The 72,089-nt window shown below is 48.3% G+C and overlaps 1 protein-coding gene and 1 long non-coding RNA gene across 4 annotated transcripts; one reads left to right on the top strand and one right to left on the bottom strand.

The window, feature by feature from the left end:
- Nucleotides 1–51,271: 51,271 nt before the first annotated feature.
- On the bottom strand, nt 51,272–60,327 carry LOC138653008 (uncharacterized). Its single transcript, XR_011315698.1, has 3 exons — nt 60,191–60,327; nt 57,182–57,320; nt 51,272–52,449 (listed from the first exon to the last, which is right to left on the bottom strand). It is a non-coding gene; the product is annotated as an uncharacterized lncRNA (long non-coding RNA).
- A 1-nt stretch (nt 60,328) lies between these two features.
- On the top strand, nt 60,329–64,882 carry LOC138653007 (polyadenylate-binding protein 1-like 2). 3 transcript variants are annotated; one of them, XM_069743172.1, is made up of 4 exons: nt 60,329–60,405; nt 63,369–63,575; nt 64,472–64,665; nt 64,745–64,882. In XM_069743172.1, the coding sequence occupies exons 2-4, from the start codon at nt 63,383–63,385 to the stop codon at nt 64,862–64,864; spliced, it is 507 nt and encodes a 168-aa protein (XP_069599273.1). In that variant the 5' UTR covers nt 60,329–60,405; nt 63,369–63,382; the 3' UTR covers nt 64,865–64,882. The 3 variants fall into 3 exon arrangements, with proteins under 3 accessions (XP_069599273.1, XP_069599272.1, XP_069599271.1); XM_069743171.1 differs by lacking the exon at nt 60,329–60,405 and adding an exon at nt 60,551–60,823; XM_069743170.1 differs by lacking the exon at nt 60,329–60,405 and adding an exon at nt 60,551–60,912 and having other exon boundaries at nt 64,745–64,881.
- Nucleotides 64,883–72,089: the final 7,207 nt, after the last annotated feature.

Below are 72,089 nucleotides of genomic sequence, written 5' to 3'. Positions count from 1 at the left end.
TTCAAGCCAATGACGCCACTCCTCGAATGCCCACTTCATGGCCAGCAACTCTCGGTTGCCCACATCATAATTACGCTCAGCGGGCGAAAACTTCCTGGAAAAGAAAGCACATGGTTTCATCACTGAGCAATCAGAACCTCTCTGTGACAAAACCGCCCCTGCTCCAATCTCAGAAGCATCAACCTCGACCTGGAACGGAAGAGAAACATCTGGCTGACACAACACAGGGGCAGAACAAAAACGACGCTTCAACTCCTGAAAAGCTTCCACAGCAGCAGAAGACCAATTAACCAAATCAGCACCCTTCTTGGTCAAATCGGTCAATGGTTTGGCAATGCTAGAAAAATTACAGATGAAGCGACGATAAAAATTAGCAAAGCCCAGGAACTTTTGCAGACTTTTCAGAGAAGTCGGCTGAATCCAACCCTGGATGGCTTGGACCTTAACTGGATCCATCTCGATAGTAGAAGGGGAAAAGATGAACCCCAAAAATGAAACCTTCTGCACACCGAAGAGACACTTTGATCCCTTCACAAACAAAGAATTAGCACGCAGGACCTGAAAAACCATTCTGACCTGCTTCACATGAGACTCCCAATCATCTGAGAAGATCAAAATGTCATCCAAGTAAACAATCAGGAATTTATCCAGATACTCACGGAAGATGTCATGCATGAAAGACTGAAACACAGAGGGAGCATTGGCAAGTCCGAACGGCATCACTAGATACTCAAAATGACCCTCGGGCGTATTGAATGCAGTTTTCCATTCATCTCCTTGCCTGATTCTCACCAGATTATACGCACCACGAAGATCTATCTTAGTGAACCAACTAGCCCCCTTAATCCGAGCAAACAAGTCAGATAACAATGGCAAGGGATACTGAAATTTAACAGTGATCTTATTAAGAAGGCGGTAATCAATACACGGTCTCAGCGAACCATCCTTCTTGGCTACAAAGAAGAACCCTGCTCCCAGTGGTGATGACGATTGGCGAATATGTCCCTTCTCCAGGGATTCCTTCACATAACTGCGCATAGCGGCGTGTTCGGGCACGGATAAATTAAATAATCGACCTTTAGGGAATTTACTACCAGGAATCAAATTGATAGCACAATCACAATCCCTATGCGGAGGTAGGGCATCGGACTTGGGCTCTTCAAATACATCCTGATAATCGGACAAGAACTCTGGGACCTCAGAAGGGGTGGATGACGAAATCGACAAAAATGGAACACCACCATGTACCCCCTGACAACCCCAGCTGGACACCGACATGGAATTCCAATCCAATACTGGATTATGGGTTTGTAGCCATGGCAACCCCAACACGACCACATCATGCAGATTATGCAACACCAGAAAGCGAATAACTTCCTGATGTGCAGGAGCCATGCACATGGTCAGCTGGGCCCAGTACTGAGGTTTATTCTTGGCCAAAGGTGTAGCATCAATTCCTCTCAATGGAATAGGACACCGCAAAGGCTCCAAGAAAAACCCACAACGTTTAGCATAATCCAAATCCATCAGATTCAGGGCAGCGCCTGAATCCACAAACGCCATGACAGAAAACGATGACAAAGAGCATATCAAGGTAATGGACAGAAGGAATTTGGACTGTACAGTACCAATGACGGCAGACCTAGCGGACCGTTTAGTGCGCTTAGGACAATCAGAAATAGCATGAGTGGAATCACCACAGTAAAAACACAGCCCATTCAGACGTCTGTATTCCTGCCGTTCAACTCTGGTCATAGTCCTATCGCACTGCATAGGCTCAGGTTTAACCTCAGGCAATACCGCCAAATGGTGCACAGATTTACGCTCGCGCAAGCGTCAACCGATCTGAATGGCCAAAGACATAGACTCATTCAAACCAGCAGGCATAGGAAATCCCACCATGACATCCTTAAGAGCCTCAGAGAGACCCTTTCTGAACAAAGCTGCCAGCGCAGATTCATTCCACTGAGTGAGTACTGACCATTTCCTAAATTTCTGACAATATACTTCTATATCATCCTGACCCTGGCATAAAGCCAGCAAATTTTTCTCAGCCTGATCCACTGAATTAGGCTCATCGTACAGTAATCCAAGCGCCAGGAAAAACGCATCGACACTACTCAATGCAGGGTCTCCTGGCGCAAGAGAAAATGCCCAGTCTTGAGGGTCGCCGCGCAAAAAAGAAATAATAATCAAAACCTGTTGAATAGGATTACCAGAAGAATGAGGTTTCAAGGCCAGAAATAGCTTACAATTATTTTTGAAACTTAGAAACTTAGTTCTATCTCCAAAAAACAAATCAGGAATAGGAATTCTTGGTTCTAACATAGATTTCTGATCAATAGTATCTTGAATCTTTTGTACATTTATAACGAGATTATCCATTGAAGATCACAGACCCTGAAAATCCATGTCCACACCTGTGTCCAGAATCACCCAAATGTCTAGGGAAAAAAAAAAGTGAACACAGAGCAGAAAAAAAAAAAAATGATGTCAGAACTTTTTCTTTCCCTCTATTGAGAATCATTAGTTGGCTCCTTGTACTGTTATGTCTGCTAATGAAAGGTGTTATGAAGGCAATCCAGAGACACAGTGTGCCTAGCGATCAGAGCGCACACAGTGATCTGACAAATACCCAAAAACAAAAGAACGAGCTCTGAGACGTGGAAACTCTGTAGACTGCACACCTGAACCTATCCTAGACACAACTAAAAGCGGCTGTGGATTGCGCCTAAAAACTACCTATGCAACTCGGCACAGCCTAAGAAACTAGCTAGCCTGAAGATAGAAAAATAGGCCTGACTTGCCCCCAGAGAAATACCCCAAAGGAAAAGGCAGCCCCCCACATATAATGACTGTGAGTAAGATGAAAAGACAAAACGTAGGGATGAAATAGATTCAGCAAAGTGGGGCCCGATATTCTTAGACAGAGCGAGGACAGTAAAGCGAACTTTGCAGTCTACAAAAAACCCTAAAGCAAAAACCACGCAAAGGGGGCAAAAAGACCCACCGTGCCGGACTAACGGCACGGCGGTACACCCTTTGCGTCTCAGAGCTTCCAGCAAAACAAACGACAAGCTGGACAGAAAAAAAGCAACAAAATAGCAAAAAAGCACTTAGCTATACAGAGCAGCAGGTCACAGGAACAATCAGGAGAAGCTCAGATCCAACACTGAAACATTGACAAGGAGCAAGGATAGCAGCATCAGGTGGAGTTAAGTAACGGAGCAGCTAACGAGCTCACCAGAACACCTGAGGGAGGAAGCTCAGAAGCTGCAGTACCACTTGTGACCACAGGAGTGAATTCAGCCACAGAATTCACAACAGCAGGGTTCCGGGTGCCATTTTTGGTTCTATAGTGACGGAGAGCATTTGCAATTTCTCACTATGGCTGAATTACATCTGAATGATTTTCAGGTACAAGCGCTATTGGAGGTTCTTATCTTCCATCGCCCTAACATTGCGCTTCTACCACCCGATGGCATCCTCTGCTTCACTCACCGGCTGGTGGTGCAGCTAGTAAAGGATTGCCTGACTAAACACCGACAAGATCAACTGACGTCAGAGTATCTGACAGATTTATGTCACAACATCAAGACTTTACTACAGCAGGTAAGTGGCGGACGCTCCGCACACAACTTCTCTGTACTCAGAGATAATAATGGTGGGACAGAAGCTTCTTCTTTCCTCCCATATAAAACACGACGAGTCCCCAAATCCTGTATGGAGTCAGTGTATCTGCAGAGAGGAGCAGATGACACATACAATGGCCACCAATCATCTCAGATTGTTCTTTTTTGTTTCTTTTCTTCTTTATAGGCTGAAAAAAAGTCTCAATCTGGAGACTTGGCTTATATTACAGAACTGTCCGAAAAAATCCTGCGTGTACTAGAACTTCCGGACCGCTCGTCGGACCGCCAGGTAAGCAGAGTCGGACTGGAGCACCTTGGGCCCACCATAGAAAATCATTCTTGGGGCCCACTATGTAGCTACAAAGAAATAAATACAAGACCACCAATTGTGGGGTAAAATACTAATATCAGGGTGTAATATAAGGTAGTACACTTCTTAATTATATAGCACTGGTTGGAGTAGCCCCATCATAGAATATAAAGTAGGCCCCTCATAGAATAAAAAGTAGCCCCCTCATAGAATTTAATGTAGCCCCCTCATAGAATATAATGTAGCCCCCTCATAGAATAAAAAGTAGCCCCCTCATAGAATAAAAAGTAGCCCCCTCACAGAATTTAATGTAGCCCCCTCATAGAATATAATGTAGCCCCCTCATAGAATAAAAAGTAGCCCCCTCATAGAATTTAATGTAGCCCCCTCATAGAATATAATGTAGCCCCCTCACAGAATTTAATGTGGCCCCCTCATAGAATATAATGTAGCCCCCTCATAGAATAAAAAGTAGCCCCCTCATAGAATTTAATGTAGCCCCCTCATAGAATATAATGTAGCCCCCTCATAGAATAAAAAGTAGCCCCCTCATAGAATTTAATGTAGCCCCCTCATAGAATATAATGTAGCCCCCTCATAGAATAAAAAGTAGCCCCCTCACAGAATTTAATGTAGCCCCCTCATAGAATATAATGTAGCCCCCTCATAGAATAAAAAGTAGCCCCCTCATAGAATTTAATGTAGCCCCCTCATAGAATATAATGTAGCCCCCTCACAGAATTTAATGTGGCCCCCTCATAGAATATAATGTAGCCCCCTCATAGAATAAAAAGTAGCCCCCTCATAGAATTTAATGTAGCCCCCTCATAGAATATAATGTAGCCCCCTCGTAGAATAAAAAGTAGCCCCCTCATAGAATTTAATGTAGCCCCCTCATAGAATATAATGTAGCCCCCTCATAGAATATAATGTAGCCCCCTCATAGAATAAAAAGTAGCCCCCTCATAGAATATAATGCAGCCCCCATAGAATATAATGTAGCCCCCTCATAGAATAAAAAGTAGCCCCCTCATAGAATATAATGCAGCCCCCATAGAATATAATGTAGCCCCCCTCATAGAATTTAATGTAGCCCCCTCATAGAATATAATGCAGCCCCCCTCATAGAATATAATGCAGCCCCCCTGTCACCCACTGCTGCTTCGCTGGCATCAGGCGGGTCCCCCTGACTCACGGGCCCCATAGCAGCTGCATGGTCTGTCGCTTTTAGCAATACGCCACTGGCTAGGGCCCCTGGAGCAGCAGGAGCCCTAGGCAGCTGCCTGCCCTGTATGCCAGCAGGTGTCAATGCCTGGGCCCCCTGGAGAATCCTCCAGTTCTCTGGAGGGCCAGTTGGACCCTTCCGGTAAGGAGCCATCAATTGGTGCATCAGTAAATGTTGGTTTCATCCATCCTGATTGATGGATTTGGGGATTTAGTGAAAACTTCCACATATTAATTATCTCTATTATATCTATTAGAAAACACCAGAAGGCGACGACGAATATGGGGAGAATGTGACCCCGGAAATCCCTGACTCTAATAGGAGTCAGCTGGAGCCGAGCAGCGATCTGATTGCAGGTGAGCCGATCACATGACCGTCTACAAGGAATCTCCAGATATTACACAGCAGGGAATAATGGTGGATTTACTCTCTACTCCGTGAAATGGGACCTGTCAGCACATGATACATATAGGAGTGGTGGGATGATGGCAGAGGACGTTCCCCCCATTATATCCAGATATTACACAGCAGGGAATAATGGCGGATTTACTCTCTACTCCGTGAAATGGGACCTGTCAGCACATGATACATATAGGAGTGGTGGGATGATGGCAGAGGACGTTCCCCCCATTATATCCAGATATTACACAGCAGGGAATAATGGTGGATTTACTCTCTACTCCATGTAATGGGACCTGTCAGCACATGATACATATAGGAGTGGTGGGATGACGGCGTAGGACGTTCCCATTATATCCAGATATTACACAGCAGGGGATAATGGCGGATTTACTCTCTACTCCATGTAATGGGACCTGTCAGCACATGATACATATAGGAGTGGTGGGATGACGGCGTAGGACGTTCCCCCCATTATATCCAGATATTACACAGCAGGGAATAATGGCGGATTTACTCTCTACTCCGTGAAATGGGACCTGTCAGCACATAATACATATAGGAGTGGTGGGATGACGGCAGAGGACGTTTCCCCCATTATATCCAGATATTACACAGCAGGGGATAATGGCGGATTTACTCTCTACTCTATGTAATGGGGACCTGTCAGCACATGATACATATAGGAGTGGTGGGATGACGGCGTGGGACGTTCCCCCCATTATATCCAGATATTACACAGGAGGGAATAATGGCGGATTTACTCTCTACTCCATGTAATGGGGACCTGTCAGCACATGATACATATAGGAGTGGTGGGATGATGGCAGAGGACGTTCCCCCCATTATATCCAGACATTACACAGCAGGGAATAATGGCGGATTTACTCTCTACTCCATGTAATGGGGACCTGTCAGCACATGATACATATAGGAGTGGTGGGATGACGGCGGAGGACGTTCCCCCCATTATATCCAGATATTACACAGCTGGTAATAATGGCGGATTTACTCTCTACTCCATGTAATGGGACCTGTCAGCACATGATACATATAGGAGTGGAGGGATGACGGCGGAGGACGTTCCCCCCATTATATCCAGATATTACACAGCAGGGGATAATGGTGGATTTACTCTCTACTCCATGTAATGGGGACCTGTCAGCACATGATACATATAGGAGTGGTGGGATGACGGCGGAGGACGTTCCCCCCATTATATCCAGATATTACACAGCAGGGAATAATGGCGGATTTACTCTCTACTCCATGGAATGGGACCTGTCAGCACATGATACATATAGGAGTGGTGGGATGGCGGCGGAGGACGTTCCCCCCATTATATCCAGATATCACACAGCAGGGAATAATGGCAGATTTACTCTCTACTCCATGTAATGGGGACCTGTCAGCACATGATACATATAGGAGTGGTGGGATGACGGCGGAGGACGTTCCCCCCATTATATCCAGATATTACACAGCAGGGAATAATGGCGAATTTACTCTCTACTCCATGTAATGGGGACCTGTCAGCACATGATACATATAGGAGTGGAGGGATGACGGCAGAGGACATTCCCCCCATTATATCCAGATATTACACAGCAGGGAATAATGGCGGATTTACTCTCTACTCCATGTAATGGGGACCTGACGGCACATGATACATATAGGAGTGGAGGGATGAAGGCGTGGGACGTTCCCCCCATTATATCCAGATATTACACAGCAGGGAATAATGGTGGATTTACTCTCTACTCCATGGAATGGGACCTGTTAGCACATGATACATATAGGAGTGGTGGGATGACGGCAGAGGACGTTCCCCCCATTATATCCAGATATTACACAGCAGGGAATAATGGCGGATTTACTCTCTACTCCATGTAATGGGGACCTGACGGCACATGATACATATAGGAGTGGAGGGATGACGGCGGAGGACGTTCCCCCCATTATATCCAGATATTACACAGCAGGGAATAATGGCGGATTTACTCTCTACTCCATGTAATGGGACCTGTCAGCACATGATACATATAGGAGTGGTGGGATGATGGCGGAGGACGTTCCCCCCATTATATCCAGATATTACACAGCAGGGAATAATGGCGGATTTACTCTCTACTCCATGTAATAGGGACCTGTCAGCACATGATACATATAGGAGTGGTGGGATGATGGCGCAGGACGTTCCCCCCATTATATCCAGATATTAAACATCAGGGAATAATGGCGGATTTACTCTCTACTCCATGTAATGGGACCTGTCAGCACATGATACACATAGGAGTGGTGGGATGATGGCAGAGGACATTCCCCCCATTATATCCAGATATTACACAGCAGGGAATAATGGCGGATTTACTCTCTACTCCATGGAATGGGGACCTGTCAGCACATGATACATATAGGAGTGGTGGGATGATGGCGGAGGACGTTCCCCTCATTATATCCAGATATTAAATATCAGAGAATAATGGCGGATTTACTCTCTACTCCATGTAATGGGGACCTGTCAGCACATGATACATATAGGAGTGGTGGGATGACGGCGGAGGACGTTCCCCCCATTATATCCAGATATTACACAGCAGGGAATAATGGCGGATTTACTCTCTACTCCATGGAATGGGACCTGTCAGCACATGATACATATAGGAGTGGTGGGATGGCGGCGGAGGACGTTCCCCCCATTATATCCAGATATCACACAGCAGGGAATAATGGCAGATTTACTCTCTACTCCATGTAATGGGACCTGTCAGCACATGATACATATAGGAGTGGTGGGATGACGGCGGAGGACGTTCCCCCCATTATATCCAGATATTACACAGCAGGGAATAATGGCGGATTTACTCTCTACTCCATATAATGGGGACCTGTCAGCACATGATACATATAGGAGTGGAGGGATGACGGCAGAGGATGTTCCCCCCATTATATCCAGATATTACACAGCAGGGAATAATGGCGGATTTACGCTCTACTCCATGTAATGGGACCTGTCAGCACATGATACATATAGGAGTGGTGGGATGTAGGCGGAGGACGTTCCCCCCATTATATCCAGATATTACACAGCAGGGAATAATGGTGGATTTACTCTCTACTCCATGTAATGGGGACCTGTCAGCACATGATACATATAGGAGTGGAGGGATGACGGCGGAGGACGTTCCCCCCATTATACCCAGATATTACACAGCAGGGAATAATGGCGGATTTACTCTCTACTCCATGTAATGGGGACCTGTCAGCACATGATACATATAGGAGTGGTGGGATGACGGCGGAGGACGTTCCCCCCATTATATCCAGATATTACACAGCAGGGAATAATGGTGGATTTACTCTCTACTCCATGTAATGGGACCTGTCAGCACATGATACATATAGGAGTGGTGGGATGACGGCGTGGGACGTTCCCCCCATTATATCCAGATATTACACAGCAGGGAATAATGGTGGATTTACTCTCTACTCCATGGAATGGGACCTGTTAGCACATGATACATATAGGAGTGGTGGGATGACAGCAGAGGACGTTCCCCCCATTATATCCAGATATTACACAGCAGGGAATAATGGCGGATTTACTCTCTACTCCATGTAATGGGGACCTGACGGCACATGATACATATAGGAGTGGAGGGATGACGGCGGAGGACGTTCCCCCCATTATATCCAGATATTACACAGCAGGGAATAATGGCGGATTTACTCTCTACTCCATGTAGTAGGGACCTGTCGGCACATGATACATATAGGAGTGGTGGGATGACGGCGGAGGACGTTCCCCCCATTATATCCAGATATTACACAGCAGGGAATAATGGCGGATTTACTCTCTACTCCATGGAATGGGACCTGTCAGCACATGATACATATAGGAGTGGTGGGATGGCGGCGGAGGACGTTCCCCCCATTATATCCAGATATCACAAAGCAGGGAATAATGGCGGATTTACTCTCTACTCCATGTAATGGGGACCTGTCAGCACATGATACATATAGGAGTGGTGGGATGACGGCGGAGGACGTTCCCCCCATTATATCCAGATATTACACAGCAGGGAATAATGGCGAATTTACTCTCTACTCCATGTAATGGGGACCTGTCAGCACATGATACATATAGGAGTGGTGGGATGACGGCGGAGGACGTTCCCCCCATTATATCCAGATATTACATAGCAGGGAATAATGGCGGATTTACTCTCTACTCCATGTAATGGGACCTGTCAGCACATGATACATATAGCAGTGGTGGGATGACAGCGGAGGACGTTCCCCCCATTATATCCAGATATTACACAGCAGGGAATAATGGCGGATTTACTCTCTACTCCATGTAATGGGGACCTGTCAGCACATGATACATATAGGAGTGGAGGGATGACGGCGGAGGACGTTCCCCCCCATTATATCCAGATATTACACAGCAGGGAATAATGGCGGATTTACTCTCTACTCCATGTAATGGGACCTGTCAGTACATGATACATATAGGAGTGGTGGGATGACAGCAGAGGACGGTCCCCACATTAAATCCAGATATTACACAGCAGGGAATAATGGTGGATTTACTCTCTACTCCATGTAATGGGACCTGTCAGCACATGATACATATAGGAGTAATGGGATGACGGCGTGGGACGTTCCCCCCATTATATCCAGATATTACACAGCAGGGAATAATGGCGGATTTACTCTCCACTCCATGTAATGGGGACCTGTCAGCACATGATACATATAGGAGTGGTGGGATGATGGCAGAGGACGTTCCCCCCATTATATCAAGATATTACACAGCTGGGAATAATGGCGGATTTACTCTCTACTCCATGTAATGGGACCTGTCAGCACATGATACATATAGGAGTGGTGGGATGACGGCATGGGACGTTCCCCCCATTATACCCAGATATTACACAGCAGGGAATAATGGCGGATTTACTCTCTACTCCATGTAATAGGTTCCTGTCAGCACATGATACATATAGGAGTGGTGGGATGACGGCGGAGGACGTTCCCCCCATTATATCCAGATATTACACAGCAGGGAATAATGGCGGATTTACTCTCTACTCCATGTAATGGGGACCTGTCAGCACATGATACATATAGGAGTGGTGGGATGACGGCGGAGGACGTTCCCCCCATTATATCCAGATATTACACAGCAGGGAATAATGGCGGATTTAATCTCTACTCCATGTAATGGGGACCTGTCAGCACATGATACATATAGGAGTGGTGGGATGACGGCGGAGGACGTTCCCCCCATTATATCCAGACTAGCTATTGAACCCGTTCTACGCCCGGGTGGCGAGCATTTATATTGGTATATTGTCTCCATTCTGGTATGTGCTGCTCTATCCTGCGTCCCCATCCTGTCATGTGCTGCTCCATCCTGCGTCCCGATCCTGTCATGTGCTGCTCCATCCTGCGCCCCCATCCTGTCATGTGCTGCTCCCATCCTGCGCCTCCATTCTGTCATTTGCTGCTCCCATCCTGTCATTTGCTGCTCCCATCCTGCGCCCGTTCTGTCATGTGCTGCTCCCATCCTGCGCCCCCGTTGTCATTTGCTGCTCCCATCCTGCGCCCCCGTTGTCATTTGCTGCTCCCATCCTGCGCCCGTTCTGTCATGTGCTGCTGCCATCCTGCGCCCGTTCTGTCATGTGCTGCTGCCATCCTGCGCCCGTTCTGTCATGTGCTGCTGCCATCCTGCGCCCGTTCTGTCATGTGCTGCTGCCACCCTGCGCCCATTCTGTCATGTGCTGCTGCCATCCTGCGCCCGTTCTGTCATGTGCTGCTGCCATCCTGCGCCCGTTCTGTCATGTGCTGCTGCCATCCTGCGCCCGTTCTGTCATGTGCTGCTCCCATCCTGCGCCCGTTCTGTCATGTGCTGCTGCCATCCTGCGCCCGTTCTGTCATGTGCTGCTGCCATCCTGCGCCCGTTCTGTCATGTGCTGCTGCCATCCTTCGCCCGTTCTGTCATGTGCTGCTCCCATCCTGCGCCCGTTCTGTCATGTGCTGCTGCCATCCTACGCCCGTTCTGTCATGTGCTGCTGCCATCCTGCGCCCGTTCTGTCATGTGCTGCTGCCATCCTGCGCCCGTTCTGTCATGTGCTGCTGCCATCCTGCGCCCGTTCTGTCATGTGCTGCTGCCATCCTGCGCCCGTTCTGTCATGTGCTGCTGCCATCCTGCGCCCATTCTGTCATGTGCTGCTGCCATCCTGCGCCCATTCTGTCATGTGCTGCTGCCATCCTGCGCCCGTTCTGTCATGTGCTGCTGCCATCCTTCGCCCGTTCTGTCATGTGCTGCTGCCATCCTGCGCCCATTCTGTCATGTGCTGCTGCCATCCTGCGCCCGTTCTGTCATGTGCTGCTGCCATCCTGCGCCCGTTCTGTCATGTGCTGCTGCCATCCTTCGCCCGTTCTGTCATGTGCTGCTGCCATCCTGCGCCCATTCGGTCATGTGCTGCTGCCATCCTGCGCCCGTTCTGTCATGTGCTGCTGCCATCCTGCGCCCGTTCTGTCATGTGCTGCTGCCATCCTGCGCCCGTTCTGGCATGTGTTGCGGCCATCCTGCGCTCGTTCTGTCATGTGCTGCGGCCATCCTGCGCCCGTTCTTACATGTGCTGCTGCCATCCTGCGCCCGTTCTGTCATGTGCTGCTGCCATCCTGCGCCCGTTCTGTCATGTGCTGCTGCCATCCTGCGCCCGTTCTGTCATGTGCTGCAGCCATCCTGCGCCCGTTCTGTCATGTGCTGCTGCCATCCTGCGCCCGTTCTGTCATGTGCTGCTGCCATCCTGCGCCACCCCCCGCTCCTGTGTATGCCCCCGAATGCTGCTGCCATATAAAAAAAAAAAATACCATACTCACCTATCGTCCGGCTCCACTGCAGGTATGTCTTCAAGAAAATGGCGCCGGAAAGCGAGGACTGCGCAGGCGCCGATTCCGGCAGCAGGAATCGGCGCCTGCGCAGTCCGCGCTTTCCGGCGCCATTTTCTTGAAGACACACCTGCAGTGGAGCCGGAGTGTGTCTTCAAGAAAATGGCGCCGGAAAGCGCGAACTGCGCAGGCGCCGATTCCGGCAGCAGGAATCGGCGCCTGCGCAGTCCGCGCCCTCCGGAGCTGGGAGCAGAGGAGCCGGGAGACGGAGCCGCAAGCAGCGCTGGAACCGGGAAAGGTGAGTATACTTACCCTCCCTCCTGGCGGTCCCTGCTTCTGCGGGGGAGATCGCGGTGTGCGTTCAGTGTGAACGCACACCGCGATCTCCCGGGGGCGTCGCTCTGTGAGGCCCAGACTGCGCCGGCGCTTGCGCTTGCGCAGTCTATAGAGGCTTAGGACAGAGTGACGCTCCCAGCGTTATATTATAGATATTACACAGCAGGGAATAATGGTGGATTTACTCTCTACTCCATGTAATGGGGACCTGTCATTACATGATACATATAGGAGTGGTGGGATGACGGCGGAGGACGTTCCCCCCATTATATCCAGATATTACACAGCATGGAATAATGGTGGATTTACTCTCTACTCCATGTAATGGGGACCTGTCAGCACATGATACATATAGGAGTGGTGGGATGACGGCGGAGGGCGTTCCCCCCATTATATCCAGATATTACACAGCATGGAATAATGGTGGATTTACTCTCTACTCCATGTAATGGGACCTGTCAGCACATGATACATATAGGAGTGGTGGGATGACGGCAGAGGACGTTCCCCCCATTATATCCAGATATTACACAGCAGGGAATAATGGCGGATTTACTCTCTACTCCATGTAATGGGGACCTGTCAGCACATGATACATATAGGAGTGGTGGGATGATGGCGGAGGACGTTCCCCCCATTATATCAAGATATTACACAGCTGGGAATAATGGCGGATTTACTCTCTACTCCATGTAATGGGACCTGTTAGCACATGATACATATAGGAGTGGTGGGATGACGGCGGAGGACGTTCCCCCCATTATACCCAGATATTACACAGCAGGGAATAATGGCGGATTTACTCTCTACTCCATGTAATGGGGACCTGTCAGCACATGATACATATAGGAGTGGAGGGATGACGGCGGAGGACGTTCCCCCCATTATATCCAGATATTACACAGCAGGGAATAATGGCGGATTTACTCTCTACTCCATGTAATGGGACCTGTCAGCACATGATACATATAGGAGTGGTGGGATGACGGCAGAGGACGGTCCCCCCATTAAATCCAGATATTACACAGCAGGGAATAATGGCGGATTTACTCTCTACTCCATGTAATGGGGACCTGTCAGTACATGATACATATAGGAGTGGTGGGATGACGGCGGAGGACATTCCCCCCATTATATCCAGATATTACACAGCAGGGAATAATGGCGGATTTACTCTCTACTCCATGTAATGGGGACCTGTCAGCACATGATACATATAGGAGTGGTGGGATGACGGCGGAGGAGGTTCCCCCCATTATATCCAGATATTACACAGCAGGGAATAATGGCGGATTTACTCTCTACTCCATGTAATGGGACCTGTCAGCACATGATACATATAGGAGTGGTGGGATGACGGCAGAGGACGGTCCCCCCATTAAATCCAGATATTACACAGCAGGGAATAATGGCGGATTTACTCTCTACTCCATGTAATGGGGACCTGTCAGTACATGATACATATAGGAGTGGTGGGATGACGGCGGAGGACATTCCCCCCATTATATCCAGATATTACACAGCAGGGAATAATGGCGGATTTACTCTCTACTCCATGTAATGGGGACCTGTCAGCACATGATACATATAGGAGTGGTGGGATGATGGCAGAGGATGTTCCCCCATTATATCCAGATATTACACAGCAGGGAATAATGGTGGATTTACTCTCTACTCCATGGAATGGGACCTGTTAGCACATGATACATATAGGAGTGGTGGGATGACGGCAGAGGACGTTCCCCCCATTATATCCAGATATTACACAGCAGGGAATAATGGTGGATTTACTCTCTACTCCATGTAATGGGGACCTGTCAGCACATGATACATATAGGAGTGGTGGGATGATGGCGGAGGACGTTCCCCCCATTATATCCAGATATTACACAGCTGGGAATAATGGCGGATTTACTCTCTACTCCATGGAATGGGGACCTGTCAGCACATGATACATATAGGAGAGGTGGGATGACGGCGGAGGACGTTCCCCCCCATTATATCCAGACATTACACAGCAGGGAATAATGGTGAATTTACTCTCTACTCCATGTAATGGGACCTGTCAGCACATGATACATATAGGAGTGGTGGGATGATGGCGGAGGACGTTCCCCCCATTATATCAAGATATTACACAGCTGGGAATAATGGCGGATTTACTCTCTACTCCATGTAATGGGACCTGTCAGCACATGATACATATAGGAGTGGTGGGATGACGGCATGGGACGTTCCCCCCATTATACCCAGATATTACACAGCAGGGAATAATGGCGGATTTACTCTCTACTCCATGTAATGGGGACCTGTCAGCACATGATACATATAGGAGTGGTGGGATGACGGCGGAGGACGTTCCCCCCATTATATCCAGATATTACACAGCAGGGAATAATGGCGGATTTACTCTCTACTCCATGTAATGGGGACCTGTCAGCACATGATACATATAGGAGTGGTGGGATGACGGCGGAGGACGTTCCCCCCCATTATATCCAGACTAGCTATTGAACCCGTTCTACGCCCGGGTGGCGAGCATTTATATTGGTATATTGTCTCCATTCTGGTATGTGCTGCTCTATCCTGCGTCCCCATCCTGTCATGTGCTGCTCCATCCTGCGTCCCAATCCTGTCATGTGCTGCTCCATCCTGCGCCCCCATCCTGTCATGTGCTGCTCCCATCCTGCGCCTCCATTCTGTCATTTGCTGCTCCCATCCTGTCATTTGCTGCTCCCATCCTGCGCCCGTTCTGTCATGTGCTGCTCCCATCCTGCGCCCCCGTTGTCATTTGCTGCTCCCATCCTGCGCCCGTTCTGTCATGTGCTGCTGCCATCCTGCGCCCGTTCTGTCATGTGCTGCTGCCATCCTGCGCCCGTTCTGTCATGTGCTGCTGCCATCCTGCGCCCGTTCTGTCATGTGCTGCTGCCATCCTGCGCCCGTTCTGTCATGTGCTGCTGCCATCCTGCGCCCGTTCTGTCATGTGCTGCTGCCATCCTGCGCCCGTTCTGTCATGTGCTGCTGCCATCCTGCGCCCGTTCTGTCATGTGCTGCTGCCACCCTGCGCCCGTTCTGTCATGTGCTGCTGCCATCCTGCGCCCGTTCTGTCATGTGCTGCTGCCACCCTGCGCCCGTTCTGTCATGTGCTGCTGCCATCCTGCGCCCGTTCTGTCATGTGCTGCTGCCACCCTGCGCCCGTTCTGTCATGTGCTGCTGCCATCCTGCGCCCGTTCTGTCATGTGCTGCTGCCATCCTGCGCCCGTTCTGTCATGTGCTGCTGCCATCCTGCGCCCGTTCTGTCATGTGCTGCTCCCATCCTGCGCCCGTACTGTCATGTGCTGCTGCCATCCTGCGCCCGTTCTGTCATGTGCTGCTGCCATCCTGCGCCCGTTCTGTCATGTGCTGCTGCCATCCTTCGCCCGTTCTGTCATGTGCTGCTCCCATCCTGCGCCCGTTCTGTCATGTGCTGCTGCCATCCTGCGCCCGTTCTGTCATGTGCTGCTGCCATCCTTCGCCCGTTCTGTCATGTGCTGCTGCCATCCTGCGCCCGTTCTGTCATGTGCTGCTGCCATCCTGCGCCCGTTCTGTCATGTGCTGCAGCCATCCTGCGCCCGTTCTGTCATGTGCTGCTGCCATCCTGCGCCCGTTCTGTCATGTGCTGCTGCCATCCTGCGCCACCCCCCGCTCCTGTGTATGCCCCCGAATGCTGCTGCCATATAAAAAAAAAAAAATACCATACTCACCTATCGTCCGGCTCCACTGCAGGTATGTCTTCAAGAAAATGGCGCCGGAAAGCGAGGACTGCGCAGGCGCCGATTCCGGCAGCAGGAATCGGCGCCTGCGCAGTCCGCGCTTTCCGGCGCCATTTTCTTGAAGACACACCTGCAGTGGAGCCGGAGTGTGTCTTCAAGAAAATGGCGCCGGAAAGCGCGGACTGCGCAGGCGCCGATTCCGGCAGCAGGAATCGGCGCCTGCGCAGTCCGCGCCCTCCGGAGCTGGGAGCAGAGGAGCCGGGAGACGGAGCCGCAAGCAGCGCTGGAACCGGGAAAGGTGAGTATACTTACCCTCCCTCCTGGCGGTCCCTGCTTCTGCGGGGGAGATCGCGGTGTGCGTTCAGTGTGAACGCACACCGCGATCTCCCGGGGGCGTCGCTCTGTGAGGCCCAGACTGCGCCGGCGCTTGCGCTTGCGCAGTCTATAGAGGCTTCGGACAGAGTGACGCTCCCAGCGTTATATTATAGATATTACACAGCAGGGAATAATGGTGGATTTACTCTCTACTCCATGTAATGGGGACCTGTCATTACATGATACATATAGGAGTGGTGGGATGACGGCGGAGGACGTTCCCCCCATTATATCCAGATATTACACAGCATGGAATAATGGTGGATTTACTCTCTACTCCATGTAATGGGGACCTGTCAGCACATGATACATATAGGAGTGGTGGGATGACGGCGGAGGGCGTTCCCCCCATTATATCCAGATATTACACAGCATGGAATAATGGTGGATTTACTCTCTACTCCATGTAATGGGACCTGTCAGCACATGATACATATAGGAGTGGTGGGATGACGGCAGAGGACGTTCCCCCCATTATATCCAGATATTACACAGCTGGGAATAATGGTGGATTTACTCTCTACTCCATGTAATGGGGACCTGTCAGCACATGATACATATAGGAGTGGTGGGATGACGGCGGAGGACGTTCCCCCCATTATATCCAGATATTACACAGCTGGGAATAATGGTGAATTTACTCTCTACTCCATGTAATGGGGACCTGTCAGCACATGATACATATAGGAGTGGTGGGATGACGGCGGAGGACGTTCCCCCCATTATATCAAGATATTACACAGCTGGGAATAATGGCGGATTTACTCTCTACTCCATGTAATGGGACCTGTTAGCACATGATACATATAGGAGTGGTGGGATGACGGCGGAGGACGTTCCCCCCATTATATCCAGATATTACACAGCTGGGAATAATGGTGAATTTACTCTCTACTCCATGTAATGGGGACCTGTCAGCACATGATACATATAGGAGTGGTGGGATGATGGCGGAGGACGTTCCCCCCATTATATCAAGATATTACACAGCTGGGAATAATGGCGGATTTACTCTCTACTCCATGTAATGGGACCTGTTAGCACATGATACATATAGGAGTGGTGGGATGACGGCGGAGGACGTTCCCCCCATTATACCCAGATATTACACAGCAGGGAATAATGGCGGATTTACTCTCTACTCCATGTAATGGGGACCTGTCAGCACATGATACATATAGGAGTGGTGGGATGACGGCAGAGGACGGTCCCCCCATTAAATCCAGATATTACACAGCAGGGAATAATGGCGGATTTACTCTCTACTCCATGTAATGGGGACCTGTCAGCACATAATACATATAGGAGTGGTGGGATGACGGCGGAGGACATTCCCCCCATTATATCCAGATATTACACAGCAGGGAATAATGGCGGATTTACTCTCTACTCCATGTAATGGGGACCTGTCAGCACATGATACATATAGGAGTGGTGGGATGATGGCGGAGGACGTTCCCCCCATTATATGCAGATATTACACAGCTGGGAATAATGGTGGATTTACTCTCTACTCCATGTAATGGGGACTTGTCAGCACATGATACATATAGGAGTGGTGGGATGACGGCGGAGGACGTTCACCCCATTATATCCAGATATTACACAGCTGGGAATAATGGCGGATTTACTCTCTACTCCATGTAATGGGGACCTGTCAGCACATGATACATATAGGAGTGGTGGGATAACGGCGGAGGACGTTCCCCCCATTATATCCAGATATTACACAGCAGGGAATAATGGCGGATTTACTCTCTACTCCATGTAATGGGGACCTGTCAGCACATGATACATATAGGAGTGGTGGGATGATGGCGGAGGACGTTCCCCCCATTATATCCAGATATTACACAGCAGGGAATAATGGCGGATTTACTCTCTACTCCATGTAATGGGGACCTGTCAGCACATGATACATATAGGAGTGGTGGGATGACGGAGGAGGACGTTCCCCCCATTATATCCAGATATTACACAGCTGGGAATAATGGCGGATTTACTCTCTACTCCATGTAATGGGACCTGTCAGCACATGATACATATAGGAGTGGTAGGATGATGGCGGAGGACGTTCCCCCCATTATATCCAGATATTACACAGCAGGGAATAATGGTGGATTTACTCTCTACTCCATGTAATGGGGACCTGTCAGCACATGATACATATAGGAGTGGTGGGATGACGGCGGAGGACGTTCCCCCCATTATATCCAGATATTACACAGCAGGGAATAATGGTGGATTTACTCTCTACTCCATGTAATGGGGACCTGTCAGCACATGATACATATAGGAGTGGTGGGATGATGGCGGAGGACGTTCCCCCCATTATATCCAGATATTACAAAGCAGGGAATAATGGTGGATTTACTCTCTACTCCATGTAATGGGGACCAGTCAGCACATGATACATGCAGGAGTGGTGGGATGACGGCGGAGGACGTTCCCCTTTAATAAAAAGTATTTCTTTGCTGAAATCCAATGTGCCAGTCAGGAGAAATGTAACATAGAAGCCATATGCAAATCAGGATGGAAGTGCACTGGGGGCGGGGACGAAGGAGTCCGAGTGCAGTGACACGCCCCCAGTGCACTTCCAGGATAATTTGCATATGGCTGCTATGCTTCAGCTCTCTTCCCATCACTCACATGTGCAGTGAGGGTGGGGGCTCCTCATTCATGTGGTGATTGGGGGTCCGCCACCACTTACATTACCTTTATCTGTGGGTGCGCTGTACGTTCTCATATGTAGAGTCCCCATATAACGAGTATTAATCCCATTTACAGACGTCTTGTCATTTCTCCCTTATATTACGGTATTATGTATGTAGGACTGATATCGACTAATACATTTTATTTTCTCATCACTTTATCATTATTTTAGTACCATCAGCGCTGGCGAATCCCGACAGTGGAATCTGTAAGATCCTGGAGATCCAAGAATCCGCCGATGTAAGTATCATAGAGATATGGGGGGTGTCTGTGTATCACCAGATCATGGGGTGTGAGTGACCCGTCCAGTATTATCCCCATATAACCATGGGACGGCTCTGTTCTAAGTGTAGAGGACACTGTGGTCTTAGAGAATGGCATTTATATTAAATGGAGTCTGTCACCAGGTTTATGCTGTAGCATAATCTAGGGACAGAGACCCTGATTCCAGCGATATATCACTTAATTTACTGGGGTCAGCAGATGTGATAATATCCCTGTCTTCTCTGCTGCAGATCTAGCAGAGCTATGAATGCTGAACCTTGTAGAACACTGCCCACACCATTGATTGGCAGCTTTTCTGTATACACTGTGCATAGGCAGAAATCTGCTATACCGTGGTGGTGGGTTTACAGAGTACTAGGACAACATGGCATGAGGCACATAGTCCTAGTGATAATCTCCGGCTGATAAAACACTGATTTTATTAAAGCAACAGCAGAAAGTCTAGTAAGTAACACATCGCTGGAATCAGGGTCTCTGCACTTATATCATAACTGCTCCCAGATTACATAGCACAGACCTGCTGACAGATTCTCTGCAAGTTCTACCCTGTGTGATCTCGCGTTTTATCCAGCACTTTACAATTATATCGATATATAGAGGATCCGCTTTATATTTCATCCGTGTCTGCAAAGCGTCGGCTCGTATCGTCCCCTACATCGGATCAGTGTAAATTAGCTGGGACATAATAAAGGAGGAAAAGTTATTACATCCTGAGATGTTTTCCAGCATCTACTGAATCTTACCAAGACAACAACGAAAAAAGGGCGAGTGATAGTCCTGAAGACAATTGTAACAATTTTTATTGAAAATACATATAAAATAACAAGTATATAATAAAAAAATCTTACATGTAAGGACAAGATTGAATGAGAAGCCAAATGAGAACAGAAAAAAACGACCCTCCATAATGCTGGTGAAGTGGATATGGGGAGTGAATCCTGGAGCTAGTGTGAGGAGATTAGTAGAAAGAAATGCCCCCATAAAGTGCTGGTGCAGATCTAAGGACAAGCACCATAAAGTGCTGGTGCTAGTGCAGATCTTAGGACATGCACCATAAAGTGCTGGTGCTAGTGCAAATCTTAGGACATGCACCATAAAGTGCTGGTGCTAGCGCAGATCTTAGGACATGCACCATAAAGTGCTGATGCTAGTGCAGATCTTAGGACATGCACCATAAAGTGCTGGTGCTAGTGCAAATCTTAGGACATGCACCATAAAGTGCTGGTGCTAGTGCAGATCTAAGGACAAGCACCATAAAGTGCTGGTGCTAGTGCAGATCTGAGGACAAGCACCATAAAGTGCTGGTGCTAGTGCAGATCTTAGGACATGCACCATAAAGTGCTGGTGCTAGTGCAAATCTTAGGACATGCACCATAAAGTGCTGGTGCTAGCGCAGATCTTAGGACATGCACCATAAAGTGCTGGTGCTAGTGCAGATCTTAGGACATGGTTTTCTGGGGAGGATGGAATACAAATGATATAATTTTCGGGTTATGAAGGTGAAACCTTATCCCATACTAGTAGTGGAACACTAAACCACCCCAGCAAAATCAAGTCCACAGCTCCCGAGGAAGCCCATTCAAAACGCGCGTTGGGGCTGGCTGAGCGCCCATCCTAGTGGGATACTATGGGGAACATCCTGGACTGATGGGGTAGACGTCATTGTTTGATATGTACTTGATTTATACTCACACTAGCTCCAGGATTCACTCCACATATCCACTTCACTAGCATTATGGAGGGTCGCTATTTCTGTTCTCATTTGGCTTCTCATTCCATCTTGTCCTTACATGTAAGATTTTTTATTATATACTTGTTGTTTTATATGTATTTTCAATAAACATTGTTACAATTGTCTTCAGGACTATCACTCGCCCTTTTTTCGTTGTTGTTTTGGTTAGTATTTGTGGAGTGTCCTTGAAATATTGGGCGCATTATACTCACTGGGTTATGGCGCTGATTTCATTATCTATACTATTATGGTTTCTGCTTTAGTATTATTGTATTCAGCTTCTATATCTTAGTATTATTTCTTATTCTTTTCTAGGACTTGATTAAATCATTGATCCCGGCAGGAGAGCCGCGTATAAGCGACTATGAAACTATCAAACTGATCAGCAGCGGTGCTTTTGGGTGAGATTTCTATTAACATAATCCCCATTTCTCAGGGTTCCCTATGACAATGCTTCGGCCTCTGTGCTCTGCCATTCAGTGTTATCATAGGGAGAAGATCTGAGTCCACATCACTGTCCACATCTCAATGTCACTATTCAGCTCCATTATATACAGCAGAGCGAACTGATCTGTAACACATCTGTCTGTAAGGAAAGGGATGATATCATAGAATACATGACACCCACCGGTCCTAGACCTCCTCTGTTCTTATGCTTCCTCCTGATCTTTCGGGGCCCCATTATGAAGCTGGTAATAGTGATTGGCTGCACACGGTCACGTGAGGGGTGACGCGATACTGACGCCGATGACATCTCCACCCTCCACCATGACCATGTCAGTCCAATCACTGGCCTCAGCAGCAGAAGGGAGAACAACCAAAGACAGAGGATGGCGGACTGCAGTGATGGACCGGGGAAGGACCAAGACAAGTGGGTGTAATGTGTTTAATTACTTTTTATCGTCTTCTTGTCCCTCCATTATTTATTCTGCCTTGGGCTGTGGAGAAAGACTAAAAACCATCTTCTTACAACAATTGGAGCAATTTACATTTTGACTAATTATTATTGTTACTGACTTGTATCTACTGGTCGGTTATAGCGAATCTGCCCAAGATGAATGTCAGCAGATTCTCTCATCTATAATGTGACCTGGTGAGGGCAGACGGGGCGCGGTGCGACCTCCCATCATCTATGTAGTGTTATTTCATGGATTTCTAGATGTGGATTTCTAGTGATGGCCGGACTGCTGCCATTAATCATTAGTGCAAATGATCATGTAATGACTTCTATATCCAGACTGTTAAGGGTTCATTATAAACCATGGATTCTCCTTCTCTCCAGGGCCGTCTGCTTAGTGCGCCATAAGGAATCACAAAATATCTTTGTTATGAAGAAAATGGCCAAGAGGAACCTGACTACTTCTAATAAAATGGAAAGGACATATATCGAGAGGGACATCCTAACATTCGCAGATTGTCCCTTTGTGGTCTCCATGCTCTGCTCCTTCCCTACTAGATATCACCTGTGTATGGTCATGGAGTATGTAGGAGGTAGGACACGAACATTGTGTAGTATTCAACTCATGTCTGCTGACATCTTATCACCTCTCATATCATTAAGACTTGTCCCCGTGGATGTTACATTCCCACAGAGCATTTACTATAGGTTGTCTATTAAAGTCATTGATGTGTGTGATCTCCCCGTATGTCCGCACTGAGAACGTCAGTATCTCCAGGTGTAGACCAGATACGAGATCACTTTATGTCATGAGCTACTTGGACGACAATTTCATCATGACCTCAGACTAATATTATGTACATTATATCTTTATATATTATCCCCTGCCCCAATGTTTCCACTCACTTCTCTTCATACATCATGGTGCTCCGCTGTATAAACCCCTCACCGGTCATATTTCCTTTCTTCTGTAGGTGGAGACTGTGCGACCCTTCTAAGCACCAGGGGTCCTTTCTCTGTCCCGATGGCCCGCTTGTACTTTGCAGAAGCAGTCCTTGGTGTGGAATACCTGCATAGTCACGGTGTGGTGCACAGAGACCTGAGGCCACAGAAGTAAGTGAATACCTGTAGTATAACAAAGGGGGGGAGTTATCCTTTATTATCTCACGGTCTATGAAGCTAAAATCATCTTCTCTTTCACAGCCTCCTGATAACATCTACTGGACATATTAAAATTACCGACTTTGGATGTTCAAAACTTGGTGTCATGATACCAAACACCAACACCTACAAGCAATCAGCAGAGAACATCTCCAGAGAGTTCCAGGACCATGAGGTCAGCATTACCTACAGGAACTTAGCTTGTTCTGTACAAATCTCATAACTCTATTTTGTCTTCCCTACGTTCTTCATTTCTAGAGAGCTTTTCCACTGATATTTTTTCTTCTGTAATTCTGATTTTATGTCAAGAGCTTATCATAATAATAGTTTCATCGATTCTCATTGCTTTTTTCTGTTGGTTTCTAGGAGTGTGGCAGCCCTTATTACACAGCCCCTGAGGTCATCCTGAAGAACGCCTATGGAAGACCTGTTGACTGGTGGGATATGGGCATCATATTAAATGAATTTTTCATGGGAATTGCACCATTTGATGGGGCTTCCCTATCTGAGTTTTATGAAAATGTTGTCACTGGTAAGTAAAATAATCTGATCATTGCTTTTACTGGTTATCTTGGTTTAGTTACTTCCTTTGCTTTATCTTACAGTCCTGTAAATAGGTTTTATGTTCTTTAATTTTCTATATAACAGGAAATATCATTTGGGATCATCATTACAGTCCTCCACCCGATGCTAAGGACCTCATCACTCAGCTGCTGAAAACAAATCCTGTGGATAGACTTGGGACAGGTAACAGATACAATAATATCAATATTCCCTTGTTACACCGAGGACACATCACTAATGTCCATGAGGAACATTAATTCTCTATCAGCTTCTCCATTTATAGTTCTCTTTGCTAAAATTTTCATTCTATTTCCTACATGTTTGCGCAGTTGTGTAATTAGTTCAAATTAAGATACGTTGTTCAGATATGAAGTTGTCTCTGACAATGTCCGCATCACTTTTGTTTTCCTTTATCCAGGAGGAGCTTTTGAGATCAAGGGTCATCCATTTCTTAATGACTTAGACTTTGACACCCTTCTAAGTCAAAATCCGGTATACGTTCCTCACCTTGCATCAGGATGTGGACACCAGCCTATTTATCAGTAAGTAGGAGACGTCATCTAAACTAAGTATCTGTTTGCCTCGTCTTCCTTATTTTGTGACAATTGGTTCCCATTAATAAATGGTGACTGTGTTATACTGACAACCTCTAATAACACTTCATTACCTATGTCTTGCAGACCATTCTAATATGGAAAAACATCTGGTCTCAGAGGGTGAGAAGGGCATAAGTGAGGACAATGAGAGCCTTGTCTTCAGAAATTTTACATCATCTTCTGAAAGGCTTTCTAAAGTAAGTATGTGTTAATACATCCAAAATATATATAAAAGACCTATGAAGGTAGACATACAATTATTTAATATCTTATTGCTTCCGCATGTAGCTCTGTACCACCGTTACCAGGATGAAGATTAATGAGAATCCTAAGTCTTCTCCAGATCATACCCAAGAATCCAGCACAAATATTTCAGAAATGTGAGTAGATTATGGGGTCATTATTGGGAGGTCTAGGCTGATTTATGTGCACAACACCAAATATAGGACATAATTACCATAGTATCAAATGCAGAATCCACCATCCCAAGGTTAGAGGAAACCGCTCGTGATAACAGCCCATATCTGCGTACCTGTGACCGGTCATGCATTTTTCATGCTGCCTACACTGTAGGAGAGATGTATTATTACATGCCAGACATTCTTAGTTCCGCTCCAATCTATAGAAGGTAGCGTTGAGCAGAAGACCTTCCCCACTATGGCAGTCATATGTCTTATTAGGCCCATTAGTCCATGTTCTTCTAGTGAGACAACCCCTTTTATACTGTGTTTTCTTGCAATTTACATGTTTTTATTCTTCGAAACAGGCAGAAAGAATCTGATGACGACGCTATTATCATCTTGTCATCCTCGTCCCCACTATCAGGTATGTCCATGTCTACAGCACCAACAATGGGAATGTTGACTTCAAGGCTCAAATATATCCACATGGTTTTTCTGTAATAGTTATCCTATGTTATCCATGTTTCATGGATCCCAATTATGTTGCCCATGGGCCCATACTGTACCTCTAGTTCCCTAATTTTGTAGTTTCTTTCATGGATTCTGTGAGATACGTTGTAGCGTCCAGTAACCTCCATCATCATAAGGTGACATAATCTCTTATAGTAGAATATCATCAGTGATGCACCACATGGTGGCACACAGGGCCCTTACTGCTCTAGATCAGTGACACATCTAATGCCCCTCAGATGGGATTATGTACATTATATAGGACTTATTCTGCCCTATTATGATATAACTAGATGGTAGCCCGATTCTAACGCATCGAGTATTCTAGAATATGTATGTAGTTTATTTATGAAGATTTTAGAATAATACATTGAATACACAGTCTTCGGCCGGCCGCGACCAATTAGCGAAGCGTGGTTCAAATCCCGCGCCAATTCGTGGCCAGACTCCGCCTGTCTCTGATTGTTCGCGGCCGGCCACGTAGTATGTAGCACAGCCACGTAGTATATAATAGCCCACATAATAAATAGCACAGCCACGTAGTATATAACAGCCCACGTAGTAAATAGCACAGCCACGTAGTATATTGCACAGCCACATAGTATATTGCACAGCCACATAGTATATTGCACAGCCACGTAGTATATTGCACAGCCACGCAGTATATAGCACAGCCACGTAGTATATCGCACAGCCCACGGAGTATATAGCACAGCCCACGGAGTATATAGCACAGCCACGTAGTATATAACACAGCCCACGGAGTGTATAACAGCCCACATAGCATATAACACAGCCACATAGTTTATAATAGCCCATGTAGCATATAACATAGCCCACGTAGCGCATAACAGCCCATGTAGTGTATAACACAGGCCACGTAGTGTATAACACAGGCCACGTAGTGTATAACACAGGCCACATAGTGTATAGCACAGTCCACGTAGTATATTGCACAGCCCACGTAGTATATTGCACAGCCCACGTAGTATATTGCACAGCCCACGTAGTATATTGCACAGCCCACACAGTATATAGCACAGCCCACACAGTATATTGCACAGCCCATATAGTATATTGCACAGCCCACACAGTATATTGCACAGCCCATATAGTATATTGCACAGCCCACGTAGTATATTGCACAGCCCATGCAGTGTATTGCACAGCCCACACAGTATATAGCACAGCCCACACAGTATATTGCACAGCCCACGTAGTATATTGCACAGCCCATGCAGTGTATTGCACAGCCCACGCAGTATATAGCACAGCCCACGTAGTATATTGCACAGCCCACGTAGTATATTGCACAGCCCACGTACTATATTGCACAGCCCACGTAGTATATAGCAATGTGGGCATCATATCCCTGTTAAAAAAAGAATTAAAGTAAAAAATAGTTATATACTCAACTTCCGTTGGCCCACGGATCCAGGCGAAGCGCTTACCGATGCTCCTCGCACACTCCGGTCTCAAGAGTGCATTGCGGTCTCGCAAGATGATGACGTAGCGGTCTCGCGAGATCGCAATGCAAGGAGCGGTCAACGGAGCGTCGCGAGGAGAAGGAAAGGCCTATTCTGGATCCGAGGGGCCGACGGACGGTGAGTATATAACTATTTTTTATTTTTTTTAATTATTTTTAACATTAGATCTTTTTACTATTGATGCTGCATAGGCATCTTCAATAGTAAAAAGTTGGTCACACAGGGTTAATAGCTGCGTTAACGGAGTGCATTACACCGCGGCATAACGCGGTTCGTTAACGCTGCCATTAACCCTGTGTGAGCGCTGACTGGGGGGGGAGTATGGACTGCGGGCACTGACTGCGGGGAGTAAGGAACGGCCATTTTGCCGCCGGACTGTGCCCGTCGCTGATTGGTCGCTGAATGATCCCTGACCTCACATGTGTGATGGCTGACAATGATCCCTGACCTCACATGTGTGATGGCTGACAATGATCCCTGACCACACATGTATGATGGCTGACAATGATCCCTGACCTCACATGTATGATGGCTGACAATGATCCCTGACCTCACATGTGTGATGGCTGACAATGATCCCTGACCTCACATGTATGATGGCTGACAATAATCCCTGACCTCAAATGTATGATGGCTGACAATGATCCCTGACCTCACATGTATGATGGCTGACAATGATCCCTGACCTCACATGTATGATGGCTGACAATGATCCCTGACCTCACAAGTATGATGGCTGACAATGATCCCTGACCTCACATGTATGATGGCTGACAATGATCCCTGACCTCACATGTATGATGGCTGACAATGATCCCTGACCTCACATGTATGATGCCTGACAATGATCCCTGACCTCACATGTATGATGGCTGACAATGATCCCTGACCTCACTTGTATGATGGCTGACAATGATCCCTGACCTCACATGTATGATGGCTGACAATGATCCCTGACCTCACATGTATGATGGCTGACAATGATCCCTGACCTCACATGTATGATGGCTGACAATGATCCCTGACCTCACATGTATGATGGCTGACAATGATCCCTGACCTCTGTGTGATAATATTCCTCTGCCGTGCAGCCACAGTGACCGCACAGTAGTATGGTGCCATATGGAGTCCCATCACTTACATTATATTTACTTCTGTTCTCACAGGTTCCGTCTTCCGCCGGATCTTATCATCCCACCGGCGCGGATTATCCAGGGCTGCTCGAGCATTTGCTTGTTGCGCCTGTTGCCCTAAAACCATCTGAAAGACAAGAAGTCCAGCAGATCCACCATCACTGCTTCTACTGATCACCTGGCATCTGACCCCGGCTGACTCCCTGACTATGATTGTCTCTACTGATTCTGTCCTTTATCCTTCTATCCTATTATTAATTACAAAAAAAAAATTGTCCTTCTATCCTATTATTAATTACCTGTATAGAAGGACCTTCACATTCTTCTACTGATCACCTGGCATCTGACCCCGGCTGACTCCCTGACTATGATTGTGTCTACTGGTTCTGTTCCTAGTTTTACCCCTCCCTTATCCTTCCATCCTATTATTAGTTATATGGGCAGCACGGTGGCTCAGTGGTTAGCACAGCAGCCTTGCAGCGCTGGGTTCAAATCCCACCTTGGACAACATCTGCAAAGAGTCTGTATGTTCTCTCCGTGTTTGCGTGGGTTTCCTCCGGGTTCTCCGGTTTCCTCCCACATTCCAAAGACATACTGATAGGGAATTTAGCACTATCTAAAAATAAAGATTATTATTAATTACAATAAAAAATAAATAAAAATACTTCTAGGTTTACTTACATTTTTTTCACATTTATCAAACGTAACTATGTATTCTGTTAACTGATAACATTCAGTCTTTATACAGATAGTGGCCGGTGGCCGGACCTTATTCTACAAACACTTATTACCTTTTGTGTCCAACACTCAGTGTCTGACATTGAACCTGGAACCTCTGAATGGTGAAACACCATGGAATAGCGACATCATTGTATTATTAGTATATAAAATACATCACAGTTTTACTTTTGTGTTTTATGATATTGATCAGTTAAATGTTTTTAGTTCGTGTTTCCTCATTTTTCTCAATGACTCTCCCTAGACTGTGGTCATGTTTCAGGGGGCAGTAATAAGGCTATGGATGTGCCCGATATTCAGGGATCGTTTACTGTGAGGCTTTAGTCTATGGCCTTATACCCTGACATAGTCGTCCTAACTAGATCGTTAGACTGGCTCCATCATCGCCCTCTAAACTGTGGATAGAATTGGTATTAAAAAAAAACAACAACTTTGCTCACACACCGCCTGCTGAGATTTTCTGACAGCACTACCAAAACATACAATGAATAAATAACAGGACCAAGCAAAATGGATAACAACATATTGCACTACATCTCTTTTCATTATTAACACTTTTTTATGACATTTATTACCTTATACCCAGAACATAGATTAATAACAGCATAGGGAGGGAGAGTGGACAACTCTAATGTACAGTTGTGGCCAAAAGTACTGACACCCAGTGGCGTAGGAAGGAGGGTGCAGGGGGGGGGGGGGGTGTGAGGCGGGTCCGACCCAGAGAGGAGGAGGAGGAGGAAGAAAAAAAAATAGAGACGCGGGCCCTTTAAATCTTCGGGCGGCGCCGACCGCCGCCACGACTAGGGCCCCCCCCCTGATGCCAGCGCTGGCATTGGTCCCCCCGTTCTAATACTCACCTCTCCTGGTTCCTGCGGCAGCTGCAGTGTCCTCAGCGCCCTCTGACTCTGCGACGTCTCAGGGCAGGGGGTGCGATGACGTCATCACTGCACACTTAGCCTCTCTGTCCTGAGCGTTGCAGAGCCAGAGAGACGCTGAGTGCACCGGACCTGCGCTGGGAACGGAAGAGGTGAGGATTTTACTTTTTTTTTTCTTTATGTCTGACTCAGACACACTGGAGGTAATATGCTGGACACACTGGGGCAGATAGATTGCTGGGCACACTGTCTGGGGGCAATGCTGGACACACTGGGGCAATGCTGGAGACCCTGGGGCAGATTGCTGGACACACTGGAGCAATGCAGGACACTGGGGCAGATTGCTGGACACACTGGAGCAATGCTGGAGACCCTGGGGCAGATTGCTGGACACACTGGGGCAATGCAGGACACTGGGGCAGATTGCTGGACCCTGGGGCAGATTGCTAGACACACTGGAGCAATGCTGGAGGCCCTGGGGCAGATTGCTGGACACTGGGGGCAATGCTGGACACACTGGGGGCAATGCTGGACACTGGGGCAGATTGCTGGACACACTGGAGCAATGCAGGACACTGGGGCAGATTGCTGGACACTGGGGCAGATTGCTGGACACACTGGAGCAATGCTGGATACTGGGGCAGATTGCTGGACACACTGGGGCAGATTGCTGGACACACTGGAGCAATGCTGGATACTGGGGCAGATTGCTGGACACACTGGAGCAATGCTGGAGACCCTGGGGCAGATTGCTGGACACACTGGGGCAATGCAGGACACTGGGGCAGATTGCTGGACACTGGGGGCAATGCTGGACACTGGGGCAGATTGCTGGACACACTGGGGGCAATGCTGGACACTGGGGCAGATTGCTGGACACTGGGGCAGATTGCTGGACACTGGGGCAGATTGCTGGACACACTGGGGGTAATATGCTGGACACTGGGGCAGATTGCTGGACACACTGGGGGTAATATGCTGGACACACTGGGGCAGATTGCTGGACACTGGGGGCAATGCTGGACACACTGGGGCAGATTGCTGGACACTGGGGCAGATTGCTGGACACTGGGGCAGATTCCTGGACACACTGGGGCAATGCTGGACACTGGGGCAGATTGCTGGACACTGGGGCAGATTGCTGGACACTGGGGCAGATTGCTGGACACACTGGGGGTAATATGCTGGACACTGGGGCAGATTGCTGGACACTGGGGCAGATTCCTGGACACACTGGGGCAGATTCCTGGACACACTGGGGCAATGCTGGACACTGGGGCAGATTGCTGGACACTGGGGCAGATTGCTGGACACACTGGGGGTAATATGCTGGACACTGGGGCAGATTGCTGGACACACTGGGGCAGATTGCTGGACACTGGGGGCAATGCTGGACACACTGGGGCAGATTGCTGGACACTGGGGCAGATTGCTGGACACTGGGGCAGATTCCTGGACACACTGGGGCAATGCTGGATACTGGGGCAGATTGCTGGACACTGGGGCAGATTGCTGGACACACTGGGGGTAATATGCTGGACACTGGGGCAGATTGCTGGACACACTGGGGGTAATATGCTGGACACTGGGGCAGATTGCTGGACACACTGGGGGTAATATGCTGGACACTGGGGCAGATTGCTGGACACACTGGGGGTAATATGCTGGACACTGGGGCAGATTGCTGGACACAATGGGGCAATGCTGGAGACACTGGGGCAGATTGCTGGACACACTGGGGGTAATATGCTGGACACTGGGGCAGATTGCTGGACACACTGGGGCAATGCTGGACACTGGGGGTAATATGCTGGACACTGGGGCAGATTGCTGGACACACTGGGGCAATGCTGGAGACACTGGGGCAGATTGCTGGACACACTGGGGGTAATATGCTGGACACTGGGGCAGATTGCTGGACACACTGGGGGTAATATGCTGGACACTGGGGCAGATTGCTGGACACACTGGGGGTAATATGCTGGACACTGGGGCAGATTGCTGGACACACTGGGGCAATGCTGGACACTGGGGCAGATTGCTGGACACACTGGGGCAATGCTGGAGACCCTGGGACAGATTGCTGGACACACTGGGGGCAATGCTGGAGACACTGGGGTAGATTGCTGGACACACTGGGGGTAATATGCTGGACACTGGGGCAGATTGCTGGACACACTGGGGCAATGCTGGACACTGGGGCAATGCTGGACACTGGGGCAGATTGCTGGACACACTGGGGTAATGCTGGAGACCCTGGGGCAGACTGGGGGCAATGCTGGAGACACTGGGACAGATTGCGGACACACTGGGGGTAATATGCTGGACACTGGGGCAGATTGCTGGACACACTGGGGCAATGCTGGACACTGGGGCAGATTGCTGGACACACTGGGGCAGATTGCTGGACACACTGGGGCAGATTGCTGGACACACTGGGGCAATATGCTGGACAAACTGGGGCAGATTGCTGGACACACTGGGGGCAATGCTGGAGACACTGGGGCAGATTGCTGGACACACTGGGGGTAATATGCTGGACACTGGGGCAGATTGCTGGCCACACTGGGGCAATGCTGGACACTGCGGCAGATTGCTGGACACACTGGGGCAATGCTGGACACACTGGGGCAGATTGCTGGACACACTGGGGCAATGCTGGACACACTGGGGCAGATTGCTGGACACCCTGGGGGCAATGCTGGACACTGGGGCAGATTGCTGAACACACTGGGGGCAATGCTGGACACACTGGGGGAAATGCTGGACACACTGGGGGTAATATGCTGGACACATTGGGGCAAAGTGCCGGACACACTGGGGCAGATTGCTGGACACACTGTCCGGGGGCAATACTGGACACACTGGGGCAATATGCTTGACATACTGGGGCAATATGCTGGACATACTGGGGCAGATTGCTGGACACACTGGGGCAATATGCTTGACATACTGGGGTAGATTGCTGGACACTGGGGCAAGATGCTGGACATACTGGGGCAGGTTGCTGGACACACTGGGGGTAATATGCTGGACACACTGGGGCAGATTGCTGGACACACTGGGGGCAGGACTGGAGGCATGGGCAGAATGTAGATACGGGGCATGATTGGAGACACGGGGCAGAATGAAAGACATGGGGCAGGATGGATACGATGGAGACAGATGGGGCAGGATGGGGAGATCATATGGGGCAGGATGGATACTCATGAGGGCAGGATGCGAGAACATATGGCTGGAGCCAGGAATGAGATACACGGGGCCAGGATGGGGAATATTATTACCATAGGGGCTAATTAAGGGATATTATTACTGCAGTGATGTATATATTTTATTTTTTGAGTATACTGTTTTAAATGGGGGGGGCGGTCCGGTTACTGTGCAGAGTGACACTATATCACCTTTTTTTCTTCATGTGGTGTAATGTAGAAGTTGTGAAAAATTAAGTAATGTGTTCTGCAAGCGGAGCTTGAGATAACTGTGTTATTTCGTGCAGAAACGAGCCCTGGCTGGAAGAAATGATGGCGGTCTGTGCTGGATGAAAGATGAAGGACTTCACCTAGAGACGTCACTGGTGAGTCACTGTTACCTTTACACTGACACTATACACTGTATACTATATACAGAGGTCCTGTGTATAATGTCACCAGTGCTCACTGTATTACCTGTACATTATATACAGAGCTCCTGTGTATAACACCACCAGTGATCTCTGTATTACCTATACATTATATACAGAGCTCCTGTGTATAACACCACCAGTAATCTCTGTATTACCTCTACACAGACACTGCATACTAAGTACAGATCTCCTGTGAATACTGGCACTTATGGTGATAGTATTGTGTTTTTTTTTTATTATTACTGATCAGTAATAATAATAAAATAATAATCTTTATTTTTATATAGCGCTAACATATTCCACAGCGCTTTACAGTTTTGCACACATTATCATCACTGTCCCCGATTGGGCTCACAATCTAGAATTCCTATCAGTATGTCTTTGGAATGTGGGAGGAAACCGGAGTGCCCGGAGGAAACCCACGCAAACACGGAGAGAACATACAAACTCTTTGCAGATGTTGTCCTGGGTGGGACTAGAACCCAGGACTCCAGCGCTGCAAGGCTGTAGTGCTAACCACTGCGCCACCGTGCTGCCCAGTATTGTAGTATTCAGTCACTATGTGGTGGTAATATGTGGTCTGGAAATGGTGTTGTGGTATTTGTCCCTTGTATGTGCTATTTGGTCACCAAGTGGTGGTAATATGTGATCTGGTCATGGTGTGGCGGTATTTGTCCCTTATATGTAGTATTATTCGGTCACTATGTGGTGTGGTCTGGTCATGGTGTGGTGGTATTTCTTCCTGTATGTGGTGGTATTGGTCTTGGTATGGTGGATTGTGTTGTGTATGGCGGTCATTTGTGCTCTCTGATATTAATTAGGAGAAGATTGTTTATTTCCAATAGAGTTTTAATGCTTTGTACACAGCGGCAGAGATGCACTTACAGGGGGTTTCCTGTGGAAAAAAGTAATCACCTCTCCACAGGATAAGTGATAACGTATTGATTGGTGGGGGTCTGACTGCTTGGACCCATTCAGCAAAATGTGGAACTGTTTATCCCCATTAGACTGGAGTAGCAAGTCCGACTAGATCACTGATCCATTCATTCACTCTGTGGCTGCACTTGTTTTTTTCTGGAAGCCCCAAAGAGAATGAATGGAGCTGCGGTCAGAAATCCCACCTGCCGCTGCATTTTAAAATAGTGATAAAAGTGTCCTGTCAGGGATAAAAATTCCCCATTCTTCCGATCGGTGCAGTTTCTAATGGTCGGATCTAAGCGATCACCTATCCTGTGGAGCCCATGGATGGGTGATAACTTGTTTTAACCAAGAACCCCATTAATGTAAACTACCGTAATTATACATCCCAGTTATTGGGGCACATGGTAGATGTGCAGCAGCCGCCGGTGTTTTACAGCTGATGCTCCACTATAATGACAGATAATTGCATATAGCTGTAGGGTGGGCCCCTAGAGTCCATTCCTCTGGTGGGCCCCAGACACCCCAGTCCGACTGTCACCCCCTCCAGCCGTTATAAACTAAAAGAGCCACCTTGTGCAGCAGTGATGCTGTATTCTAACAAGGTGGCTCTTTTAGTTTTAGGTGCATGTATTACCAAAATAAAGCGTTTTATATTTTCGCCAAAATACCTGTCTTTATCCACGGAGGCAGGTCCTCACCCCCCTGCTTGTAACACCACATTGCCGTCACTCAAATCTTCAGGGGCTCCGGGCGCCACCCCCTCCGTGCTGTTTACCCATGAAATCCGGCGCCTGCGCTGTGTATCACTGTCTGGTGCAGGCGCAGAGAGCTCTGGCCGTCTGACGTCACAGCCAGGCTTGCAGACTGCGCCTGTGTGGCCGCCCTGCTTGTGAATCCCAGCCCCGCACTCTGCATAATGCATAACACACTGCGGGGCTGGGTTTACCAAGGTGGGTGGCCGCACTCGCCGCACAGGCGCAGTCTGCAAGCCTAGCTGTGACATCAGATGGCCAGAGCTCTCTGCGCCTGTACCAAACAGAGATACACAGCGCAGGCGCCGGATTTCATGGGTAAACAGCGCTGAAGGGGCGGTGCCCGGCGTTGAGTGACGGCAATGGGGGGGGGGCGCCAAACTCGGGAACAGCCCCGGGCGGCAAAAGCGCTAGCTACGCCAGTGCTGACACCCCTGCAATTCTGTCAGATAATACTCGATTTCTTCCTGAAAATGATTGCAATCACAAATTCTTTGGTATTATTATCTTCATTTAATTTGTCTTAAATGAAAAAACACAAAAAGAATTGTCCTAAAGCCAAATTGGATATAATTCCACACCAAACATAAAAAAGGAGGTGGACAAAAGTATTGGCACTGTTACAAAAATCATGTGATGCTTCTCTAATTAGTGTAATTAAAAGCACCTGTAACTTACCTGTGGCACCTAACAGGTGTTGGCAATAACTAAATCACACTTGCAGCCAGTTGACATGGATTAAAGTTGACTCAACCTCTGTCCTGTGTCCTTGTGTGTACCACATTGAGCATGGAGAAAAGAAAGAAGACCAAAGAACTGTCTGAGGACTTGAGAAACCAAATTGTGAGGAAGCATGAGCAATCTCAAGGCTACAAGTCCATCTCCAAAGACCTGAATGTTCCTGTGTCTACCGTGCGCAGTGTCATCAAGAAGTGTAAAGCCCATGTCACTGTGGCTAACCTCCCTAGATGTGGACGGAAAAGGAAAATTGACAAGAGATTTCAACGCAAGATTGTGCGGATGTTGGATAAAGATCCTCAACTAACATCTAAACAAGTTCAAGCTGCCCTGCAGTCCGAGGGTACAAAAGTAAAGGGCAGTATGGTAGGAGACCCAGGAAGACCCCACTTCTTACCCCGAGACATAAAAAAGCCAGGCTGGAGTTTGCCAAAACTTACCTGAGAAAGCCTAAAACGTTTTGGAAGAATGTTCTCTGGTCAGATGAGACAAAAGTAGAGCTTTTTGGGCAAAGGCATCAATGTCACGATTCACACCGTGACCGTCACGGATCGGGGTGTCTTTAGGCCAACAGACGGCTATCACATGTGAAGGGTGGCTTATCTTAGTTATTCCTCCACTTCTACAATGTGATGAAAACACACACAAGGCTATTGACCTCTTAGTTTACCGCAGGGGCTTATTTTAGTTATCCCACTGCTCTGCAATAGAACACGAACTGCAGGGATTTATGTATATCCCGCTTTACAGTTCCGCTTGCAAACTTGCAGCTCTCTGGCGCCCCCTTACCCTCAGGTCAGATTAGGTACTGCACCTAGGGTAATTAGTTGCCAGAAAGGCTGCCTGCTAGGTACTGGCTATTGGGCACGCTGCAGCAAGGCGATATAACTACTCCCACTCAGGCAGGAACAATAATTATCAACGCCGCCGTCGCTATGACAACTCCCAAAAGCACAAAACAAGGTATTCTGCCATTAGCTTCAATTAAACGGGTCCGAAGCTAACCCAAAACAGTAACGTAATTCCCTTCAGAAGACTTAGGGTACATTTTAGAGCAGGAAGAACAAAACTAGTAGTTTAAATATTTTACTCCGAAAGATTAGGCAGTGTTTATCAAAATATTACAAGGATGTTACAAATGAGACAATTGAAAATATGTACAAGGGTAATTATAAAATAACAGGGATTAAATGAGAAGTTAACACTTACATGTGTTCAGGTCATTTCAGGCAAAACCAGGCTAGTGGGCGGAGCTCCAAATATCCCAGTTCATCAGGGAGCTGGCAGTAAGAGCTCCTCAGGTAAGACTGAAGGCTGGGTTAAGTGTAGAGACTTATAAACTGCAGCCTCGTGACATCACTAAAGGGCTGGTTAATGAAATGTACTGAGGTCAGAGATATTTATGTTCTTAGACTACAACAACAGGTGGCTTTGCAGGATTGGTCACCTGCAGTTTAAAGCCACACCCTGCTCACACACAAGCTTCAAGTTACCCAGTGTCTGCCCTAGGGCTGGTTTGTTGTATTCAGTGGGGGAGAGAGAGAGAGAGAGAGGGGTCACAGCTGCCATATGCTTTCAGGACCATGGTCAGATGTGCAAAAATCCCTCAGCTATGGTTTTTTGCATTATCGTGTCAATCAACATAGAGTTTACAGGAGAAAAAAAAGAGGCAAAGAAAAGAACACGGTCCCTACAGTCAAACATGGCGGAGGTTCCCTGATGTTTTGGGGTTGCTTTGCTGCCTCTGGCATTGAATAGCTTGACCGTGTGCATGGTATTATGAAGTCTGAAAACTACCAACAAATTTTACAACATAATGTAGGGCCCAGTGTGAGAAAGCTGGGTCTCCCTCAGAGGTCATGGGTCTTCCAGCAGGACAATGACCCAAAACACACTTCAAAAAGCACTAGAAAATGGTTTGAGAGAAAGCACTGGAGACTTCTAAGGTGGCCAGCAATGAGTCCAGACCTGAATCCCATAGAACACCTGTGGAGAGATCTAAAAATGGCAGTTTGGAGAAGGCACCCTTCAAATATCAGGGACCTGGAGCAGTTTGCCAAAGAAGAATGGTCTAAAATTCCAGCAGAGCATTGTAAGAAACTCATTGATGGTTACCAGAAGCGGTTGGTCGCAGTTATTTTGGCTAAAGGTTGTGCAACCAAGTATTAGGCTGAGGGTGCCAATACTTTTGTCTGGCCCATTTTTGGAGTTTTGTGTGAAATTATCAATGTTTTGCTTTTTGCTTCATTCTCTTTTATGTTTTTTTTCATTTAAGACAAATTAATTGCGAGGGATGGCCTCACATTTCATCCGCTTTTCGCCAGATCCGTCGAAAATAGTTTATCCGGCACCCGGAGAAAACCGACATAGTAACTTTTTTTGTGTCCGTCGAAAAAACGGACAGCGACGGATTCGGCGACTGATCCCGTTTTTTAACTGAGCATGCTCCGATTTTTTTAGGATCCAATTAGCTGGATCAGCTAGTCAGATCCGGCAAAAATAAACATCTGTCGCATCAGTTTTTCACAATCTGCGACGGATCCGTTTTTTTCACAATTCGATGGATTGTGATGGATGGCAAAAAACTGATGTGTGAAAGCAGCCTAAGAGGGAGTCACGCATCCCTATTATCTGTTTTTCACCACTTTAACCCCTCTCTGACCTTAGATGTACTATCCCGTCGAGGTGACCTGGGCCTATCTGACCCTCGACGGGATAGTACGTCATAGCGATCGGCCGCGCTCACGGGGGGAGCGCGGCCGATCGTGGCCGGGTGTCAACTGACTATCGCAGCTGACGTCCTGCAGGGAGGTGGCTTCACAGCGCCTGCTCGGAGCAGGCGCCGGGAAGCCTCCAGGAGTGCACGTCAGATCGCTGATCTGACACAGTGCACAGCAAAGTGTCAGATCAGCGATCTTACACTATAACATGATGCCCCTTCTGGGGCAATGTTATAGTGTAAAAAAAAAATATATTCACATGTGTAAAAAAAATTTTAAAAAAATTCCTAAAAAATATATATAAGCTTGAGAAAGGATACCATATCCGAAACGTTGCCACGCCGTTCAGGCATTAAAGCCCGTTTTTGTTTAATTTTTGTGCTGTTTTCCTTTTTTTATCTCTATTATTGGAAGCCATTTGAACATTGGTTGGGAAAGCGCTGCACGACAACTGCGGTAATACGTGATGCTGTTCCAATTCTGACTAATACATATATATATATATATATATGCGTCCGTAACGTCCCGACCTGTAAAACTGTCCCGCTAATTACCCCCTTCAGTGAACACTGTAAAATAAAAAAAAAAAACAAGGCAAAACACAACGCTTTATTATCATACCGCCAAACAAAAAGTGGAATAACACGCGATCAAAAAGACGGATATAAATAACCATGGTACCGCTGAAAGCGTCATCTTGTCCCACAAAAAACGAGCCACCATTCAGCATCATCAGCGAAAAAATAAATAAGTTATAGTCCTGAGAATAAAGCGATGCAAAAATAATTATTTTTTCTATACCATAGTTTTTATCATATAAGCGCCAAAACCTAAAAATAAAAAGATATAAATGAGGTATCGCTGTAATCGTACTGACCCGAAGAATAAAACTTCTTTATCCATTTTACCAAACGCGGAACGGTATAAACGCCTCCCCCAAAAGAAATTCATGAATAGCTGGTTTTTGGTCATTCTGCCTCACAAAAATCTGAATAAAAAGCGATCAAAAAATGTCACATGCCCGAAAATGTTACCAATAAAAACGTCAACTCATCCCGCAAAAAACAAGACCTCACATGACTCTGTGGACCAAAATATGGAAAAATTATAGCTCTCAAAATGTGGTAACGCAAAAAATATTTTTTGCAATAAAAAGCGTCTTTCAGTGTGTGACGGCTGCCAATCATAAAAATCCGCTAAAAAACCCGCTATAAAAGTAAGTCAAACCCCCCTTCATCACCCCCTTAGTTAGGGAAAAATTTAAAAAATGTATTTATTTCCATTTTACCGTTAGGGTTAGGGTTAAGGTTAGGGCTAGGGTTAGGGCTGGGGCTAGGGTTAAGGCTACAGTTAGGGTTGGGGCTAAAGTTAGGGTTTGGATTACATTTACGGTTGGGAATAGGGTTGGGATTAGGGTTAGGGGTGTGTCAAGGTTAGGGGTGTGGTTAGGGTTACCGTTGGGATTAGGGATAGGGATGTGTTTGGATTAGGGTTTCAGTTATAATTGGGGGGTTTCCACTGTTTAGGCACATCAAGGGCTCTCCAAACGCGACATGGCGTCTGATCTCAATTCCAGCCAATTCTGCGTTGAAAAAGTAAAACAGTGCTCCTTCTCTTCCGAGCTCTCCTGTGGGCCCAAACAGGGGTTTACCCCAAAATATGGGGTATCAGCTACTCAGGACACATTAAACAACAACTTTTGTGGTCCAACTTCTCCTGTTACCCTAGGGAAAATACAAAACTGGGGGCTAAAAAATAATTTTTTGTGGAAAAAAAAAAAGATTTTTTATTTTCACGGCTCTGTTTTATAAGCTGTAGTGAAACACTTAGGGGTTCAAAGTGCTCACCACACATCTAGATTAGTTCCTTAGGGGGTCTACTTTCCAAAATGGTGTCACTTGTGGGGGGTTTCAATATTTAGGCACATCAGTGGCTCTCTAAACGCAACATGGCATCCCATCTCAATTCCTGTCAAACAGCACTCCTTACCTTCCGAGCTCTCCCATACGCCCAAACAGTGGTTTTCCCCCACATATGGGGTATCAGCGTACTCAGGATAAATTGTACAACAACTTTTGGGGTCCAATTTCTTCTCCTACCCTTGGGAAAATAAAAAATTGGGGGCAAAAAGATAATTTTTGTGAAAAAATATGATTTTTTATTTTAACGGCTCAGCATTATAAACTTCTGTGAATCACTTATTGGGTCAAAGTACTCACCATGCATCTAGATAAGTTCCTTAGGGGGTCTACTTTCCAAAATGGTGTCACTTGTGGGGGATTTCAATGTTTAGGCACATCAGGGGCTCTCCAAACACAACATGGCGTCCCATCTCAATTCCAGTCAATTTTGCATTGAAAAGTCAAATTGCCCTCCTTCCCTTCCGAGCTCTACAATGCGCCCAAACAATGTTTTACCCCCACATATGGGGTATCGGCGTACTCAGGACAAATTGTACAACAACTTTTGGGGTCCAATTTCTCCTGTTACCCTTGGTAAAATAAAACTAATTGGAGTTGAAGTAAATTTTTTGTGAAAAAAAGTTAAAATGTTCATTTTTATTTAAACATTCCAAAAATTCCTGTGAAACCCCTGAAGGGTTAATGAACTTCTTGAATGTGGTTTTGAGCACCTTGAGGGGTGCAGTTTTTAGAATGGTGTCACACTTGGTTATTTTCTATCATATAGACCCCTCAAAATGACTTCAAATGAGATGTGGTCCCTAAAAAAAAAAAATGGTGTTGTAAAAATGAGAAATTGCTGGTCAACTTTTAACCCTTATAACTCCCTAAAAAAAATGTTGGTTCCAAAATTGTGCTGATGTAAAGTAGACATGTGGGAAATGTTACTTATTAAGTATCTTGTGTGACATATCTCTGTGATTTAAGGGCATAAAAATTCAAAGTTGGAAAATTGCGAAATTTCAAAATTTCTTCTGCCCCCTGGACCTCTATTAGGATGGGTATTTTTGGTCATGTTCTATTGGTATAGCTGCTTCTAGCCTGGAGCATTCTGCCCTATGTAGTGGGCCTTATTCTTCTATATGCTGCGTACATTGTGTATTGGGGCTGTATCGATATATAGTGGGGCTCTGGATAGCTTCACCAGGTCCAGATAGTCCCTAAGAACAGTACCAGTCTGTTTTCCTCAGGTTTACATGCCCAGGCTGAGGACTATTACAACATTCAGTCTAATTTCTTAGCATATGGGACAAATGCCAACCCCCATAAATGAACTTCAGCATTAGAGGCTGATCACCTCTTGGCTGTCTATACATCTGATATATATGTGGGGGCGTTTAAAGTGATTTACTTCACTAATCCTAGATACTGTGTACCTTTTCTATCTAGCCCTTGGTCACTATCTGTCCATAAGGGATACATTCGTCGTCTATACATCTACATATTGGTCTTTATTTGCCTATATGGACATATTTGTTGTATATGGTATACATCTGGGATATTTGCTAGATTTATTTCTATAGCTACCATCTGGCCTCATAACAGGACCACATATTCTTGTACTAGTGCCTATGACTGTGTGCTGGGAACTGGGCCAGGCATATATACTTATTTTCACTTTGTACTGATATGCTATGCTATGTACTGTTTTGTCACCTGTCCGAATGTGTTTCTAGAGCAGCTGTACCTTTGATCTAACAATCATTTTGTCATTTGTACTCCTATCATATACTATATATCATGTGTCCAGGGGGAGGTTCCTTATAGGAATCTATGATGTTATTTTTGTCTCTTTTAAATGTTTTTAAATTGTAGTGTGTTGTTTTGTGTCTTTTTGGTCGACATAATAAAGTATTTGAAGTTATTATTTTTAATACACTTTCGTTATTGTGTGGTGGTCCCCTTTATATAGCATGACATCTTTTTCTTGGTGTTTATGGATCTTACTGTAGGTCATGCTGTGGGTTGAACCCCTGTCTTTTGTGATTATATTAGATGGAGCCCTCCACCTCTGTTTTGAATATCTCTGTGATTTAGTTGCATAAAAATTCAAAGTTGGATAATTGCGAAATTTTTGCCAAATTTTCATTTTATATATATATATATTTGATATATCAATATCAAAGAAATGTTACCACTATCATGAAGTACAATATGTCTCGAGAAAACAATGTCAGAATCACCGGGATCCGTTGAAGCGTTCCAGAGTTATGACCTTATAAAAGGACAGTGGTCAGAATTGTAAAAATTGGCCCGGTCATTAACGTGCAAACCACCCTTGGGGGTAAAGGGGTTAACACAAAAAGATCCATTATCCATTGTAATATAGTTGTGCACCAAATAGCTCAACCTCTGTTTTGAAGGTGGGATCGACTCTTTGATTCTAAGCGCCCCCAAAGATCAGAAAACAAAAATAGCCAAAAAAAGAACATTTCTCTCTCGCCAGCTCTGATCAGAAGTGATGAGCTAAGAACAGAGCGCACAGTCAGTCCACATTGTAAGGAGAAAGTGAGCAATCAGAGACCAGTCCCGCCATCGCAAGTGATGTCATTTGTAGGGGTGGCGCTGGCCTCTGCTCGCTCATTCTTTACTGACACTGTACAATGACAGTGCGCTCTAAAGCCGGCTTGTCGCTTTTGATCAGAGCTTATTAAAAAGTGCATTGTCACTGTGTGCTGAGAAGAACAGTTCATATTGACAAGAATCTACTGAGCATCTGTTGGAATGGACATTTGATGTATGCTGAGTAGAGCAGGTGTCAACAGGTAACAGGATGCAGTAACAGACAGCAGGCAGAGCAAGAGTTAACAGGTTTATTAACAGGGGTATACGCCACGCAGGGAGGTAATGAACTAAGCAGGATGTATAGGGGGTTGTTATTGGCAAGATATGGATACGGGGCGAGGTAACAGGTTAAGCAACTATTAATAAAAGGGTAAACTTATCAGTCCGCCGGCTTCCTGGCTGCAGAGCCTTTAAAGGGAACCTGTCACCTGAATTTGGCGGGACCGGTTTTGGGTCATATGGGCGGAGTTTTTGGGTGTTTGATTCACCCTTTCCCTACCCGCTGGCTGCATGCTGGCTGAAATATTGGATTGAAGTTCATTATCTATCCTCCGTAGTACACGCCTGCATAAGGCAATCTTGCCTTGTGCAGGTGTGTACTACGGAGGACATAGAATGAACTTCAATCCAATATTGCAGCCAGCATGCAGACAGCGAGTAAGGAAAGGGTGAATCAAACACCCGAAAACTCCGCCCATATGACCCAAAACCGGTCCCGCCAAATTCAGGTGACAGGTTCCCTTTAAGTTCCAACGGTGGTGCCTGCGCAACTGGTGCATGATGACTCCGGTTTAGTTCTGTCGAAGCTGGAGCTCCAGTTCCCGGTGATGGGGATGAGTCCTCTTTGTTCCAAGTGGGGTCCTGGATCCTAGGTTCGTCATACGGGGTGCAGCACAGTCTGTTACACCGCCGTAGCGTGACTCATCTCGGCGGGGGTATACAGGTGAGCAATAACGCAGTTATGGTTGAGTCACCCGGTTTGTCTTAGGCAGAATGGGCACAGTATCCACCGGCCCGAAACGTCTGTAACTAGCAGTAACAGGGGCCAACGGGCACCCGTCAGAAGTCTGTCCAAAGTCAGTGTAACTGGACACAGGGAATCTCTAGCGCGGGCCTGTGCTCACACAATGCTCATAGGATGGAGCACAAACCTTCCCCTGCTGCGCGCTCTGTCTTCCCACCAAGTCTACCCTCTCTTTCCCACACGGAGCCTTTTATCATGGTCCTGCCCCCTGCTGTCAAGTGCAAAGGTCAGTCCGGGTTAGAAAACTTTCCCCAGGCAACAATGGTGACAGCCCCGATGGTTTCGAAGCCGATGCAAGAGAGGTACCCCAGTCAGGTCTGGTCTATCTTCTTACACTCTCCCTTTCCTTTTCCTCACCACTCCATGGATAAGAGTTCCTGTAAAGTACATTGACATTCTTCAATTCCTTGAACAATTTGTTGCCAAATAAATTGGTCTTGATTGTATCGGTTGGGGGGTATTCCGGCTGTTGCCTATTCGGAGCGCTGCAAGTCAGAAAGAGTAGCTGAGTCCAATTGGGTAGACGAGTTGTACAGTGAGGGCGGGGACATGCCCATTTCCAACGGTACAGCCATTATAGGGACTGCAAGCTCTCGCCTCTCTTTGTCTCACAGGCGGCTATTCAGGATCTTCCTCTTCTTCACAATCAGAAATGTCTGATGGGGGTACTTCGGGAGCATCTTGCACCTCCTCTATTCGGTCAGGATCTCTTGACAGAGTTGAAGCATGTTTCGGTGGACTATACGAGTGGAAGCGTTTTCTTCCCCTTCAGGTTGGAGCTCTTAGACGGGCCCTTCGGAGTTGATTCATCGCTTCACCTGATACAGAATATTCTCCCACCGGTACTCCAGCTTATCTTGAGGGCGTTTATCTCGAACCAACACCCGGTCCCTAGCTTGAAGAGCTGTCTCTCGCAGAGGGGTAGTTTCTGAATGCTCCATTTCCTGTAATCTGGTCTTTAAAGTCTGCAGGCGATTACAATGTTCTCGGACCCAGGTAGACACCCCCGTCCATGGGTAGTCCTCCTCTGGGTCCAGCTCCAGTCGGTAATGTCACTTCCTGGGTCACCGAACAACAAGGTATAAGGAGTGTAACCGATGGTGCGATGTATTCGGTTGTTGTACACCCACACTAACTCAGCTACGAATTTAGGCCTCGGGGCTATATAGGCAATTATATTGAGGGGTATTTACACTATGTGAATCTGAATTGATATTGAATAAAGGTTATACATTTTACGGGTGTCTTTCAGTAAACTACACCCACACTAACTCAGCTACGAATTCAGGCCTCCGGGCTCTTCCTCCAGCGTTCTTAACATCTGTATAGCAAAATGTTAGAAATGTTCTACCAATCTGTGGTGGCAAGTGCCATCTTTTTTGCAATCACGTGCTGGGGTAGTAGTGTGCAGGCCTCTGATGCTAATAAGCTGAATAAGATTATTAAGAAGGCAAGTTCTGCTGTCGGCTGCAATCTGGACTCTTTTGGGGAGGTAGTGGAGAAAAGAACTCTGAGAAAGTGTATGGCAATTATGAACAATAATGCACATCCATTATATGAGCTATTCATGAGACAGAAGAGCACCTTCAGTAACCGGCTAATACTTCTGAGGTGTAAGAAGGAAAAATATAGGAAATCGTTTGTGCCCCATGGCATTTGGCACAAACGATTTCCTATATTTTTCCTTCTTATGTATGGCAATTATGAACAATAACATTAGGGTTAAACCACCAAGGTGAATGTCTACTTATTTCTCTACATTTCAGTTCACTTGTTGTGTATGTCCTATTCTAATGTATAATGTTCTTCTGTCAACAAACTGTAATGTCAACTATGTAATTCCTTTATGATTTTTATGATTTAAGTCGTGCTGCTGTGATACCATAATTTCCCACGGGATCAATAAAGTGTATCGTATCGTATAAGAGTGCGGTTGAACTGTTCACAGGCTCTATTTCCCTGAGGGTGGTAAGGTGTTGTCCGAGATGTTGTGATCTGGTACAGATGGTTCAATTCTTCCATCACTTCCATCTTCCATGCGCAAGTGTGAACAGATTCATATCTAGCAAGCTTTGCTCAGGGTATTTTATCCATCCATCACTCCTGTGTTTTTATTTTTTCCCTGTTTTTGGTTTCTGATTTAAAGTGTTCAAAGCTAATTTTTTTTCTTTCCCAATAAGGTAGATGGTGATGGTGTAAGGTGCAGTCAATAAAGAGGACACAAGGTTGCAGTCTCTTTACTTCTTTACTGAAGACTTCAGGATCCTCAATCCAGAGCACGGTTAACAGGGCTGTCTGAGACCGGTCGGTCCGATGGGCACATCCAGAGTTCCCTTCGCAGGTGGAAACCGTTGCCTACCACTAGCGCCTGTGTGTTGTAGTGCTACCCTGCTGAGCATTTGGAATAGTCCTCACAACTGCTGTTCTCGTTCGTTCTCTACAGCTCTCGCTCTTTAGTTCCAGATGTTTCTAGTTTCTCGTCCCCCAGGTATGTTATGGCTAGGACGCACCCGTATGATGGGAAGGCTCGGAGCTCTTCCGGGATCCTAGAGACACCCCTCTCCACGCGTTGCCCCCTATGTCTTCGTAGGAAATGTAAGGTAGACAGCCAACCTATAATTAACTGTCCTGCGGAGTTCGAAGTAAGGCCTAGAGTCAGTTACTCCCGCGGTGTTCCGGCCACGCGCCTCAGTAGGATGTTGCCTCGGTCTCACGGCACGACTCCTACTGGCTCTCCTTTGTGCTTGATCTCGTTTCTCACTGTTCCACAATATCCTTCTCTTCGTGTCTCTCTCTTAGGATACCGCCGCGGGGTGTGCAGGCGCGGTTCCGTAACGTTCTGCTCTGTTCGCTAGGTACCTGCCAGGTTCCCACGCCTGACAGGGACCCCCCTGTGTCTTCTCCCTGCAACACCCCCTGCCACAGGATGTTGCCTGAATCCAACCCAGTCAGCTTCTCACTAACTTCCTATCCAACCCCTAGTTTTACAAGTGTGAGTGGCCCAATAAATAAAGCCTTTTTCTCCCCCTAGTGGCCGGAGTGTGAAGTGTAATGTGTGCTGGTGATACCTGGTCAGAACTCCTTTAGTGCCATCAGACGTACCATCAGTCCCCTTAGTGGCAGAGTGACATACTGCAACGACCAGATCTCTGGGGCGCTGCATATCCACCCCTCCCTTCTCCCATGTATAACTCTGAGGCTCTACTGACATTTCTTACCCACTCCAAACCAGCCACTACCGCCATGCAGCACTCAAAACGTTCATACAAATCATCCCACCACCTGCTGTTTCTGTTTTTCTCCTTCTACTAGCTGCAGGTAACATGTCCCCAAACCCTGGACCTCCCTCCACCAGCATACATTACTCTCCTCCAGCTACATATAGAAACCCTGCTAATCTTATTAACATTCAGTGTAAGCCTTCTCCTACTGCTTTCCACTGTGCTCTCTGGAATGCACGGTCTGTGTGTAACAAACTAACTTACATTCACGATCTTTTCCTCTCTAGTTCCCTTAACCTTCTGGCTATTACAGAAACCTGGATCCAGCACTCAGACACCACCGCCGCTGCCGCTCTCTCGTTTGGTGGGCTGAAATTTTCACATACCACCAGACCTGAGAACAGACAGGGTGGAGGTGTTGGTTTACTCCTTTCATCACAATGTGCTTTCCAGGTCATCCCCCTTACATTTCCTTCCTTTGAAGTCCACGACGTCAGACTCTATAAGCCCTTCCACTTGCGGGTGGCGGTTGTTTATCGCCCTCCAGGCTCCCCCCGCCTGTTTCTAGACCACTTTGCCACCTGGCTTACTCACTTTCTATCCTGTGACATCCCCACCTTCATCATGGGAGACTTTAACATCCCCATCAATGATCCCCTCTCCCAATCTGCCTCATCTTCTCTCTCTAACTTCTTCATTCAACCTCACAGTTTACCAATTCTCCTACACATGAGGATGGGAATACTCTGGACCTGGTTTTCTCCCGTCCCGGATCGCTGCACGACTTTACTAACTCCACTCTCCCGCTCTCGGACCACAACCTTCTATCCTTCTCTGTCAACAATTGTCTCCTCACCCGGGACACCGCCACTTACCACACTTATCGGAATACACGTACCATTAATACCCAGCAGCTTATGGACAATCTCCACACATCTTTAGCCCCCATCTCCTCACTCTCCTGTCCAGACTTGGCATTGTCACACTTCAATATTACACTGAAGAATGCCCTGGATGAAGCAGCACCTTCTACACGCAGAAAGACCCAACACAGACAACGGCAGCCCTGGCACACTATGCAAACATGCTTTCTTCAGCGTTGCTCAAGGTGTGCAAAGCGGCAGTGGAGAAAATCTCTCTTCGCAGAAGACTTCATCCACTATAAGTTCATGCTCAAAACCTATAACTCTGCCCTTTCTCTGGCCAAACAATCCTACTTCACCACTCATCACCTCACTATCCAACAACCCAAAATGACTTTTTGAAACCTTAAACTCCCTCCTGAAACCTAATGTACAGGCCCCCATCTCCAATCCCAGTGGCGAGGATCTGGCCACTTATTTCCTAGAAAAAAAATCAACCACATCCATCAGGATATCTCAGCCCAATCTCCTCAGTGCCTGGATCCCCTTCCCTGCCGCACCTCAAGCTCACTAGACATCTTTGAGCCTGTTTCAGAAGAAGTTTCCAAGCTCCTCACTTCTGCTCGGCCTACAACCTGCAATAGTGACCCAATTCCTTCACCTCTCCTGCAGTCTCTGTCACCAGTGGTCACCACTCACCTGACTAAAATATTTAACCTCTCTCTTTCCTCAGGCATCTTTCCCTCCTCATTTAAACATGCCATCATTACCCCTTTTGTTGTGAATTCTGTGGCAGAGCTCCCTCCTGTGGTCACAAGTGGTACTTCGGCTGATTCTCTCTATGAGCTTCCGTTAGTGCAGGAGAGTGGTACTGCGGCTTCTGAGTTTCCTTCCTCAGGTGATGTGGTGAAGTCGTTAGGTGCTGCTCTATTTAACTCCACCTAGTGCTTTGATCCTTGCCTCCAGTCAATGTTCTAGTATTGGACTTGCTTCCTCCTGGATCGTTCCTGTGGCCTGCTGCTCTGCATAGCTAAGTTGCTCTTGTGTTTTTTTTTGTTTGCTGTTTTTTCTGTCCAGCTTGTTTATTTGGTTTTTCTTGCTTGCTGGAAACTCTGGGACGCAGAGGGTGTACCTCCGTGCTGTTAGTCTGTACGGAGGGTCTTTTTGTCCCCTTTGCGTGGTTGTTTGTAGGGTTTTGTGTTGACCGCAAAGTTGCCTTTCCTATCCTCGCTCTGTTCAGAAAGTCGGGCCTCACTTTGCTAAATCTATTTCATCTCTACGGTTGTCTTTTCATCTTAACTCACAGTCATTATATGTGGGGGGCTGCATTTTCCTTTGGGGTATTTCTCTGAGGCAAGGTAGGCTTATTTTCTATCTTCAGGCTAGCTAGTTTCTCAGGCTGTGCCGAGTTGCATAGGGAGCGTTAGGTGCAATCCACGGCTGCCTCTAGTGTGGTTGGAGAGGATTAGGGATTGCGGTCAGCAGAGTTCCCACGTCTCAGAGCTCGTTCTATGTTTTTGGGTTATTGTCAGATCACTGTATGTGCTCTGACTTCTATGTCCATTGTGGTACTGAATTACCAGCCACAACACCCTTTACTTAAAAAGCCATCCCTGGACCAGAACTGCACAGCTAACTACAGACCTGTCTCTAACCTTTCCTTCATCTCTAAACTCCTGGAAAGCTTGGTCCACTCCCGTCTAATCCGCTATCTCTCGGATAACGCTCTTCTCGACCCCTTACAATCTGGTTTCCGCTCTTTACACTCCACTGAAACTGCCTTCACTAAAGTCTCTAATAACCCAATAACAGCTAAATCCAAAGGTCATTGCTCTCTGCTGATTCTCCTGGATCTGTCATATTTGATACTGTGGATCACCAGCTCCTTCTCACCATGCTCCTCTCCATAGGCCTCAAGGACACAGCCCTCTCCTGGTTCTCCTCCTACCTCTCTGACCGCTCCTTCACTGTATCTTTTGCCGGCTCCTCTTCCTCTCCTCGTCCCCTTACTATCGGGGCTCCGCAGGGCTCAGTCCTGGGCCCCCTCTTCTTCTCTATACACTGCCCCTATTGGACAAACAATCAGCAGATTTGGGTTCCAGTACCATCTCTATGCTGACGACACCCAATTATACACTTCTTCCCCTGACATCACCCCCAATCTAATTCAAAACACCAAGGATTGTCTGTCTGCCGTCTCTAACATCATGTCCTCCCTCTATCTGAAACTAAATCTCTCCAAAACTGAACTTCTTGTGTTTCTTCATTCTACTAACCTCACTCTACCCAACATCGAAATTACCCTGGAGGGTTCAACCATAACTCCCAAACAGCATGCCCGCTGTCTTGGGGTCATATTCGACACCGAACTTTCCTTTACTCCCTATAACCGATCACTCACTCGCTCTTGTCCCCTGCGTCTTAAAAACATCTCCAGAATCTAACATTTTCTCACCTTTGAAACTGCTAAGACTCTTACTGTCGCTCTCATTCATTCTCATCTGGACTACTGCAACTCTCTTCTGATCGGTCTCCCTCTTACCAAACTTTCTCCTCTCCAATCCATCTTAAATGGGGCAGCCAGGGTCATATTTCTGTCCAACCGCTTCACCGATGCCTCCATCTTGTGCCAGTCATTACACTGGCTACCCATTCGCTACAGGGTCCAGTATAAACTCATCTCTCTCACCCACAAAGCCCTCCGCAGTTCTGCACCGCCTTATATCTCCTCTCTCATCTCTGTCTATCGCCCTACATGTGCCCTCCGTTGTACAAATGACCTAAGACTAACATCCCCTGTAATCCGAACCTCACACCTCCGTCTCCAAGACTTCTCTCATGCTGCGCCAGCTCTCTGGAATGCACTTCCCCAGACGATCAGACTGATACCTCGCCCCAACCTATTCAAGCGCGCTCTGGAAACCCATCTCTTCAAACAAGCCTACCACATCAACTACTCAGTAAACTAACTTTGTCCTGTTCCCTCCTTCCAAATATTATCTGCATGTGAATCTGCACCCTACTACTCATCTGTCTCCACACCCTCCATACACATGATAACTGCACTTGATACTTGACTAACTGCACTTGATACTTGACTATTGCACTTAAACACACGGGCTGATGACCGGATCATGCAGCTTCATATGAAAATCCCTATTTATTATAATTGCCAGACCTGAAATAACAAGCACTTTTCACCTATTGTGTCCCCCCCATTTCCTTGTAGATTGTAAGCTTGCGAGCAGGGACCTCACTCCTAATGTCACTGTTTAAATTCTCTTAACTTGTATTGAATTTGTCGGTATATGTCCCCGCTTAATTGTAAAGTGCTGCGGAATATGTTGGCGCTATATAAATAAAGATTATTATTATTATTACAACAAGTTTTGGGGTCCAATTTCTTCTCTTATCCTTGGAAAAATAAAAATTTGGGGGCGAAAAGATCATATTTTTTCACAAAAATTATTTTTTTATTTTCACGGCTCTGCATTATAAACTTCTGTGAAGCACTTGTTGGGTCAAAGTGCTCACCACACATCTAGATAAGTTCCTTAAGGGGTCTACTTTCCAAAATGGTGTCACCTGTGGGGGGTTTCAATGTTTAGGCACATCAGGGGCTCTCCAAACGCAACATGGCGTCCCATCTCAATTCCTGTCAATTTTGCATTGAAAAGTCAAATGGCACTCCTTCCCTTCCGAGCTCTGCCATGCGCCCAACAAGTGGTTTACCCCCAGATATGGGGTATCAGCGTACTCAGCACAAATTGTACAACAACGTTTGGGGTCCATTTTATCCTGTTACCCTTGGTAAAATAAAACAAATTGGAGCGGAAATAAATTTTGTGTGAAAAAAAGTTAAATGTTCATTTTTATTTAAACATTCCAAAAATTCCTGTGAAACACCTGAAGGGTTAATAAACTTCTTGAATGTGGTTTTGAGCACCTTGAGGGGTGCAGTTTTTGAAATGGTGTCACACTTGGGTATTTTCTATCATATAGACCCCTCAAAATGACTTCAATGTGATGTGGTCCCTAAAAAAAAAAATGGTGTTGTAAATATGAGAAATTGCTGGTCAACTTTTAACCCTTATAACTCCCTAACAAAAAAAAAAATTTTGGTTCCAAAATTGTGCTGATGTAAAGTAGACATGTGGGAAATGTTACTTATTAAGTATTTTGTGTGACATATCTCTGTGATTTAAGGGCATAAAAATTCAAAGTTGGAAAATTGCGAAATTTCAAAATTTTCGCCAAATTTCCGTTTTTTTCCCCACAAATAACCGCAAGTTATATTTAAGAAATTTTAGCACCATCATGAAGTACAATATGTCACGATCTGTAGAAGCGTTCTAGAGTTATAACCTCATAAAAGGGACAGTGGTCAGAATTGTAAAAATTGGCCCGGTCATTAACGTGCAAACCACCCTTGGGGGTAAAGGGGTTAAACATTAAAGACAAATTAATGACAAAAAGCAAAACACATTTTGTACCAAAGTCCCCTGTGCTTTAGCTGCAAAAACAGTATTGTGGTGCTTAAAGGGAACCTGTCACCCCCAAAATCGAGGGCGAGCTAAGCCCACCAGTATCAGGGGCTTATCTGCAGCATTCTGTAATGCATTCTGGAATGCTGTAGATAACCCGCCGATGTATCCAAAAATAAAAATAATTAAAAATGAGAAAAAGAGGTTATATTATACTCACCAAGGGACAGTCCAGGTCCGGTCCGATGGGCATCGCGGTCCGGCGCCTCCAATCTTCATCAGACGACGTCCTCTTCTTGTCTTCACGCTGCGGCTCCAGCGCAAAGTACTGCAGTGCGCAGGCCCCAGGCCTCTCTGACCTTTCCCGGCGCCTGCGCACCACAGCGTGAAGACAAGAAGAGGACGTCATCCTATCAAGATGGGAGGCCCAGGATCGGACCGCCCAGGTGAAAATAATATAACCTCTTTTTGTCATCTTTGAGGATACATCGGGGGCTTATCTACAGCATTACAGAATGCATTACAGAATGCTGGAGATAAGACCCTGGTGCCGGTGGGCTGAGCTCAACGTCAATTTTGGGGGTGACAGGTTCCCTTTAACACAAAATTCCTCTCTCAAGCGGACGGGGCGGGGGCACAGAGGAGCGGACGGGGCGGGGGCACAGAGGAGCGGACGGGGCGGGGGCACAGAGGAGCGGACGGGGCGGGGGCACAGAGGAGCGGACGGGGCGGGGGCACAGAGGAGCGGACGGGGCGGGGGCACAGAGGAGCGGACGGGGCGGGGGCACAGAGGAGCGGACGGGGCGGGGGCACAGAGGAGCGGACGGGGCGGGGGCACAGAGGAGCGGACGGGGCGGGGGCACAGAGGAGCGGACGGGGCGGGGGCACAGAGGAGCGGACGGGGCGGGGGCACAGAGGAGCGGACGGGGCGGGGGCACAGAGGAGCGGACGGGGCGGGGGCACAGAGGAGCGGACGGGGCGGGGGCACAGAGGAGCGGACGGGGCGGGGGCACAGAGGAGCGGACGGGGCGGGGGCACAGAGGAGCGGACGGGGCGGGGGCACAGAGGAGCGGACGGGGCGGGGGCACAGAGGAGCGGACGGGGCGGGGGCACAGAGGAGCGGACGGGGCGGGGGCACAGAGGAGCGGACGGGGCGGGGACACAGAGGAGCGGACGGGGCGGGGACACAGAGGAGCGGACGGGGCGGGGACACAGAGGAGCGGACGGGGCGGGGACACAGAGGAGCGGACGGGGCGGGGACACAGAGGAGCGGACGGGGCGGGGACACAGAGGAGCGGACGGGGCGGGGACACAGAGGAGCGGACGGGGCGGGGACACAGAGGAGCGGACGGGGCGGGGACACAGAGGAGCGGACGGGGCGGGGACACAGAGGAGCGGACGGGGCGGGGACACAGAGGAGCGGACGGGGCGGGGACACAGAGGAGCGGACGGGGCGGGGACACAGAGGAGCGGACGGGGCGGGGACACAGAGGAGCGGACGGGGCGGGGACACAGAGGAGCGGACGGGGCGGGGACACAGAGGAGCGGACGGGGCGGGGACACAGAGGAGCGGACGGGGCGGGGACACAGAGGAGCGGACGGGGCGGGGACACAGAGGAGCGGACGGGGCGGGGACACAGAGGAGCGGACGGGGCGGGGACACAGAGGAGCGGACGGGGCGGGGACACAGAGGAGCGGACGGGGCGGGGACACAGAGGAGCGGACGGGGCGGGGACACAGAGGAGCGGACGGGGCGGGGACACAGAGGAGCGGACGGGGCGGGGACACAGAGGAGCGGACGGGGCGGGGACACAGAGGAGCGGACGGGGCGGGGACACAGAGGAGCGGACGGGGCGGGGACACAGAGGAGCGGACGGGGCGGGGACACAGAGGAGCGGACGGGGCGGGGACACAGAGGAGCGGACGGGGCGGGGACACAGAGGAGCGGACGGGGCGGGGACACAGAGGAGCGGACGGGGCGGGGACACAGAGGAGCGGACGGGGCGGGGACACAGAGGAGCGGACGGGGCGGGGACACAGAGGAGCGGACGGGGCGGGGACACAGAGGAGCGGACGGGGCGGGGACACAGAGGAGCGGACGGGGCGGGGACACAGAGGAGCGGACGGGGCGGGGACACAGAGGAGCGGACGGGGCGGGGACACAGAGGAGCGGACGGGGCGGGGACACAGAGGAGCGGACGGGGCGGGGACACAGAGGAGCGGACGGGGCGGGGACACAGAGGAGCGGACGGGGCGGGGACACAGAGGAGCGGACGGGGCGGGGACACAGAGGAGCGGACGGGGCGGGGACACAGAGGAGCGGACGGGGCGGGGACACAGAGGAGCGGACGGGGCGGGGACACAGAGGAGCGGACGGGGCGGGGACACAGAGGAGCGGACGGGGCGGGGACACAGAGGAGCGGACGGGGCGGGGACACAGAGGAGCGGACGGGGCGGGGACACAGAGGAGCGGACGGGGCGGGGACACAGAGGAGCGGACGGGGCGGGGACACAGAGGAGCGGACGGGGCGGGGACACAGAGGAGCGGACGGGGCGGGGACACAGAGGAGCGGACGGGGCGGGGACACAGAGGAGCGGACGGGGCGGGGACACAGAGGAGCGGACGGGGCGGGGACACAGAGGAGCGGACGGGGCGGGGACACAGAGGAGCGGACGGGGCGGGGACACAGAGGAGCGGACGGGGCGGGGACACAGAGGAGCGGACGGGGCGGGGACACAGAGGAGCGGACGGGGCGGGGACACAGAGGAGCGGACGGGGCGGGGACACAGAGGAGCGGACGGGGCGGGGACACAGAGGAGCGGACGGGGCGGGGACACAGAGGAGCGGACGGGGCGGGGACACAGAGGAGCGGACGGGGCGGGGACACAGAGGAGCGGACGGGGCGGGGACACAGAGGAGCGGACGGGGCGGGGACACAGAGGAGCGGACGGGGCGGGGACACAGAGGAGCGGACGGGGCGGGGACACAGAGGAGCGGACGGGGCGGGGACACAGAGGAGCGGACGGGGCGGGGACACAGAGGAGCGGACGGGGCGGGGACACAGAGGAGCGGACGGGGCGGGGACACAGAGGAGCGGACGGGGCGGGGACACAGAGGAGCGGACGGGGCGGGGACACAGAGGAGCGGACGGGGCGGGGACACAGAGGAGCGGACGGGGCGGGGACACAGAGGAGCGGACGGGGCGGGGACACAGAGGAGCGGACGGGGCGGGGACACAGAGGAGCGGACGGGGCGGGGACACAGAGGAGCGGACGGGGCGGGGACACAGAGGAGCGGACGGGGCGGGGACACAGAGGAGCGGACGGGGCGGGGACACAGAGGAGCGGACGGGGCGGGGACACAGAGGAGCGGACGGGGCGGGGACACAGAGGAGCGGACGGGGCGGGGACACAGAGGAGCGGACGGGGCGGGGACACAGAGGAGCGGACGGGGCGGGGACACAGAGGAGCGGACGGGGCGGGGACACAGAGGAGCGGACGGGGCGGGGACACAGAGGAGCGGACGGGGCGGGGACACAGAGGAGCGGACGGGGCGGGGACACAGAGGAGCGGACGGGGCGGGGACACAGAGGAGCGGACGGGGCGGGGGCACAGAGGAGCGGACGGGGCGGGGGCACAGAGGAGCGGACGGGGCGGGGGCACAGAGGAGCGGACGGGGCGGGGGCACAGAGGAGCGGACGGGGCGGGGGCACAGAGGAGCGGACGGGGCGGGGGCACAGAGGAGCGGACGGGGCGGGGGCACAGAGGAGCGGACGGGGCGGGGGCACAGAGGAGCGGACGGGGCGGGGGCACAGAGGAGCGGACGGGGCGGGGACACAGAGGAGCGGACGGGGCGGGGACACAGAGGAGCGGACGGGGCGGGGACACAGAGGAGCGGACGGGGCGGGGACACAGAGGAGCGGACGGGGCGGGGACACAGAGGAGCGGACGGGGCGGGGACACAGAGGAGCGGACGGGGCGGGGGCACAGAGGAGCGGACGGGGCGGGGGCACAGAGGAGCGGACGGGGCGGGGGCACAGAGGAGCGGACGGGGCGGGGACACAGAGGAGCGGACGGGGCGGGGACACAGAGGAGCGGGCGGGGACACAGGAGCGGACGGGGCGGGGACACAGAGGAGCGGACGGGGCGGGGACACAGAGGAGCGGACGGGGCGGGGACACAGAGGAGCGGACGGGGCGGGGACACAGACCCTAGCAATATAAATGGAGAGAAAGGGAGGTTTTGGTGTTTTTTCTTTTAGGAATTATACTCGTCTCTCTGACATTATCAGACGCCCACAGTGTCATCCCTTTGGGTCCTCGCATGGATTGTGGGGGCTCCAGCATTCCACTTGGTGAAGAGAAGTCCAGTGATGAGATGACATCTGCAGGGAGGTCACTGGATGGGGAAAAGCGACAATACCTAGAATAAAACAGAAAAAAAAAATCATGCAGAAACCTGGACACAAGTAGTGGCCGCCACCAGTGGCCTCCGGGCTAATACTGACCAGCACAGCGTGCGAGGACAATAAAGCCCGGGATCTGGAGACATTGTTATCACGCAGTGTCGCTCCCAGAGGTCATAGGACAGTCATCAACCTGACGTCATGTGTGCCCAATAATATTAATGAGAAAACGTTTTATGTAAAAAAGAATAAATAAAACAGGACGGACTCCGCACCATCAGGCAGATTCTCATGTTAATATCAATCCCTCAAATCTCCATCATCATTCATCCCCTCCCCTGTCCCCCCCCCCCCCACACACACACACGTAGCGCTATACATCCCTGCACCCCCCACCGCAAGAGACATCACACACTGACCTGCACAACGCGTGACATCAGCCCCCCACACCATGCAGACCCATGCGAGTAACATCAGCCCCATTCTGCAGGTAGACACCCCCCCCCCCCCGCACACAGATCCCCCCACCGTCCAGCATGCACATGCAGCCCCATGCAAGCAACATCACCCCTCTCTCCCCAGGCAGATCCCCCCCACCGTCCAGCATGCACATGCAGCCCCATACAAGCAATATCACCCCTTTCTCCCCAGGCAGATCCCCCCACCGTCCAGCATGCTCATGCAGCCCCATACAAGCAATATCACCCCTTTCTCCCCAGGCAGATCCCCCCCACCGTCCAGCATGCACATGCAGCCCCATACAAGCAATATCACCCCTTTCTCCCCAGGCAGATCCCCCCACCGTCCAGCATGCTCATGCAGCCCCATGCAAGCAACATCACCCCTTTCTCCCGAGGCAGATCCCCCCTTCCAGCACGCGCATGCAGCCCCATGCAAGCAACATCACCCCTCTCTCCCCAGGCAGATCCCCCCTTCCAGCACGCGCATGCAGCCCCATGCAAGCAACATCACCCCTTTCTCCCCCAGGCAGATCCCCCCACCGTCCAGCACGCACATGCAGCCCCATGCAAGCAACACCACCCCTTTCTCCCCAGGCAGATCCCCCCCTTCCAGCACGCGCATGCAGCCCCATGCAAGCAACATCACCCCTTTCTCCCCAGGCAGATGCCCCCGTTCCAGCACGCGCATGCAGCCCCATGCAAGCAACATCACCCCTTTCTCCAAAGGCAGATGCCCCCACCGTCCAGCATGCACATGCAGCCCCATGCAAGCAACATCACCCCTTTCTCCCCAGGCAGATGCCCCCACCGTCCAGCACGCACATGCAGCCCCATGCAAGCAACATCACCCCTTTCTCCCAGGCAGATGCCCCCACCGTCCAGCATGCACATGCAGCCCCATGCAAGCAACATCACCCCTTTCTCCCAGGCAGATGCCCCCACCGTCCAGCATGCACATGCAGCCCCATGCAAGCAACATCACCCCTTTCTCCCCCAGGCAGATCCCCCCACCGTCCAGCATGCACATGCAGCCCCGTGCAAGCAACATCACCCCTTTCTCCCCAGGCAGATGCCCCCACCGTCCAGCATGCACATGCAGCCCCATGCAAGCAACATCACCCCTTTCTCCCCAGGCAGATGCCCCCACCGTCCAGCATGCACATGCAGCCCCATGCAAGCAACATCACCCCTTTCTCCCAGGCAGATCCCCCCACCGTCCAGCATGCACATGCAGCCCCGTGCAAGCAACATCACCCCTTTCTCCCCAGGCAGATGCCCCCACCGTCCAGCATGCACATGCAGCCCCATGCAAGCAACATCACCCCTTTCTCCCAGGCAGATCCCCCCACCGTCCAGCATGCACATGCAGCCCCGTGCAAGCAACATCACCCCTTTCTCCCAGGCAGATCCCCCCACCGTCCAGCATGCACATGCAGCCCCGTGCAAGCAACATCACCCCTTTCTCCCAGGCAGATGCCCCCACCGTCCAGCATGCACATGCAGCCCCGTGCAAGCAACATCACCCCTTTCTCCCAGGCAGATGCCCCCACCGTCCAGCATGCACATGCAGCCCCATGCAAGCAACATCACCCCTTTCTCCCAGGCAGATGCCCCCACCGTCCAGCATGCACATGCAGCCCCATGCAAGCAACATCACCCCTCTCTCCCCCAGGCAGATGCCCCCACCGTCCAGCATGCACATGCAGCCCCATGCAAGCAACATCACCCCTTTCTCCCAGGCAGATGCCCCCACCGTCCAGCATGCACATGCAGCCCCATGCAAGCAACACCACCCCTTTCTCCCCAGGCAGATCCCCCCACCGTCCAGCATGCACATGCAGCCCCATGCAAGCAACATCACCCCTTTCTCCCCAGGCAGATGCCCCCACCGTCCAGCATGCACATGCAACCCCATGCAAGCAACACCACCCCTTTCTCCCCAGGCAGATCCCCCCCTTCCAGCATGCACATGCAGCCCCATGCAAGCAACATCACCCCTTTCTCCCCAGGCAGATCCCCCCACCGTCCAGCATGCACATGCAGCCCCATGCAAGCAACATCACCCCTTTCTCCCCAGGCAGATCCCCCCACCGTCCAGCACGCACATGCAGCCCCATGCAAGCAACATCACCCCTTTCTCCCAGGCAGATGCCCCCACCGTCCAGCATGCACATGCAGCCCCATGCAAGCAACATCACCCCTTTCTCCCAGGCAGATGCCCCCACCGTCCAGCATGCACATGCAGCCCCATGCAAGCAACATCACCCCTTTCTCCCAGGCAGATGCCCCCACCGTCCAGCATGCACATGCAGCCCCATGCAAGCAACATCACCCCTTTCTCCCCCAGGCAGATCCCCCCACCGTCCAGCGTGCAGCCCCATGCAAGCAACATCACCCCTTTCTCCCCCAGGCAGACTCCCACTTACCTGGTCTGTGACTATGGAGGAGGAACCCAAAACACCCCAAATCCTGCACACAGTCCTCGAAATCCCGCCATGACGTCCACAGCTTCCGTTTCTCCTGTCTGCTCTATGGAGGGAGAGGCGCCGCCCCTTCCGGTCACATGGGCGTGACGTCACCAGAGGTCCTTTAGCCGCCTTGGATTTAGCCTCTAGCCTGAGACCAGGCTTCGCTGGAGTAGGTGAGTATGACGTCTTCAAGGAGGCGGGAAGTGGGAGGGGCCCGGGGCGGGGGGAGGAGCCCGGGGCGGGGGGAGGCGGCTCCGGACTCTAATTTAAAAAAAAAAAAGACCAGAAAGAAAACTTGCTCCCGTGCCGCCCCCCCTCCCCCCATCGTCCTGCCGTAGGCACGAGCACACAAGTGCGTAAACATATAATAAGTGATGATCCAGAAAGGAGAAGTCTTATTTGATTGGTGCACATTTATGGCATAAAATGCTTTATTATAAGGGGGATCCAGACACGTGTCGGCCCCGTAGTAACTGCCCGCTCCTCGCGTGGGCATCAGTTGGCACCATGAGGCGGCCATGCTGTGCCCTGACAGTGACAGTTTACCAGGAGCCGCCATCAGGATCTGACTGGAGACAAGATAGGAACAAGGTGATTACCGACATATTGTGCAGAGTCTGTGAGTCCAAAGTCGGCACAACCTGAAATCTTTGCGGAGGAAAGTGAAGAATTCTAGAATCGTAAGTTCTCTAATCAGCGCCACATGTCAGGCCGGCGTCACACTCGGCGTAAGACAATACGCTCCGTAATTTACGGCTGTAATACGCAGAAAAGTCCCCAAAATCGTGGTCCGTAGCTCCTCCGTAGGCAGGGTGTGTCAGCGTATTCTGTGCATGGCATCCTCCGTATGTAATCCGTATGGCAGCCGTACAATGGATCCATGTGCTCAAAAAATAATAAAAACATATATACTGTCTATATATATATATATGTATATGTATGTCAGTGAGACACATGTATGTATATATATTAATATTTCATCCAGCGCGATATAGCAGAAAGCCGGTAATTCAATTGCCGTCTTTTGCTATCTCCTTCCTAAACCCGACATGATATGAGACATGTCTACATACAGTAAACCATCTCATATCACCATTTTTTCTTGCATATTCCACACTACTAATGTTAGTATGCAAAATTTGGGCGCTCTAGCTATTAAATTAAAGGGTTAAATGGCGGAAACAATTGGCGTGGGCTCCCACGCAATTTTCTCCGCCAGAGTAGTAAAGCCAGTGACTGAGGGCAGATATTAATAGCCTGGAGAGGGTCCACGGTTATTGCCCCCCCCCCCCCCCCCCCGGCTAAAAACACCTGCCCCCAGCCGCCCCAGAAAAGGCACATCTGGAAGATGCGCCTATTCTGGCACTTGGCCACTCTCTTCCCATTCCCGTGTAGCGGTGGGATATGGGGTAATGAAGGGTTAATGTCATCTTGCTATTGTAAGGGGACATTAAGCCTAATTAATAATGGAGAGACGTCAATTATGACACCTATCCATTATTAATCCAATAGTAGTAAAGGGTTAAAAAAACACACACATTATTACAAAGTCTTTTAATGAAATAAACACACAGGTTGTTGGAATAATTTATTATTCTGGTAACCCACCTGAAGACCCTCGCTCTGTAACAAAGGAAAATATCTATCAGCATATGTACGGGTGTTTAATCCATATTTTAAGCACTATCATTACTAAGTGCATACATTTGATAGCACTTTGGTTCAGGATTTATTTAGCAACATTTCAATAGAGCATGCGGTTTGAGCCTCTATTTCTTCATCTCGCTTTAGTCAGTATAATTATAAGTAAATAGATGACTTTAATATTGAAATTCCTCATCAATTGGTGATTTGAAGTTAGTGGAGGTATTTTCTCAGCATGCTCTATTGTTGAAAAATTTGTTGTATCCAGGAATGTTTATTTTATCTCTTGCTCCCTCACTAGTATTATATTTTGCTCTACACCTACCTGCCATTACATTTATCTGTACGGTTTTAAGGCATTGTTTTATTTTTTGTATTTGTCTGTATTAATAAAGTTATAACTTTTTATTGAAAAGAATCAAAACACTCTTTGATTTAGCACGCAGTTTAATAATTGCCTAGCTGATCAGTATGTTTTATTATTGATGTGTAAATTAACTTGGACAATTAATTATTCGGCCTTCAGATGAGCTCACTGGTGGATTCACAGTTACCTCGTTTTGCAGTATTACATGTACTGTGATACATAGAGGCTGTAGAAACCAAACGGCTCAACATACTAAATTACATTTTACTGTAAAAATTATATTTACCCATAAATACAAGAATAAAAAAAACCAAGATGTCAATTTGACTTTGTTTTAGTGAAGCGGTGAAATCTACCAGTTCTTTAAAGCATGTGTCTGGGACTTTAACATTGATGGACTATCCTTAGGGTAGGTGATGAATGTCTGATTGGTAAGTACCCCCGGAGATCAGCCCTTCCTGGTGTCGTCGGCAGCCGGAACTGCTCAGTTATGGAGCTGCACAGCACAGCTTTGTCTACAGAATAGTGACACATGCACATACTATTCAATAGAGAAGGCATGTGCAGTACCTGGCCGTGGCCACTATACTGTCGATGGAGCTGTTCTGGACAGAGCCACAACTCAGCACTTCCAGCCGCCACCGCCACCGCCAGGATCGGTTGGGTACCGGGTGTCGCACCCCCAGTAATCAGACATTGATGACCTCTCCGAAGAATAAGCCATCAATGTTACAGCGCCAGATAGCCCCTTTAAAGCTGCTCATACACATTAGATAAATGTTGTCTGACTTTGGCGGGATCGGCAGGCCTTATACTGTGTATCGGGGTCCCCAGCTTCACCCTGAACAGAGGACGGGGGCAGAGAATGATCCGCCCTGTTGAATGTCCTTTTGTTCGGGGTGTAGATAAGCTATGGTCAGGCTGCGGCTAATGTGCATGGCCAGCTTTGGCGTGTGACTGCCATGTAATGCTTTTCAAAAACCTGACCAGCACATCCAAACATAGACTAAGTGTGAACAGGTGCATCTTTCAGCGCTGCAGTGTGCTGCCTTATTTACTTAACTTGCCATGTAATGCTGACATGTTATTATCAAGGTGTTTTTCTTACAATCTCCTTTATTTTAGTGACCCTGCTAATAATGGCCACTAGCGCACTCAGCCACAGTACAGCAACCCTGTATGTTGGGGATCTCCTTCCGGAGGTCACAGAGGAGATGCTGCATGAAAAGTTCACTCCTGCCGGCAACATTTTGTCAGTCATCATATGCAGAGACAAGATCACCGGTCAGTCTCTTGGCTACGCTTACATCAATTTCCAGCAGCCGGAGGACGGTGAGAAGCAATACACAACTATAGCTATACATTGCAGCCCTGCCAGCAACAAGGCTGGGGTGAAATATTGCAACTGTTCCACAAATATCATGGACATACAAGATTGTAGATACAGTGGGGAAAATAAGTATTTGATACGCTGCCGATTTTACATGTTTTCCCACCTACAAAGAATGCAGAGGTCTGAAATTTTTATCGTAGGTACACGTCACCTGTGAGAGACAACCTAAAAATAAAAACCAAACAATCACATTGAATGATTTTTACACAATTTACATTTTATTGCTTGAAATACTGTATATTTTTTTTAATTTCTGGCAATTTTTTAGCTTAACATATAATGTATTAAAAATAAAAAAAATCTTGCAACTTTCAAACTGGACATGGGTGCTTTTATAGATTATAACTTCCTGTTGTTTCAGGAAACAACAGGTGTACATAGCTACAGTCATCAGACCTGAGTCCAATAATTTTATTAAAGCATCTAATGAGCGTGTACAAGTGTCATTGTGAAGGGAGGGTGAGCAGGGTCAGCTGTGACATCTCCTATTGTAATTAGTGGATCTTGTATTATCAGCTGTATGTAGAAGCGTTACCGTCATCCTTCCTCTGCTGATAAGGAGCCTGCTGAAAACTCTTCCTGAAAGGGCAGAAAGTATGAACAGTTCAAGATTTCTAAAAAAATTTTAGAACAAGAAAAATTTGCAAATTATTTTTTTTTAAATAAAATTAATGCAAAACAAAATATAGTAAAAAATGTTGTAGCATGGAATGCTGGAGCTGATCAACAATTCCTATCATGGCATGGCATCCTATCAGGGCGCAGAGGTCACCGAGGTGGATAAAGTCATTGATAGTCTCTTTCTTTGAAAATGTCCCCCATCCTTTCCCGCCAGCGGAGCGAGCTCTGGATACCATGAACTTTGAAGACATGAATGGCAAAGCGATGCGCATTATGTGGTGTCAGCGCAACCCGTCCGTAATAAAGAGCAGGATCGGCAACATTTTTATCAAGAACCTGGATAAGACCATCGATAGTAAATTACTGTACGACACATTTTCTGCTTTTGGCAGCATCATGTCGTGTAAGGTAAGTCAGTCATCCACCACATACGGATGTGTGAGGTCTGTGCAGTAGTAAGGTCCCTTATTAATATGAGGTGTTGCAGGTCGTGTGTGACGAAAATGGATCTAAAGGTTATGGGTTTGTACATTTCGAGACCCGCGAATCAGCCCAGAAGGCCATTGACTCGTTGAATGGCAAGATCCTAAATGACCAGAAAGTGTAAGTATGCCCTCATGTAAGGCCGGCTTCACGTGTCTGGGATTTCTGGACTCCTGGACCCCAAATCAACATTCTCATAGGCATATTTCAAGCTTTAGGGTTCGGGTCAGGAGACCTTCGGCTGGTCTGCAAACCGCGACCTGTATACAGACTGAGACGTGCCAAGACGGCCTAACACAAAGAATCCACAATCGATTATTGACTTACATGTCGCCAGTGGCAGGGGTTATCCACCTCTGGGGACTTTTTTTTTTACTTAATTGCATTTATTTGGGGCTAAAAGTCATTTTTGCAATTCAGTTTCCTTACAAAATTTGCACCTTTTGGCTTTTACAGGCTGTTTGTCTCCTCCTCCCTGCACATTCAACTTTTCTGTGGTCAGTGGTCATAAATCAGCTGAGAAGAGCTCAGAAATAGACAGATAAGTGTTAGAAGCTCTCTTTCTGGATCCTTAGGCTATGTTTACACACAGCAGCAAAATCTGCAGCGTTTCCGCAGCAGTTTCCCATGCGTTGTACAGTACAAAGTAAACCTATGGGAAACTCAATCCGCAGTGCACATGCTGTGGAAAAAAACGCGCGGAAACGCAGCGGTTTACATTCGGCAGCATGTCAATTCTTTGTGCGGGATCCGCAGCGGTTTTACACCTGCTCCATAACAGAAAACCGCAGGTGTAAAAACGCAGTAAATCCGCAGTGGACCATTCTACGTGTGCACATACCCTTAGGCCGGCCTCACACTCAGCGTATAAAAATATGGTCCGTAAATTACGTAGAAAAGTCCCCAAAATAGTGGTCCGTATCTCCTCCGTAGGCAGGGTGTGTCAGCGTATTTTGCGCATGGCATCCTCCATATGTAATCCGTATGGCATCCGTACTGCGAGATTTTCTCGCAGGCTTGCAAAACCGACATATGGACATACAATGGATCCATGTGCTCAAAAAATCGTAACAACATATATGCTGTCTATATATATATATATATATATATATATATATTAACCCCTTTCTGACCTCGGACGGGATAGTACGTCCAAGGTCAGATCCCCTGCTTTGATGCAGGGCTCCGCGGTGAGCCCGCATCAAAGCCGGGACATGTCAGCTGTTTTGAACAGCTGACATGTGCCCGTAATAGGCGCGAGCAGAATCGCGATCTGCCCGCGCCTATTAACTAGTTAAATGCTGCTGTCAAACGCAGACAGAGGCATTTAACTACCGCATCCGTCCGGGCGTCCGGAAATGACGTCATCGCCGACCCCGTCACATGATCGGAGGTAGGCGATGCTTCTCCATAGTAACCATAGAGCTCCTTGAGACCTCTATGGTTACTGATCGCCGGTAGCTGTGAGCGCCACCCTGTGGTCAGCGCTCACAGCACACCTGCAGTTCTGCTACATAGTAGCGATCAGCAGATCGCTGCTATGTAGCAGAGCCGATCGTGCTGTGCCTGCTTCTAGCCTCCCATGGAGGCTATTGAAGCATGGCAAAAATTAAAAAAAAGTTTAAAAAAATGTGAAAAAAATAAAAAAAATATAAGTTTAAATCACCCCCCTTTCGCCCCAATCAAAATAAATCAATAAAAATATCAAATCTACACATATTTGGTATCGCCGCGCTCAGAATCGCCCGATCTATCAATTAAAAAAAAGCATTAACCTGATCGCTAAACAGCGTAGTGAGAAAGAAATTTGAAACGCCAGAATTATGTTTTTTTGGTCGCCGCAACATTGCATTAAAATGCAATAACGGGCGATCAAAAGAACGTATCTGCACCAAAATGCTATCATTAAAAACGTCATCTCGGCAAGCAAAAAATAAGCCCTCAACCGACCCCAGATCATGAAAAATGGAGACGCCACGAGTATGGAAAAATGGCGCAATTTTTTTTTTCTGCAAACCTTGGAATTTTTTTTCACCACACTTAGGTAAAAAATAACCTACACATGTTAGGTGTCTATGAACTCGTAGTGACCTGGAGAATCATAATGTCAGGTCAGTTTTAGCATTTAGTGAACCTAGCAAAAAAGCCAAACAAAAAACAAGTGTGGGATTGCACTTTTTTTGCAATTTCACTGCACTTGGAATTTTTTTCCCGTTTTCTAGTACACGACATGCTAAAACCAATGATGGCGTTCAAAAGTACAACTCGTCCCGCAAAAAATAAGCCCTCACATGGCCAAATTGACGGAAAAATAAAAAAGTTATGGCTCTGGGAAGGAGGGGAGTGAAAAACGAACACGGAAAAACTAAAAATCCCAAGGTCATGAAGGGGTTAATATTTTATCCAGCGAGAGATAGCTTTAAAGCCAGTAATTCAATTGCCGGCTTTTGCTATCTCCTTCCCAAACCCGACATGATATGAGACATGGTTTACATACAGTAAACCATCTCATATCCCCATTTTTGTTACATATTACACACTACTAATGTCAGTAGTGTGTATGTGCAAAATTTGGGCGCTCTAGATATTAAATTAAAGGGTTAAATGGTGAAAAAAATTGGCGTGGGCTCCCGCGCAATTTTCTCCGCCAGAGTAGTAAAGCCAGTGACTGAGGGCAGATATTAATAGCCTGGAGAGGGTCTATGGTTTTCGCCCCCCCCCCCCTCCCACCCCCCCGGCTAAAAACATCTGCCCCCAGCCACCCCAGAAAAGGCACATCTGGAAGAGGCTGGGAAAATATTCTGAAAAGTTCCCACGCTCGAGGTCATATGAGGACAACCAGCAGATGGTGCATCACCGCGAATGAAGGTAACTACAGGTCATTGTCCTACTTTCCATTCATTCGCTGGGGTTTTACAGGCAGGAGCACAGCTGCATTATAGCAGAACTCCTGCCTGTAAAATAATTTAACCCCTTCAGATGGATTTACATCGTGGGACGTGACAGATCATCGGAAGGTATGGGATATTGTTTTTTAACCATTTCATACTATTGGATTAATAATGGATAGGTGTCATAATTGACGCCTCTCCATTATTAATCTGGCTTAATGTCACCTTACAATAGCAAGGTGACATTAACCCTTCATTACCCCATATCCCACCGCTACACGGGAATGGGAAGAGAGTGGCCAAGTGCCAGAATAGGCGCATCTTCCAGATGTGCCTTTTCTGGGGTGGCGGGGGGCAGGTGTTTTTAGCCGGGGGGGGGGGGGGGGCAATAACCATGGACCCTCCAGGCTATTAATATCTGCCCACACTCACTGGCTTTACCACTCTGGCGGAGAAAATTGTGCGGGAGCCCACGCCAATTGTTTCCGCCCAAATTTTGCACATACACACTACTAACATTAGTAGTGTGGAATATGCAAAAAAAATGGTGATATGAGATGGTTTACTGTATGTAAACCAGGTCTCATATCATGTCGGGTTTAGGAAGGAGATAGCAAAAGCCGGCAATTGAATTACCGGCTTTAAAGCTATCTAGCGCTGTATGAAATATTAATATATACATATATGTGTCTCAATGACATATATATAAATATATATATATATATATATATACCTATTCTATGTGTACACATTTATTCTACCTATTCTATTGTAACCTGTCAGTGTGATTTTACTGTACACCGCGCTGAATTGCCGGCTTTTCTCTCTAACACCGCAGCGTATTTCTCGCAAGTCACACTGCTGGTCCGTGTGTAATCCGTATTTTTCTGGCCCCCATAGACTTTCATTGGCGTATTTTTTGCGCAATACGGTGACAAACGCAGCATGCTGCGATTTTCTACGGCTGTAGAAGACCGTATAATACGGATCAGTAAAATACGGCTGATAGGAGCAGGGGCATAGAGAAGCATTGTACCGTATGCAATCCGTATTTTCTGCACCTCTCTTACGTCCGTAAAACACGGTAGTGTGACGCCGGCCTTAGAATGAGCTCACTCTTGGATTTTCAGTTAACCCATTCTGCAGCCAGCACTAGACAGAGCAACACTGAGGCTATACAAGGCAAATGGTGCAACATTCTTAATGAAACCCAATTGCAAAACTAAATTTTAGCCAAGAATATATGCATTTAAGTAAGAAACAAAGTGTCCCCAAAGGTGGATAACCGCGCTGCCAGCTATAGGGAAAATTGGGGTTCCCAGACCCTGTTCTACCAGGCTCCACGTATCTAGGACAGTGTGTGTGCCACAAATTTTTATGGGTACATCCAAACATTGCCAAAATGTCTGCAACTAAAAATCAGTTCTATATATCCGAATAAATGTTTTCTGCAATTAATGGTACAGTGGCAGAGATTTCACAATGTATATACAGAAATAAATATAAATATACTACACACATACAGTGGGGCAAAAAAGTATTTAGTCAGTCAGCAATAGTGCAAGTTCCACCACTTAAAAAGATGAGAGGCGTCTGTAATTTACATCATAGGTAGACCTCAACTATGGGAGACAAACTGAGAAAAAAAAATCCAGAAAATCACATTGTCTGTTTTTTTAACAATTTATTTGCATATTATGGTGGAAAATAAGTATTTGGTCAGAAACAAAATTTCATCTCAATACTTTGTAATATACAGTGGGGCAAAAAAGTATTTAGTCAGTCAGCAATAGTGCAAGTTCCACCACTTAAAAAGATGAGAGGCGTCTGTAATTTACATCATAGGTAGACCTCAACTATGGGAGACAAACTGAGAAAAAAAAATCCAGAAAATCACATTGTCTGTTTTTTTTAACATTTTATTTGCATATTATGGTGGAAAATAAGTATTTGGTCAGAAACAAACAATCAAGATTTCTGGCTCTCACAGACCTGTAACTTCTTCTTTAAGAGTCTCCTCTTTCCTCCACTCATTACCTGTAGTAATGGCACCTGTTTAAACTTGTTATCAGTATAAAAAGACACCTGTGCACACCCTCAAACAGTCTGACTCCAAACTCCACTATGGTGAAGACCAAAGAGCTGTCAAAGGACACCAGAAACAAAATTGTAGCCCTGCACCAGGCTGGGAAGACTAAATCTGTAATAGCCAACCAGCTTGGAGTGAAGAAATCAACAGTGGGAGCAATAATTAGAAAATGGAAGACATACAAGACCACTGATAATCTCCCTCGATCTGGGGCTCCACGCAAAATCCCACCCCGTGGGGTCAGAATGATCACAAGAACGGTGAGCAAAAATCCCAGAACCATGCGGGGGGACCTAGTGAATGAACTGCAGAGAGCTGGGACCAATGTAACAAGGCCTACCATAAGTAACACACTACGCCACCATGGACTCAGATCCTGCAGTGCCAGACGTGTCCCACTGCTTAAGCCAGTACATGTCCGGGCCCGTCTGAAGTTTGCTAGAGAGTATTTGGATGATCCAGAGGAGTTTTGGGAGAATGTCCTATGGTCTGATGAAACCAAACTGGAACTGTTTGGTAGAAACACAACTTGTCGTGTTTGGAGGAAAAAGAATACTGAGTTGCATCCATCAAACACCATACCTACTGTAAAGCATGGTGGTGGAAACATCATGCTTTGGGGCTGTTTCTCTGCAAAGGGGCCAGGACGACTGATCCGGGTACATGAAAGAATGAATGGGGCCATGTATCGTGAGATTTTGAGTGCAAACCTCCTTCCATCAGCAAGGGCATTGAAGATGAAACGTGGCTGGGTCTTTCAACATGACAATGATCCAAAGCACATCGCCAGGGCAACGAAGGAGTGGCTTCGTAAGAAGCATTTCAAGGTCCTGGAGTGGCCTAGCCAGTCTCCAGATCTCAACCCTATAAAAAAACCTTTGGAGGGAGTTGAAAGTCCGTGTTGCCAAGCGAAAAGCCAAAAACATCACTGCTCTAGAGGAGATCTGCATGGAGGAATGGGCCAACAACAGTGTGTGGCAACCTTGTGAAGACTTACAGAAAACGTTTGACCTCTGTCATTGGCAACAAAGGATATATTACAAAGTATTGAGATGAAATTTTGTTTCTGACCAAATACTTATTTTCCCTCATAATATGCAAATAAAATGTTAAAAAAACAGACAATGTGATTTTCTGGATTTTTTTTTCTCAGTTTGTCTCCCATAGTTGAGGTCTACCTATGATGTAAATTACAGACGCCTCTCATCTTTTTAAGTGGTGGAACTTGCACTATTGCTGACTGACTAAATACTTTTTTGCCCCACTGTATCCTTTGTTGGCCATGACAGAGGTCAAACGTTTTCTGTAAGTCTTCACAAGGTTGCCACACACTGTTGTTGGTATGTTGGCCCATTCCTCCATGCAGATCTCCTCTAGAACAGTGATGTTTTTGGCTTTTCGCTTGGCAACACGGACTTTCAACTCCCTCCAAAGGTTTTCTATAGGGTTGAGATCTGGAGACTGGCTAGGCCACTCCAGGACCTTGAAATGCTTCTTACGAAGCCACTCCTTCATTGCCCTGGCGGTGTGCTTTGGATCATTGTCATGTTGAAAGACCCAGCCACGTTTCATGTTCAATGCCCTTGCTGATGGAAGGAGGTTTGCACTCAAAATCTCACGATACATGGCCCCATTCATTCTTTCATGTACCCGGATCAGTCGTCCTGGCCCCTTTGCAGAGAAACAGCCCCAAAGCATGATGTTTCCACCACCATGCTTTACAGTAGGTATGGTGTTTGATGGATGCAACTCAGTATTCTTTTTCCTCCAAACACGACAAGTTGTGTTTCTACCAAACAGTTCCAGTTTGGTTTCATCAGACCATAGGACATTCTCCCAAAACTCCTCTGGATCATCCAAATGCTCTCTAGCAAACTTCAGACGGGCCCGGACATGTACTGGCTTAAGCAGTGGGACACGTCTGGCACTGCAGGATCTGAGTCCATGGTGGCGTAGTGTGTTACTTATGGTAGGCCTTGTTACATTGGTCCCAGCTCTCTGCAGTTCATTCACTAGGTCCCCCCGCGTGGTTCTGGGATTTTTGCTCACCGTTCTTGTGATCATTCTGACCCCACGGGGTGGGATTTTGCGTGGAGCCCCAGATCGAGGGAGATTATCAGTGGTCTTGTATGTCTTCCATTTTCTAATTATTGCTCCCACTGTTGATTTCTTCACTCCAAGCTGGTTGGCTATTGCAGATTCAGTCTTCCCAGCCTGGTGCAGGGCTACAATTTTGTTTCTGGTGTCCTTTGACAGCTCTTTGGTCTTCACCATAGTGGAGTTTGGAGTCAGACTGTTTGAGGGTGTGCACAGGTGTCTTTTTATACTGATAACAAGTTTAAACTGGTGCCATTACTACAGGTAATGAG

Source organism: Ranitomeya imitator, unplaced genomic scaffold, assembly GCF_032444005.1.
Source record: "Ranitomeya imitator isolate aRanImi1 unplaced genomic scaffold, aRanImi1.pri SCAFFOLD_822, whole genome shotgun sequence".
Classification (NCBI taxonomy): Eukaryota; Metazoa; Chordata; class Amphibia; order Anura; family Dendrobatidae; genus Ranitomeya; species Ranitomeya imitator.
Note: the sequence above shows the minus strand (reverse complement) of the source record. Positions and strands in the feature narration are given on the sequence as shown.

Excerpts from the sequence above, each read along its gene's own strand:
- LOC138653007 (XM_069743172.1), top strand. The coding sequence starts at position 63,383 with ATGGCCACTAGCGCACTCAGCCACAGTACAGCAACCCTGTATGTTGGG. Across the intron at positions 63,576-64,471 it reads TTTCCAGCAGCCGGAGGACG|CGGAGCGAGCTCTGGATACC; the intron begins GTGAGAAGCAAT and ends CTTTCCCGCCAG. Across the intron at positions 64,666-64,744 it reads GCAGCATCATGTCGTGTAAG|GTCGTGTGTGACGAAAATGG; the intron begins GTAAGTCAGTCA and ends GAGGTGTTGCAG.